At 42.6% G+C, this 72,089-nt stretch overlaps 3 protein-coding genes and 1 long non-coding RNA gene across 4 annotated transcripts; 1 reads left to right on the plus strand and 3 right to left on the minus strand.

Annotated features, from left to right (window-relative positions):
- Positions 1-996: 996 nt before the first annotated feature.
- Positions 997-4,877, minus strand: LOC123149791 (beta-glucuronosyltransferase GlcAT14A). The gene is made up of 5 exons (XM_044569530.1): positions 4,721-4,877; positions 2,337-2,790; positions 2,189-2,264; positions 2,007-2,101; positions 997-1,726 (listed from the first exon to the last, which is right to left on the minus strand). The coding sequence occupies exons 1-5, from the start codon at positions 4,871-4,873 to the stop codon at positions 1,197-1,199; spliced, it is 1,308 nt and encodes a 435-aa protein (XP_044425465.1). The 5' UTR covers positions 4,874-4,877; the 3' UTR covers positions 997-1,196.
- A 9,096-nt stretch (positions 4,878-13,973) lies between these two features.
- Positions 13,974-18,614, plus strand: LOC123149792 (disease resistance protein Pik-2). Its single transcript, XM_044569531.1, has 5 exons — positions 13,974-14,440; positions 14,631-15,538; positions 16,026-17,922; positions 18,061-18,120; positions 18,216-18,614. Exons 2-3 carry the CDS (start codon positions 14,709-14,711, stop codon positions 17,752-17,754), a joined length of 2,559 nt encoding a protein of 852 aa, XP_044425466.1. The 5' UTR covers positions 13,974-14,440; positions 14,631-14,708; the 3' UTR covers positions 17,755-17,922; positions 18,061-18,120; positions 18,216-18,614.
- Positions 18,615-20,183: 1,569 nt separating this feature from the next.
- LOC123149793 (probable flavin-containing monooxygenase 1) lies at positions 20,184-24,084 on the minus strand. The gene is made up of 5 exons (XM_044569532.1): positions 23,546-24,084; positions 21,610-21,847; positions 21,231-21,406; positions 20,762-21,114; positions 20,184-20,683 (listed from the first exon to the last, which is right to left on the minus strand). The coding sequence occupies exons 1-5, from the start codon at positions 23,990-23,992 to the stop codon at positions 20,332-20,334; spliced, it is 1,566 nt and encodes a 521-aa protein (XP_044425467.1). The 5' UTR covers positions 23,993-24,084; the 3' UTR covers positions 20,184-20,331.
- Positions 24,085-29,256: 5,172 nt separating this feature from the next.
- On the minus strand, positions 29,257-39,436 carry LOC123149794 (uncharacterized). The gene is made up of 3 exons (XR_006474839.1): positions 38,629-39,436; positions 31,306-36,294; positions 29,257-31,195 (listed from the first exon to the last, which is right to left on the minus strand). It is a non-coding gene; the product is annotated as an uncharacterized lncRNA (long non-coding RNA).
- Positions 39,437-72,089: the final 32,653 nt, after the last annotated feature.

Below are 72,089 nucleotides of genomic sequence, written 5' to 3' on the forward strand. Positions count from 1 at the left end.
ATTTCTGTATGCGCTGAGAGTCCAAGAGATCGTACTTCTTGTGCTAATCCGAACTAGGGAGAGCTTCTCTACCGTGCTTGGGTGATACTACTACGGCACTGCCTTGGACTAGATCCACAGTTTTGCACTAAGACGCCAAAACTTGCTACTACAAACACACGACTGTCCATTATTGTATTATTTTTTTTGAAACAAGGCAAAAGATTTGTCATTTTCATTAATTAAGAAGAGGAGTAGACATGGTTCCGCCAAGTGCGTGATTACAAATTACTCACACGGCATTATATTACTCAAATACTTCGCACCCGCACGAGCCCAAACAGAGGCTTCATCCTTAATCTTGGCGATGACGACGGTAGTAGGGGCGGTGGTGTTGCAGAAGATCCTCGCGTCACCCCTCTTGTGACAAACCTCGTCCCACCAAACTCTCACCAAGGGCACAAGTCTCCAATCTGTCGGGTCGATGTCGTGAAAACCATGCGAAGTCTTAATCTCCATCCACACTCTCACTGTGAATCGGCACTGGAAGAGGAGGTGGGCAGCCGTCTCTTGAACCTACTTGCAAAGAGGGCAAAGGTTGCAATTCGGCCATCCCCGACGTTGCAACCTATCGGTGGTCCACACCCTATTCTGGATTATCAACCAAGCAAAAAAATTGCACTGGGGGGGGGGGAGCTTTCCAAACTGTTGAGATCATGGTCGAGGCCATGAGACCCTCAAACTGAGCATTGTACACAGAAGACGCGGAGTATACACCATCTTTGGTAAACTTCCAAATAATTGTATCGTCGACTCCAGGGGTGAGTATGACATTAGAGAGCTTCTCCCAAAGGGTGGCGAATTGCTCAACATGCTCAAAGGTGAGGCCCTGAGAGGTAATAATATGATCTCTAGGAAGTGTTCCTTATTTCTTCGGGAAATTAATGCTCAAGGGCCAGTTATGTTACACAGCACCGAGGAACAAATAGGCAAAGAGAAAAGAAATACGTATATGTGTATCTCGAATGTCAACTGCTTGGCGCCGGAATGAGAAGACACGTCTCACTCATTCCCAAAGTTCTAGTGTGTGCATGAATACATAGAGCTAGCGTGCTTAATTATTAACTGCTGATGCTGAGCCTGAAAGAAAAACGGAGCACCGCCGGCAGTACTAGCAGCTGGCAGCAGCCCATCGTGCCCGTGCCCACAGATGAAGCTCAGGCGTTGTCATCGACTAACTTGCACTGATTTGGCCGGAAGTTGTCCTCAGACAAGAGCGACGTGACGAGCCGCTGCAGCCGGGCTGCTCCAGGGCCAGGACGCAGTGGCGTCGCGTCCCTCACGATCCAGAAGGAGCCATCGCCGCCGGTATCACCGATGCTCCAGCTGCCGGGGGCAAGCATGCCGGGCTGCCGCGACAGGAGCCCTACGTCGATCCTGTCAAGCACTGGGTCGTCCTGGCCAAACTTGCATGCGAAGGGGGCATCACTGTCGAGCATCCTGTCCCAGTGGCTGGAGTTGATGAGTTCCGGTTGATGCGCAGGGAAGTCGCCCCAGAAGATGTAGCGCATGTCGTGGTTCACGGTGGTGTTCCGGAACTCCTCGGCGTTGCAGGCCATGGTGTGGAAGTAGGCCTCTGGAGAGGAGACGAGGTTGGCGTAGGAGACGAGGAGGGTGCGCGGGAGGTTGTTCCACCCCCGGATCAAGTACTTGACGAATGGCCGTGACAACACCGTCCAAGCAGAACCTGGTTATCATACAAATTGAAGTTCAGTCTCGCTGTATGGTTGTAAAGTACTATCCAAAAGTCTGAACAGTCCACTCATCCAAAAAACCAAACTGATGAAGAGAGGCGGGAAATATATTTCAACGGGTGACCATGGATGCACCGTGTGTAGTTAACAACACGTGGTACGACTTCCACTTCTAGAAGACTTATATGCGGCAATGAAAATTACCCTGGGAAAAAAGACCTAGTCTATCTTCATACACCAAAAACATGGCATTTGGAATACCAAGGTTCATACCTTTGAAGAGTGTGAAGGCGGTGGGCAGCTCCTGCTTCTCGGTATCGTTCTTCCACAGCCCCGGGTCGACGATCCCCGCCATCGCCCTCGAGGACCTGTTAAGAAAAACCATGTGTGCGGTACCGAACTCAGTCGCAAGTGTCGACGTCATTCTCTGCAGATTTTATTACGAAGGAACGTACGCTTTCCGGCCCGTGTCGCTCGTGTGGTCGATGAAGTTGAGGTCACGCGGCAGCCGCGAGAACACGTCCATCAGATCTGCAGAGGTTGATAATGTCACCACGAAATCATGAATGGAAGCAGCTATATAAGCGTATATGTGGTACCGACCGTCCTGCGTGACGAGCGGGTAGTCAGAGGCGGAGAGGTTGATGAACCAGTCCCAGTCGGCGCCGGGGCCGGGCAGGAAGTTGGCGGCGGCGTGCAGCGTGGTGGTTACCATGGTGATGCTCCCTTGGTGGTTGGCCTTCTGCAGCACGCGCACGTTGCCCACGGCGGCAAGAACCGGGTGCTCGGCCACGAAGGCCGCCAGCTCGGCGTGCTCCGAGTCGGACGCCTCCGCGTCCAGGTGGAGGATGTAGTGGTTCCGTGGGTGGTAGAGCGCGAGGAGGCAGCGGCGCAGCCTGCCGGCTTCGCCAGCCGAACCGGAGACGAGGTAGGCGAAGCGTGGGGTCCCGGCCTGCGGCGAGGTAGACGAGGTGGCAGAGGAGGGGTACCGTTGATGGAATATTGTGGTGGAGGGGAATGCGATCAGGTAGGCCGCGAGGAGGAACACGGAGAAGATGTTGGCGCCATCTCTCCTTGCAGCACCGCTTCTTCTTCCTCCTGAGCTGCCTCTCACAACCCAATCTCCATATCTCTTTGTCTCTCTCAAGAACACACACTACACGGTCATGGTGAAACTCCACACACACACACACGCATACACCAAAGAGAAGACAGCCGCTGCTTTGCCAAGAGGGTCTGCTCCTTGGTGAACACTAGTGCTACATCTTGCCACTTGTGCCCTCACGGCCTCTTCTTTTGATTACTCAAAGCAACACATTTATACAGCAGGGGCTGGCACTCTTGCCGTGCAAAACTCACGCCAATACCTAGACCCACTACTCCACTAAACTCTCCATGCACTAACCATGTACTAACTGACCTTATCTTAATCCTGGAATCTCTCCAGGAGCCATGACTTGGCCTCAAATGCACACTACATGCAGCTAACAAACTCACATGCATGCAAACTGACTCAACCTGTTCACTCGGATCACGCATGTGTAGACGTTGGCTCCAGGGCTCTTTCACACAGGTTGTCACGCTGCACTTCCCTCGTACCATGTCGCTTCACACGAAGTTGCTGCATCGCACAGCCCCATGGCATCACACCTTGCACACCGGCCGCGTCGCACGACCAGTTCGGCATCTCGCCTTTCTACGACTCAAAGTGAACCTTCACCTGCCTATCACTCCCTAGGCCATCTAAGTCACATGCATGACAAAAAACAAACTAAGTATGCAGATACAAATCAAGATTAGAGCTAACATTTTCCTCCTTAATCTTGATTCTTCAATCTTCACGCGGCTTCACCCGCTGCCACTTGGCGACGCCATCGCGGCGCTGCAGCCGGCCACTCGCCGCCACCGACGCCGTCGCAGCGCCGGTCACCATGAACCATCTTGTCATCGATGACGTCCTCGCGACGCCAATCACCATGCCGTCTTGCCGTGGACGACGCCCTCGCGGCGCCAAGTACCACGACCTCCTGCCACATGCAGCAACCATCTCTTGACGTGGATGGCGGCGCCGATCGCCACGCCGTCAACATCTTGCGGCATCGCACCGCAACCGGCCACCAGCGGCATCACGCCACCGACAGCCTCCACCTTGCGCCGCCGTCCTCCACCTCACATGGAGTAGGCCGCACTGCCGTCGTCGCCTCGGATCGACAAGGCTCTGATGCCAATTGTTGGCGCCATCTCTCCTTGCAGCACCGCTTCTTCTTCCTCCTGAGCTGCCTCTCACAACCCAATCTCCATATCTCTTTGTCTCTCTCAAGAACACACACTACACGGTCATGGTGAAACTCCACACACACACACACGCATACACCAAAGAGAAGACAGCCGCTGCTTTGCCAAGAGGGTCTGCTCCTTGGTGAACACTAGTGCTACATCTTGCCACTTGTGCCCTCACGGCCTCTTCTTTTGATTACTCAAAGCAACACATTTATACAGCAGGGGCTGGCACTCTTGCCGTGCAAAACTCACGCCAATACCTAGACCCACTACTCCACTAAACTCTCCATGCACTAACCATGTACTAACTGACCTTATCTTAATCCTGGAATCTCTCCAGGAGCCATGACTTGGCCTCAAATGCACACTACATGCAGCTAACAAACTCACATGCATGCAAACTGACTCAACCTGTTCACTCGGATCACGCATGTGTAGACGTTGGCTCCAGGGCTCTTTCACACAGGTTGTCACGCTGCACTTCCCTCGTACCATGTCGCTTCACACGAAGTTGCTGCATCGCACAGCCCCATGGCATCACACCTTGCACACCGGCCGCGTCGCACGACCAGTTCGGCATCTCGCCTTTCTACGACTCAAAGTGAACCTTCACCTGCCTATCACTCCCTAGGCCATCTAAGTCACATGCATGACAAAAAACAAACTAAGTATGCAGATACAAATCAAGATTAGAGCTAACAGAAGATGCCCCCGGCGGCCACGGAGCGCACCCACCGCAGGTCGATGCCACCGCAGGAGCGTCCGAACAAGGAGGAGGGACTGCCGATATCCAAGGTGACAGAGTAGGGATGCGAGTCGGCTGGCTGGTGTTGGGTGGGTGGCATACTCGGAGTATCCATGGTGGCGAAGCGCGGTTGTGAATTGGATAAACTTGTGAGGCTTCCAGCATATAAATTGCAAGCGGATGGAGCAGGAAGGTGACGGCGCGGGCGAAGCAGCAGCGAGATGCCGCGAATAACGTCTTGCCTTGCCTTGGTTGACTGGGTGGAGGCAGCATGTGGAAGAGAGAGAGAGTGAGGGAGGGGAAAAGTGCTTGCAGCTACCGGGCTCCAGGGTTTTTTTTTGCGAGAAAAACTTCCAGTCTATTCTTGATATTTGAAATTTTTGAAAAACACACTTTGGTTGCTAAAAATAAATAAATCAAATACGTGAATGCATAGACACATTTCTAAGACCCGGTAAAAATCTAAAAAAGAAATACTTTGTATTTTGAGAAATACAAAAAAGAGAAATTTCTCATAAAAATGGCACCCCTTTTCTCTTATACATTGTCAGAAATTTGTTTTTTTTATAGCCCAAAACAAAGCGAGATTTGTACCAAAACTTGCCACGGGTATTCGGAATGTGTATATGTATCCCCAGAAAAAAAAATCATATTTTTTGAAACTTCCAAACACGAATTTCAAAGTGTTTAAATATAGGGAGCAGTGGAGCTCGGGTGCTGCAATCCCTCACTCAGATCTAACGTTCTAAAGAATCTTTCTGAATGGGATCTCCATTGTTCAACTGAGAATTTGAGGTTCTATTTGATAGGTCTTTTTTATGGGAAACGTTACCTTTCAACCGGCGGATGGGTCGTGCGTATCCAGCACCTCCGTGGCCGTCCGATTCAATTTTAATCATACAACACATAGCACTACACAAGACTGTCCAATAAGTTTTGCAACATTGGGCATGTTGCACACACAAATTTATAACACATGCTATGTTACAAACATACAAAGCACCAACAAGTTGCCAGCGTGTACATAACTTGATCATTTTTCATAAAAAAATTCTGCAACATCATCCTTGTTGCAAAAATCTTTCCGTAACATCATCTATATTGCACAAAGGTGAAAAACGAAAAAAATTCTGTAACACAAACTCTGTTGCAAATATTTGTATGCAACATGACCTTTGTTGCACAAATAATGCTTAAATAACGTGTCACGCCGAAGAAACGTTTCCGGTTGTTTTGCAACAAAGCCGTTGTTGTAGAGTGGCCATCGCAACAATCAGCTTGTTGCAGTTCGTGAGGCGCATGTTTGGAGAGATCCCATGGCTATTTTTGCGTCAATCCGATGGTCGCAGAGGTGGCCGATGTTTTTCTTTTATCCGCCGGCAGACATGTAGCATTGCCCCTTTTTTATTGTGATGTCCCTTATCCATCGAGTCGATTTTTTGTTCTCGGGGTCCATTGAGAAAAAATGCTCTTGGGCTCCCCTGAAGCCAAAATTTTCAAAAACTAAACAATCACTTTTTAAGTTTCAAAGAAACCTAAAAAATACACAAGTAAGATATAGAAGTATACTAGATGTGTATATAATTTCATCACGAAATATGTTTTGATGTGAGCTGTAAAAAATCATGTATTTTGTAGTGAATAATATATGTGCTAGAAATACGTGATTTTTTCATTTCTGTGTAGCTCGCATAAAATAATATTTCACAATGAAACTTTGCAGAAAAGTACTATGTGTCCATATCAAAACTTAAATTTAATATTTTTACCACATATTTTTCAAAAATTAAATTTTATTTTTTTAATTCAAATTAAGTGATTCATAAAGCTTGAGCTCCATTAGCATTTATTTTTTGTTATTTTCTATATGTCTATCAATTACTCCTGTCATTCCTTTATGTAAGGTGTATTATTTTCGGCGCCATTATCAAGGCTCATAATTATAGACAATTTAAGGCAAAATTATCCTTGGCTAAATCGTTGATATGTTCTTTTATATCCCTTATCCATTGTGAGTGGATTTTCTTGCTCTCGGGCTCCATGGAGTCCTATTTTTTTAAAACTAAAAAAATATTTTTATTTTAAAAAACTACAAATAAATACATGACTACACATAGATGTATATTTTATATTCATCAGAAAATAAGTTTTGATGTGAGTTGTACAAAAAACATAGTTAATAATGCATGAGTATGTCATTTTGGAGACCATGGCCTTAATTTTGAAAAATTCAAAATCCAAGCTTTTCACTTTCAAATAAAAATCTGAAAACAGTTACACATGTATACAAGGATAGAATGTGTATGGGTGGATGAAATATCTTGAAATGCAAGCTGCACAAAAAAACCAAAACTTGGATTTTGACGATAAATAGTACATGTACTAAAAAGCCACAGATTTTTCTTTTTTGAGTAGCTCTCGTTTTAATGTATTTTTGTTGTATGATAATACGTGTCTGATTCATATCATATAGTACAAAGTACAAGTCACGTAAAGACCGAGATGTCAAAACTGAAAAGATAGCAGAACATCTCTGAGCTTGACACCAACGCCCGTCACTCTCGTTTTAATGTATTTCATCTTGGAAATTTACATACATGTACGTTATATCTCTAGGTATATGTGTACGTTTTCCAAAAACAACTGAATAGTTTGAATCTCTAGGTACATTCTTTATGAAGCTCGGCCACCATTTGGCATTTTCAATAATACATGTGCTGGAAATACATGATTTTGCCATTTCTCTATAGCTCGCACAAAAATGTATTTTGCAATGAAACTCTGTAGACAAATAGTATACATCCATATGTATAATGTTTATTTCTTTTAGATATTTTTGAAACGCAGAAAATCAAATTAAGGGCTCCTTGGAGATTGAGCTCTATTAGCAATTTCCATTCTCTATATAGCCGTCTACCTATTATAATAATAGATAGATTATATAATAGGTACATGACAGTTGCGACTAATGCCGGCAATTAGAGCATCTCCAATTCTGACCCGCAAATTCCCTCTTGCATCCGTCCCCGGACCAGGGGACCAGTCCGCAAACACGGATGCGGGAGCTGGCCATCCAACGATGTCCGCATACATATGAACTACTATCTGAACTAAGCGGGCGAAATTCATGCAAACTGGCGAATTTTCATATAAACCAGACGAAATTCATTACATTTTGGACAATTTTTAACTAAACCCTACTCTAAATGATCGTTGGCGCCCGTTATTTTTTGCATCATGTTTTCCTCAACATGACCTCGGTCCTGTATTTTTTGTATATGTTGCTTCTTTTTTATTGCATCAATGTTGTGTTTGCCATATAATTAATCTTATTGCTAAATACGCTTTAAAGAAATGCGAACAACACACTGAAATTTTGCGGACTGCAATTTCTTATCTTAGTAACTCTAATTAGCGAACTGCAAACTACCAGATATATTGCATTGCTATAGCCTATAGGAGTAAGATATATTGCATTGCTATAGGAGTAACTCCTCATAAGTATAATTTGGACATGCATGTTAGGTGGAAGTCTACATATATGGTGCTTAACTATCTTATCCGAGACAAAGATGCATTCTCCAGATTTAATAATGCAAATTATGGAAGAAAGCTAATCACCCGTGATAATTGCTTATTGCTAAAGTATTGATTAAGTTTTTGGAGGTGTTTTATGATGCAACAATTTCTTTGTCTAGGTTTTATTATCGCACCTCTCCTCTGAAAGCATACGAAGGCGGTAAATTATTACTTCAAGTTGTTGCTCGCATGAAACTTAAATATTTGTAATACTGCGAAAACAATTCCTATGTTGTATGCATTTGCATTTATGTTGGATCCTAGGCTAAACTTGATCTATTTGGTAATGCACTCAATGTACGAGCTAGGTCCCAACATTTAGATTATTCTGCTTATTTCATTAATATTTGTGATAAGCTTTCTGAAGTTTATAGTAAGTACGAGCAAAAATATGCCGGAGTTCGGATGCAATGGCATGCACCAAGCAACTGCAGGAAAATAAAGGAGTGTGGAGCAAGTTATTTTGTTCTTCCTCCTCTGTCCCGAGCTCTTCCATAGCAGCACACTACTAGGGAAAAGGCTAGCAGCAGCGCGGGTTTTTAGGCTAGCAGCAGCGCGGACAGCCGCACTACCAATAAGGCGCTACAGCTAACTGTTACTAGTAGCGTGGGCTAAACCCGCGCTACTACTAAATGATTAGTAGCGCAGGTGCACACGCGCTACTACTAAGCTAACACCCACTCTACTACTAACCTAACTACTAACCTAACTACTAGTAGCGCTCACTTTTAACCCACGCTACTACTAACAATTTAGGAATTAAAAAAAATAAAAGTTAGATGTGGTATTCATGAATGGTAATACGTCCATTGCAAAGCTAACCAACGTCACAAAACCATCTCAGGATTCCATTTAACATTAGACACACAACCATCATCGAAGTACCTCCCCTAGTGGTCCACCACTAACCTAAACAAATCACTTCTCTAGATGTATCTACCAAGGCTTGGAGTTCAGACGCCAATGTACCCGAATCCTCCTCCCCCCGGACGATGGCGTCGAGGACCTCCACCTCGAAGACCTCCGGTGTCAAAATCACCTGGACGTTCATCTGTTCGACGTGGCCACCGTGCTTCACAACAAAGTCCGTCTCCAAGTGGTTGAAGAGCACAACGCCCACCGGGCCACGCTAGTCAGCGTCGATCACCCCTGCGCCCACGTCGGGAAAGTGAAAACTTGTTAGTACGCAAATTGCATCAGTTAAACTAAATAGTATATTACAATTCACAAGACCCATTAAGTTAAGATTCCTTATCATCTAGCAATTTAAAGGGGCTCATGCCGAATATATATGCTTAATTCCTCACTTCTTATTCAAACTAAATATATAGATTTGGCAAATGCATAGAAAAACATAAAGTCCAAAAGAAACACAGAAATGCATATGTGAACTAAATTACTTTGTGTGTTAGCAGATTTCTTGTTAGGTTATTCACTATATATAGTACCACATCAGGCAGGGTGATGTGTTTACTTCGCGCCGCAATGTTTGGCACCAAGTTCAGTCTTGGAAGACAAATACAATACATTGTTGGGCGGGACAAGGCAAAGAAAAATACAGAAATTTGTAGTTACTAAATCATTAGCATTAATTAGTGCATTCTGTCGCGGGGGTCATGTGTCAACTGATTTCAAGTATGTTCTTGCAAGCTACAAAGATGTTAAGAATTACTTGCAATCTGGTTTTTGCAAGCCACAAAGTTGTTCAGAATTACTACTTATCTAGTAGTACAAATGTTGAAAACAGATTATGAACTAGTCCAGACTCTACATACACGTATGTGATGAGCATTGAAGCATTCACTCTCCCAGGCTGTTTAGGATCATCAACCCAGTGGATGTCGTCCGGTAATAGAGGAAGTGCATCCTATATAAGGCACCCAACAAAAAGCTAAGTGACGGCTACTGTTTTCTCAGGCAGGGTGTACAAATTTAACAAAAATGAAAATGCACTAGCACTATAGAGTCCGGTATATCCAGTTGCTAGGGCAAGTACTAAGGTCTAAGACGATATGCTACTAAATGATTGATTTTGTTGTTGCTCATGGACATAGACATGAGCAAGCACATGGCAGGGCCATGAACCTATGCAAAGCATCAATTGTTTTCAGCTCCATGGCAACATGTCCAGTGGAAATCAAGATACTACCCACTTGCACAACTGAATCTACCATGCGCATGCGGGAGGCTACAGCTTCCTCAAAAAACAAGTAAAGAAGAGCATCATGGTTTCCTCACCCAAATACATTGACCCACTCGCCATCTGCCTTCCCTTCGCTGGCCAGAGCCATCAGCTCCGTCCTGGCAGCCTCCGTCACCGGGGTCATAGAGAATAGAATGGTCCATGGCTCTGCATGAACATCGAACATATCTCTCATAGAATTACATATGAAGAAAGCATCACTCCTGACAATTTCATCAAGAAAAGGGAAGTTAGCTAACTTATAGGGGAAACAAAACATCAAGATTCTAACTGAACAAAAGGAAATCTAGTCCAACTGCGCATTTTTTTAGAACATGAGGATGACCCCTATCCAACGGCGCATAGGCCTAGTGGAATTTTATTCAAGGACCAGACAAGAGCATCTTTCATTTTACTACAATAAGTAATTTAAATAGCACAAAGCAAACAACTATAAAATGACAAGTGAACTATGATCCAATATTGTGCAGAATATTAAAATGAAGGTGGATTTTTTCATATTCGAGTTTTCCTTAATAGTAACTTAAAAAATAAATGAATATATGCATAAGGTGGATTTTCACATGCAACCTGTGGTAGTTTCAGTTTGTGCCGGCTTCAATTGTCACTCCAAACCTCTATTTCTCTTGTGGGCAACTCAAAATTGTTTACAATCCGTTATCTGCAAAAAATAAAATGGACTGAACTGAGTTAAAATAAACACATTACATGAATAGGCCAGACATAAACCTCTATATGCTATGCCGAATTAAGATAAAATAAACACATTGCATGAACTGAGTTAAAATGGACTGAACTGAGTTAAATCGGCCATTTTCATTTTTAAGTGATCTATATGCTATGGCAAGCAACAGCTCATTACATGAATAGGCCGACAAGCCATGCCGTGCAATGATCTATTCATCGCAGAGCGTAGAACCATTCACATGGCAGCCATTCAACAACAGATATATAGAGATTGATCCATCATCCAACACATTGATCCGCTACGAAATTACCACACGACAGTATGATGATATTCACATGAACACAACAACAGGCCTGTCATACACACACATACTACTTAATGATTCATTCAATAATAGTTCATGAACTAGTAATAATTCCCAATAATAGTCAGCAGCTAGAGGAAGGACACCACAAATAGGTGGAATCCCAGCGAACCTAATGATTCATTCAACTCAACTCTGCTTTGAACAAAGTTGGCCTCATTTAAATAAGAAGAATTGGAGAAGCGGACTTTCAGATCTACAGCACATACATTGGGCCAAAATTAAGGTCAAATTTAACTACAGGACGGCATGTATAATAATAATAGTAGTAATTCACCACTGAGATAGATGAGAAGATGAATTGATATGGGATTGTGAGACTCGACAGTGACGGCTACAGTATCAAATTTGTCCTTCCTTTGCAAGAGAGGGAGAGAAATTAGATTGGGGATCGGAAGAAGGTGGGTACGGCCGGTGGATCTGTTCATTGTTGTGGAGGAAGGAGGGCTTGTAGGCTCTTGGGGTAGTCCTCTCCTGCCTCACCTCACCTCGTCTGCTGCCTCACGCAACAAGTCAGCAACGCTGTTGTGTGTGTGCGTCTGCGTCTGTGCAAACCAAAGCTGGCTGCGCATGAGGGAGGGAAGGGAAGGAAAAAAGGAAAGGGAAAGGGAAGTAGATCGAGAGAGTACCTTGGCGGCCATGGCGTCGTCGACCGAACGGAGCGGAAGCAGACGGACAGATGGAGGTCCTGTCCAGGCGCGCGAGCTCGCGATTGGGGAGATGCGGCCAGCGCCATGGATGTGGAGCTCCAGGTCCTAGCCGTCGGCCATGGATGTGGATCTCCGGGTCCAAGCCCTGACCTATTCTCTTCTCGTCGTCTTCTAGTGAGGGGAGGGGCGAGGGTGGCGGTGGCGGCGGCCGTGTGGAGGCCTGGCCGGCCGGCTGCAGCGCTCGGGGCTACACACACTCGTGGATTGGGAGGGGATTTGGATCGAGGTTTGGGTGGAACTTTTTTTTTGATAAACGTGGGCGGGTGGACGGTGGAGTGGTTGGTGGGGTGGGAGCGGATGCAGGTGGTAGCATGGGGTTTATAACCCGCGCTACTACTATCGACTTAGTAGTAGCGTGGGTTTATAACCCGCGCTACTACTACTGGTCCCGGGAGGCACAGTGGAAATCACTTAGTAGTAGCGAGGGGTAAAAACCCACGCTACTACTATCGGGTTATTAGTAGTGCGGTTTTCTCAAGCTCGCTACTGCTTAGCAGTAGCGTTTGTTTTTAAACCGCACTGCTGCTAAGATTCTGTGTATAAGTTTTTCCCTAGTAGTGGCAGCAATGCCAGTGCTTTCGGGGGCGGGGAGTTAGCAAAGTATCTCAACAACGACCAAGTCAGCTTCAATAAAGTTGACGAGGATGACTTCGACATACCGCAGTGGTGGCATGACCACAATATTACGTATCGGATGATCTTTATATAAGCACATGATGTCCCGTTAGTACCAGCCTCAACGACATCATCAAAGTTTGCTTTCAGCCTAGCTGAAAGAATACTTCAGGGATAGAGCAACTAGTCTCACAACGGATATGGTGAGAAATCTAATTGCCATGAAAGATGGGGGACTAGCCAGAAGGAGCCCAACACACCGCAGATAAAAAGAAATGGAAGCCATGTTTGAAAATCTTGCCGTCGAAGAAGAAGATAGTCGTAGTAGTATTTGTATATTTTTTTTCCTTTTTCTTTTGTAATTTACTTATCCTTTCATAATTTTCTTTTCCTTTTGTAATCTACAGCATGGCATTGTACCATTTTTCGTCCCCGATCGAGGATAGAAGGGTTTAATGAGGCAGCCACTAATAAGGCTCAAGATTTATCCCATTTAACAGTCTGCTTATTGTTATTTTTTCCTGCATTTTTCTGACTTTTTCACATTTTCCCTGAATTTTTCGAGGTATTTTACACGATAAACTGGCCAAACAGGACAAACGGGCTAAACGTGCCTGTGGGCCAACCCGTTTAATAGCAGTGGCCGTGCCATGGACCTGAAGGCTGGCATGGCACGGCCCACCTAGCCAGGCATGTCTAGCCCTGGGCCGTGCCGGTGCCGGCCCTGGCCAGGTTTGTATGGATGACAAACACTAAAAAATATCAGTTCCTCGGAAAAACAGAGTGTTGGATAACTGAGCCACGCTGAGGCTGCCGCTTCCCGGATCCGGGGGAGGCGTCGAGGTGCAGTCTGCGGAGCAGGGCCGCGGCTGGAAGCCCAACCTGAACCTGGGACGCACGCGGGGGGAGACCGGGAGGCGGATGCGGGGCTCCCGGATTTCGTGGCTTGACTTGGTGGCTTGTCGGGGGTCCGCCCCGCGCGTCGTCGGGCGCGGCTTCTGCTGTCATCACCGACCGGCAGGTCGCCGTCGCCCGAGTCGTCGGCGTGTAGGTGGGGGCGGCTTCCTCTGTCGCAAATATCTCCAACGACGAGTGGCCCTGGATTTCTGTGGTTCCATTTGGTGGCCGCTCGAGCCCGCGCTGTCAATGGCACCCGTCGCCGTCGCGCTTGGCTCTTGTTGGCACTCTCCCTCCGGCGATTGGCCGCCTGGGGTTTCCCGGTTGCTTCGCGCCTTGTCTTGTCGCCCGTGCCGTCAGTGCCACGCGGTTATCGCCGTCGGCAGGACTGCTCGCGCGTACATATCCACTGGTTGTGGCCTCTTTTGCAGTTCGTGACGTATTTCCTGCTTGGCTCCACAGTTCCCTTCCCCTCCAGTGGATACCATTAGCGTCTTCTCTGTTCCACAGGCATCCTATCTTTGCTGTGCTGTGGTCTGGTGACCAGTGAGCAGTTGCGCAATTGTTCAGACTTCAGACTTGAGAGTTCAGACCAAGCAAATTGGCTTCAGACTTCAGCTCGTGAGGTATTTACCTGCTTGGCTCCACCGTTACCTTCCCCTCCCTTCCTACTGAAAGTCCGGCAAATTTTCGGCTCCCCGAGCCTGCCAATTGCCACAGGGTCGGTGCAGTGGGTGCCATTAGCATCTTCTCTGTTACACACGTATCCAATCCCCGCATCAACCATGGTTTAATTTTGGCTCCTTGATTTTACAGGTGCTCTTTGCTGCGCTGTGGTGACCCGTCAGCAGTCGAGCAATTGTTTCAGACTGAGCAATTAGAAATCGAGGCCCGATGGAGGTGGTGACCGGAGCTATGACCACCCTCCTGCCCACGCTCGCAGGCCTGCTCAAGGAGGAGTATGACCTGCACAAGAACACCAGGGGTGAGATCAGGTTCCTCAAAGCCGAGCTGGAGAGCATGGAGACAGCCCTGCTCAAGATTTCTGAGGCACCTTTGGATCAGCCACCTGACGTCCAGGTCAAGCTTTGGGCGAGGGAAGTCAGGGAGCTATCCTATGAAATCGAGGACAGTGTCGATAAATTCATGGTGCGTCTTGATAGACGTGCACAAAAAAATCCGCATAGCTTCATGGGCTTCATCAATAAGAGCATAGATCTGATGACGAAGGCTAAAATCCGCCACAAGATGGGCACTGAGATCAAAGACATCAGGAGCCGTATCAAGGAGGTCAGCGAGCGACGCGATAGGTACAAGGTTGACAGTGTACCTTCCAAGCCTGCCAGACCAACTATTGACAGCCTTCGCCTATCAGCCCTATACAAAGAGGCAACAGAACTCATTGGCATCGAAGAGAAGACAAATGACCTAGTTAAGAGGCTGACAGAGGGGGAGGGGGCGTCCAAGCAACAGGTCAAGACAATCTCCATTGTTCGTTTTGGAGGCTTAGGCAAAACAACCCTTGCTAATGCTGTGTTTCATAAGTTTAAACCGGAATTCGATTGTGTGGCCTTTGTTTCCGTGTCTCTTAATCCTAACATGGAGAATATTTTCAAAAACATGCTCCATCAACTTGACAGGCACAGATACTTTAACATCAACGAATCAACATGGGGTGAAGCAGAGCTTGTCAGCGAGCTAAGAGATTTTCTTCTAAACAAGAGGTACGCGTCTAAGCATCAACCGCAAAATAGAAGCTATGAAACGTTATTATGACTTTAGCATGTTATTGATACAGCTTGCTCAATCTGGATCCAGTTTTGATTTTTGGTATGTCCCGTGTTCGTAGTTGTGGACCACTTTGTGTGCAAGAGGTCTTTGGTTCTGAAATAATTAAATATTTGAATAATATTAATATGGGAGTACTGGACTTCAAGGCAATCCGACCCATGGGCGGCCGTGCCCATGGGCACCCGACCCGAATGGGTAGGGTATGGGTCGCCATCTTCATCTATGGGTAAGCCCGATGGGTAACCCGATTAGTCGTGGGTAGGGTATGGGCATAAGGTCTTGCCCATGGGTCACCCGATTAATATTAGTAATTAGAATGTATTTTATTTTAGATGACACATGAACATTTTAAGCTTACATTAGAAATAGAAGTTTACATTGAGCTTAACTAATACATGGTCATTTGATATCGTCTTATAGGTACTTCATTGTGATTGATGACATATGGAACAATTTTGTATGGAAAGAAATCAAACATGCTTTGATTGAGAACGAATGCGGAAGTAGAATAATTACAACAACTCGCGCTTTTGATGTTGCCAAACAAGTTGGTGGTGTTTATGATCTAAAGCCTCTTTCTCTTGCGCACTCAAGAAACTTATTCTTCCAAAGAATATTTGATGCTGAAGAAAAATTTCCTTCTAATGAATTAGCCGAAGTATCTGATAACATTATTAAGAGATGTGGTGGAGTACCATTAGCTATTATTACGACAGCTAGTATGTTAGCCAGTAAAAACAGAAATGATTGGTCCAAGGTCTACCAAGCTATGGGTTCTGGGCTACAAGATAGTACTGATGTGAAGGACATGAGAAGGATATTATCAGTCAGTTACTATGACCTACCTCCACAACTAAGAACATGTTTATTGTATATAAGTTTGTATCCAGAAGATTATAAGATCATTGCTAGAGATTTGATATGGCAATGGATTGGTGAAGGCTTTGTTCAGGAAGAACATGGAAAGAGCTTGTATGAAGTAGGAGAAAATTATTTCTGTGAGCTCATTAACAAAGGCTTGATCCAACCAGCAGATGTCACTGATGATAAAGCGAGTGCTTGTCGTGTACACAATATGGTGCTTGACCTTATCACTTCCATATCAAGGGAAGAGAATTTTCTAACATGTATAGGTGGTCAACAATCTGGATCTGCACCAAGTAAGATCCGTCGTCTATCAGTCCAAAGCATAAATGAAGACGATGCCAAGCAGATGGCAACTATGAACTTGTCCAATTTGAGGTCAATCATTGTGTTTGGACGATATATCAATTTGTTACCAGTCCTTTCAAGGTTTTCAGTGTTGCGTGCATTGGACATAAGTTATTCTTGGAATGTGGGCAATCATCATGTAAAGATTATTTGCAATATGTTTCACTTGAGGTATTTATGGCTACACAATACATGTATCTCTGAGATCCCGGATGAGATTGTGAATCTTCAGTTCTTGCAAGTACTGGACATAAGTGGGACGACAGTACAAGTGTTACCAGCATCATTTGTTCAGCTAACACAACTAGTGTACCTTCATCTTGGTATGTCCACGGCCCTGCCAGCAGGATTGGGGAATTTAAAATCGCTGCAAGAATTGCTAGGTATCAATATTGCGTCTCCATCCATGCTGCATGATCTGAGCAAGCTGACTGAATTGAGGAATCTTCGTGTCAGGTTTTATGGATGGAACGATGACTATAAGGAACTTTTCCAGCGGTGTCTCTCCAGCCTGTTCAATCTCAAATGCATTAAAATAGATGGTGTCCATCGAAATATTGATTTCGGAGGTGACAACTTGTCGCCTGAGCAGCTTCACTGCATTCATCTGACCTCTAGCGAGATTTGTGATGTGCCAAGATGGATATCATCGCTCTCCAACCTCTCTACCCTTAAAATCCAGGATCTAAAAACACTTAGTCAGGAGCATCTTCAAGTGCTTGGCATCATGCCATCACTCCGTGATCTCAATATATGGGTGCCGGAAATCGCACAAGGCCGACACGAAAGGTTTGTGATTGGCAGCAGTTATCCATTCCGGTGTCTAGCAAAGCTCAAGATCGGCAGCCAAATCATGGGGCTGAAGTTCGCACAAGGGGCCATGCAGGAGCTACAAACCTTTGAGATTATTTTATCAGTGCAGCGGACATGGGATTGATTTGGTAATTTGGACTTTGGCCTGGAGAACCTTTCTTCGCTTAAACAGGTCTATGTTGGGAGGTGGTACGCTGTGTCATGGTCCAAGCCAGAGCCGGAAGAGTCAGAGGATGCAATTTGGCAAGCCGTACACATGAATCCCAACAAGCCGACGCTCGAGTTCGTCATGGTAACTACTAACTACACCGATTCACCCTTCCAATTAACACATATTTAGTTCTTCGCCTCGGGATTAGTTGCTTCTATAATTTTGTCTTTCTTTACCATGCATACATATTTGATTTCTTACCGCGTTCTCTTTTGACAGTTCAAGTTGTGATGATGAGTCGGAAAATCATTTTGGAAAATCATCCTCGTTAATCTGCAGGTGTGTATCATTACACTATATTAACTGCTAGTATTATCTTGGCCAGCAGATGATGATTAATAACCCCTCTAATATTTTGCCATCTTCATCTACAGCGATGTCTCCTGGTGATTCTTCAGGAGCTACAGTTATTACATCAAATAAATAATCTGTTGTGCAGAGGATTCCTGCAAACTTCTTATGCGATCTGTATCATTATATTGACAGTTTCATGTCATGTATCTATTATGTCCCTGGATCATATTTTCCGTGACGGTGTCCATGACAGGATGAATGAACTGAGACCACATCTTGTTTCTCTTCCTGAGGTTTGTTCTGAATATACAGGGGAGTATTCACTTGCAATCACGGGTCTTAAATCTGCAAACAAGATGGTGAACTGCTCGGATCTAGGCTAAAATGCAGAAGCTAGTTTCTTCCAGAAGTGGCGCATTTAATTTCTTCCAGAAGTTTGTTCTGAATATACAGATGAATATTTACTTTGCAAGTGTGGATGCCTACTTTTTCTTTTATCTGGTGCATGCTTATTAGTACTATTGTTTACTGACATCTGAAACATGTAAGAGCAACTTGTTAAAAAAAATTAGCTCAGGGCAAGGGCAAGTGATTACTGGGTTGCTTTAGTTTGGGCTTCTTCCTTTTACAACACTGTTCATCCGGGCTGAGCAAGTTTAGGGTTTAGGGTTTTTCAAAGCCAATAGGAATTTTCAAAGCCAATCCTATGAAATTCCTGCAAAATTCTTTTGTTTCAAACAGGGTATAAGATGGTACTACATGTATGGGGACTTATGCCTGAGAATATGATTCTGCAACAGAAAGCATGTGATGGAACGCAAGCAGAGATGATGCATCTGCCCAGATTTGAAGGTTGATATGTAGCAATTCTATGGAAAATTGTTGCAGTTTCTATGGTTGACCGGTCTGGTCGGAGCGACGCTCACATTGGATTTGCTCTTGAACAGGATTCTTTGCCCCACACCCTATCCCTTGTCCCATCTCTCATTTTCGCTCACCCGTGCTCGCCACGGGTTCAGATTTTTAGTCAGGGGAGTTCGCTGCCTCTAACTGCTCATGAGCGCCACGGAGCTTAGCTTGAAGACATTGGAGGAAGGGTCGGGCCTCTTGGTACATAACCAAAGAAGGTGACATATTGGACACGATTTGTTCCCCGACCAATATCACCGCCTCACTCGGAATTTCCCCTAGTTCAAGGTCGTTTGGTGTGACTGCCTCATTGTTTGCATGCTCGCAACCCTCCCCAAAGTTTAGCACCTTGCTTTTTACATGGTCTGGCCCTTCTTGTCAATTTTACCTTTATGACCATGCAAATCAAACACAAAAAGGGTTGTTTGATCCATAGCCCGGTTCGTAAAAGGGATTGCCATCTGATCTGACATCCGGAGGAACATCTAGGCATTCAAAACTGATGGTCGGGACGAGAGGCATGCCCGCCTGCCATTTGGTGCTCACACCTACAATGACTTTCTTTGTGAGGCACGCCGCCTCAGTACCATCATTGTGTAGCCCCGCCATAGTAAGGTGTGGAAGCTGGAATAGAAACATTTTGCTGGTGACGAAGATGCTAGGCATTAGCTGGAGAGAGGTGGACTAAGTTATGGACGAAATCCGTGATGGATGACAAGTATCAAGGATTAATTTACTGTTGATCTCGGGATCGTGCGATGAGTCAGGGAGGCGAGTAGAGATGAGGCAAGGAATCCGGGATCACTTCAGAAACAACAAAGTCATAGAGGTTTCCCAAGTTTGGACCTTAACATGGATAGTAGGCCTACTTGTGCTACAAGTGTAATTGATATGTATGATTAAAGATTACATGAACTAGATTGCATATATAAAGCTAGATTTTCAGATAATGGCAATTGAAATGTCTTAAGGCTCCGGTAGGGGTCTATAAGCCTTTTTATAGAGGCATATTCGTTCGTAGCAAATTATCAGTCTTCGATATCATACAATATGTCATCCCCAAACAAAATAGGAAAATACATTCTAATTATGATAGGATCCCAGAGTTAGCATATCTGTCCATCTATATTATACAACCATGGGGAAAACTACAAGTGGTTTTATTGAACATGTTATGACATACTATATGGCAACAGGAAGTATAGTATAGACAAAAATCATACACAGAGTTGAGCAAGCAGTTACTAGTAATTAAGCCCCATTGAAAAAATGGCTAAAGATCTACTCTTACTTAGGGTGAAGATCATTATAATCATCGGGACCGTAGGACTCAAATAATTCGGCAAAAAATCCATTCTTCCTTCTTGGGTTGCATCCCATGTCTTCACATAATCTATCATTGTACCAAGTAGGAAGAAGTCCAATGCACGGTGTACGGGATTCTTCACGAGAGTAACGCTTCATGACCTTTTCACATTCAAGGACATCCCTCTGCATTGCTTTAACAGTTGGTAATCTAAATCCACCATCCATGAAATATGCTAGCCACTTAGACCGCAGTTCCGATGTGTAGACATTCGCATAGTTGTCAGAATATCCGATGACCGCAAGTTGTGGAATCTTAGGATGTATGCACTCCCTGTGAAACAATAATCAAACAAATTATTCAATAAAGACTTAAAGTATGTAAAAAAAATATGTCTAGCAAAGTGATGACCTATAAAGTGGTGTTGTCGTGGATGTTGAGCCAACGACAATAGTATGAAAGTACTTTGATATGAACATGTCCTTGATGTTTTCATCACCATTGAATCCTGTTCCGAATATAACTATGTCACTCTTTACCAACGTAGATTCACCTTCAACAAGCACGCCTTCTTTGCAAAAGCCAAAGGTCTTTGACTTTTTAATAACTATGATGCCTTCCTCTAAATTCTTGTAATGATCCTTGGGTGTAGTGGAAAGCATACATCCCACCATCCCCTCAAAAAAGCTATGGTCAGGCACCATCTCATGCTTCTTCATTGGAATGGAGTAGTAGCTCTCAGCAAACTTTGAAATCATCAACCTCTTCTCACACACAAAGGAACAACACACATGTCTAAAATTAGTCTAAAACAAAACCATTTACACTTCAAATAATATTAAGATTATGAATTATATAAAATGGAAACATGTTGTAGTACCAATGGAGTCAAGACGGTAGCTAATATGCTAAGAAGGAAACCTTCACCGGGCTTGTGAATAAGGAGTTCAGCAAAACGAGTTAGATAAAAATTTGATATGTTAATACCCCAAGCATAGAAGTTCGGTATGATCCATTGCTTGGTTCGGACTACCATTGTGCATGGTTTCTCCGTACCTAAATAACAATTAAAATAGAACGTTATAAAAATATAATCACAATGTTTCGTTTTTACCTAGGCAACTATAAAGATGAAGATTATATAAGCATGATAGGCAATGCATACATTGGAATGCTTTAGAAAAATGGACATAAGAATGTTTAAATTTCATTAACCAAGAGAAACAAGGTATGTTTAATTGAGGATTGAATATTTTTACCATTTATATTTGCACATTCATTAGCAATGTCAAGGGCTGAATTTCCATAGCCAACAACAGTCACACACTTGTCCTTGATCATCTCCTTAGCTTTCTCGCTACCCATTTTGGAGTAGTCCATGGAGTGGATCACTTTCCCATCAAATGCTTCTGGGCCTCTACCGGGAGGGAATTTGGGTATGCTGGGATAATTGCTAAACCTTCCCGTACAAAGAATCACAAAGTCTACCATGTGTACCTGGAGAAAGGGAATACATGTTTATGAACAATCACATGAGAAAAGTTAATTGGTGTAACACCCTGGCCTAATATGAGTTATAACTAGCCCACCTGCACGGTGGACCCATATATATGTAGCATTCCCCTTACACTTTCATCTTTGCATCATGTAAAAGGGTTAGCTCAATGGTGCTATATTAGGAATACAAGGCTGGACCAAAGAAAGGGTCGTCGTTTACTTGGCAAACTATTGTGGCTGGAATTCAGACTTTCAAGAGAGGTTGTGTATGGCGGGTTGGAACGGGCTCGCAAATAAATATTTGGGATGATCCTTGGATTCCTTCTAGTGCATCAAGAAAGGTTATAACACCTAGAGCAGGAACAATGTTATAACACACCTAGTGGAGGAAATTATAGACCCTCACACAGGACAGTGGGATCTAGAACTTATTAGCTATGTCTTTAAACCGGTTGATGTCAAATTCCTCTCCGGAAGGAGGCCATGGAAGATCTTGTGGTGTGGCAGTATACAAGGTCAGGAACCTTCTCGGTTTGATCGGCGTACCACGCAGAGTTTAACCATCGGTTTGGGAGCCAAATAGCCAGGTCGGACAGGGTAGCGTTCAGTTAAACTCCATATGGAAACAACTTTGACAAGGAAAATAAAACACTTTGGGTGGAAGGTGCTCGGGGGGGGGGGGGGGGGGTACTACCGTGCATAGGAGTCTTAGCCGGAAGACACATTCCAGTCGTTCTGCAATGTCCAGTTTGCAACACCGGGATTGATGACATTCAACACGTTATTTTCTGTTGCCCTCGGGCACGCAAGGTTTGGGTAGAGCTTGGGCTAAAATCTTCTATAGATGAGGCAGTAGCATAAGAAATGCTAGATTAACATTTATCTTTTGTTGACCTCAGGCACACAATATCGGGATTGATAACATTTTCTCTATACACATTTAATATTTTACAAATGGTAGATTAACATTTTTTCAACAATTTTATGTATAGTGTATTTTGTAATCTATATATTGGGAAGTATAAACAAAAAAACAAAAAAAAAAGTGAAAAAGAAACAGAAAAAACAAGGTTGTGGCCTCCTGCGAGCTGAGCCGGCCCAGTCCCTCGCTCCTGCCCTGCGTCTTCCGTCAAGGGAGACATAGGCACGCCCGTAGGTCCTTCTTAAAAAAAGAAAAAAAGAGGCGTGTCCGCAGGTAGTGACAGTAACAAGATGGTAGTCCAACCCCCCCCCCCCCCCCACCCCCACCACCACCACAAAAAAAAACGGTGTGGTTGGTGTGAGGAATGAAAAACGGTGCGGTAGGTGTGTGGAGTGTAACAATAGGTCGCCATCCTTCAAAAAGAAAGTATAGGTCGCCATCCAAACCAATATATATAGTCGCCATCTTGACTCTCGAGAGATTAGGACTACAGCCATTTACATGATGGTTAGGTGATGGTTGCGTGGATGCTTATCTAGAAAGAATTGAGAATTCCATACATGACATTTCTTCCCTCAACGCTCGACTCCCATTGCTATGTGATTATGAGAGCAAGCTCGAATCAAGAAGGCTCTCGGCAAGATAGGATTTGCGGTCAGAAGATATTGGAGACCATGATCACAGAGAAACCAAACAAGTTCATATCTAGTACCTGCATACCACCATCCTAATCCTATATGGAAAAACGCTTGTGCACTAGCATATCATATCGTTACCTCTGTGTGCCCCTCGGCGTCGGCCACCGTGAGGCGCCACTCCCCGTCGCCGGAACCGAACGCCTCGCCGCAGCCGGCCCACTGCTCCCACGCCACCACCTCCTCCTCTGCGACGCCGACGTAGTCCATGCTGGTCACGCGGTGGCCGAGCCTGACGCAGTCGAGCACGCCGAAGCGGCGCGCGTAGGCGTGGAGGTAGTCGGCGACCTGCCGCTGGTTGGGGAACATCTCCGTCACCGAGTCCGGCCAGGGGAAGTCGGAGTACCGGTACATGTGCCGCGGCGCCTGGAGCCTGGTCCCCTCCATGGCGTTCGGCCACACGCCGCCGACGGCGTCGCCCGCCTCGAAGACTACCGGCCGGCAGCCGCGCTCCAGCAGGTGCTTGCACGCCGCCAGCCCACTCACGCCGGCGCCAACTATGGCCACGCTCTTCTTATCCAGGCCCATCGGTCGATCTGTGTGTGTGTGTGTGTGTGCGCCGTCGACGACGGGCGGTGTGAAAGGTAGTGCTACGCTACGGGACTCTCTGAACTCTGACCACTAAGCGGGGTGGACCGTGTTTATAACTTTGTAGTGGGGAGCGAGAAGCCACTGTTCCATAAAGAAACTCTACTGGATATCTCACAGCTAGCAGCACCGAATAATGAAGAGAAGTGGTTAGCAATCCGACAATTCCGTCAACTGGTCCATGTCCAATCCTTATCTTTACAGATCCTAGCGTGCCAGAAAAAAATTACGAGAAGGCCTTAGATCTATTGGTCAACCAGTATTACACACTACAAAATAAAGAAAATACGCTGAGGTCCATCGTGGGCATTCGTCTTCTTCCTCACGAACAGGCTGATGAGACGCCATCACAAGTTTCTTTCCAGTTTCCATCGTCGGAGCGAGCATTGTTGACCGTGGACGGGAACTCATAAGTTGAAAGTGATGTATGATTACCACAGCCAGCGTGGTTAGCAATCTGACAGCTCTTTCAACAAAAATACATTTGTTTTTGTTTGCCACTGTCCATCCTTCGGTGGGGACTATATATATATATATATATATATATATATATATATATATATATATATATATATATATATATATATATGTATATATGGCGTCATATCTAGTGCATCCGGGATAGGTCGTGCATCCGTGTATCCTCGAGTTCTCAGCCAGCCGATCCACATCTAACGCATGGAATCAAAAGCGACATAATTTTGCAGAAACACGCCCGCCGCTGCTCCTAGTTCAGTCTACTAACTTGCTAATAACCCCCTCCCCTAATCACACATCCTAAATCCCTATTCTCTGTTTCTTCTCCCTCTCAATCTGGATCGTCTCCTCCAATCACTCGATTACATCGGCTCAGGTGAATCCTTCCACGGCAGCCGCACTTGGTCCGTCCGCCTCGAACGGCTCCAAGGCCCTGCTGATCGCTTCCATGTTGTTCGCGCTTCACCTGCGTCCGCGTCCGTTCGCCTCAAATCGCTCGACGGCCCTGGTGATCCTTACGACGGCCGCGGTGAGATCCGCCATGTCTGGACTACCTCCGCGCTCGCCCGCCTTCTTGTGGGTTCCCGACGCCAAGTTCGCCAACGGCCGCAACCTGCGCACCATCCAATACACTGCGACCGCATGCAGCGTTGCTCCTCTGCCTGATGATGTTTTCCACCTGCAACAAGAGACTCGATCGAGTGGCCGGCAAACAAGGACCAAGTTCCTAGATTTTTCTTGTTCATGTTGAATGTATCTAGTACTTGGCTATGTGCAGATTGTAGATTCCGAGCTCATCCATCAAATTATTCTTTGTTAAATGTGCGTGTAGCTCCAGACATCATAATGTGAATTGTACATTATAGTTGAGTATTGTTTTTCAGAGACAAGTGAATTTAGCTTGGCCCCGGTGATTTGAGGTATTCTGCAATACATGATGTAATACAGCTGATGCTTGGTGCTTGGGAATTCCTGGTGATTCTGCATTCCGTCTCTTTGACATATTCAGATATTCATAAATAAGATGTTGCTACTGCAAGCTTACAAACAAAGCACTGTTTAATTTCTGTTCGTGAATAATATTGTTGAGGCTGATGTGGGTTTGCAAGCTGAGCTGTTCCCTGGATACTACTGGCAAAATATTACACCCGAAGTAAACAAAGCACAGTGGTCATACTGTTATCGAAGTAAATAAAGGAATGATGGCTCACAGGCTGACAAAGATTCTTGTAAAATGTATTCTCCTATATGGTAGATGTATCTTTGTACAAAAAAAACAGAGCATGCTTAATGTTTATGTGAACATAATGTGACATGGTGGCCCTGCTGCTTCATATACTATATTCGATATGCACCAATTCAGAGAAAATAAGAGGAAGATAGTTCAAGAAACTCAAATTTCCATCCATCACAAGAATTCAATACATTAGTAACAGTAATATAAATTCATGTTTTTCAACAGACTGAGGGCCATCAGCCCATCACGGAACACCACTTGGCTTCATCTGCTGCACAATCTCCGCCCCTTTGCCTTCTTTTTTGCTAGGACAATTGCGACTATCATGAAAAACTATTTGTTTGCAAGTCTTGCACAAGCGTGCAACCTTTACCTTGGCTTCCTTCTTCTTCTTTTTCTGTTCCTCCTCACTTATTTCCTTTCCTCTCTTTATTCGTTTGCATCTCCCCACCGTGCGAATATCAGTTGGTGGGTGTATGTCAATTTCAGTAGGAATATTGCAATCAACTCTTCTTCTCGTTGGCATTCTAATGCCGTGTCAAACCTAAGCCAGAACTCAACCAAAGCAAGCTTACGATGAATAAAACGGTTAAAAAATGAATTTGCACTTTCAGACCTTGAAGTGGTTCGGAGAATACCCGCCAATGGTATGTCCATAAAGTAAGCTGGTATCCATGACTCGCGAATGCTAAACCTTTTAACCAGCCACTCATTTTCCTCCAAGCCATACTCCGTAATGACGGAATTCCATTGTGATTCAAACTCTGCTGGAGTTTCCGAACCCCATACACACGAATTCATCTTGTCCCAAAATTCAGACTCTTCTCTAATTATTGGTCCAATCTTCTCCGGAAGTTTTTCCATTATGTGCCACATACATAAGCTATGCACTGTGGTCGGAAAAACTGTTTCAATCGCATTCTTCATGCTAACAGCTTCATCAGTTATAATGAGTCTAGGTGCTACCCCTGCCATTGCTGTTAGGAAGGTCTCAAATAACCAAACATATGACTCAGTCTGCTCATTGCACAAGAATGCCGCACCAAAAAACACACTCTGTAAGTGATGATTGACCCCTGTAAATGGTGCAAAGATCATGTCGTATTGATTAGTGGTGTAAGTAGAATCGAAGGATACCACACAATCACCCCCAAAGTGACTGTAGTTTTTCCTACTCATGGCATCTGCCCAGAAAACATACATTAAGTTCCCCTCTTTGTCAACAACAAAATCATAGAAGAAAGCTGGATTGACTTCTTGCTTTCTAGCTAGTTGAGCGACAAACATTTGAGCATCGGCGTTCCTAATTTTAAGCCTGAGGTCACGGTAGTAGTTTTGCAGGTCCCTCTTGCTGCATCCAACATACGGAAACCCACCTTCGCTGACTTGAAGGAGCCTGTACGCCTGGCATGTACCTATGCTTGCTTTGTGACATGTGTACAACATATTTTTTGCCCTCTCATTAACTTTACGATTTGATCTGATCAAGTGACGTTTATCAGGTGATACAAGGCCATGGCTATGGTGCTCAACCCATGATTGTATCCTGTAGGTGTTGTTGCCACACAACTTGACAAAGATATGTGCATCACAACCGCATCGAGTGGTTGTATTCTTACGGCTTTTCTTTGATTGGTTTGATGGGTCTTTAATCTCCTTGTTCTTCTCAGTCCTAAATCCTTCCCTGCTGCACATGAAACGCTTTGTCCGAACCACTTCTTCGTTCAACTTTTTCTGCTGTCCGACACGAACTCCAAAACCCACATGATGTGCATACGACTTGTAGAACTCCTCCACAGCCTCAAGCCCTCAAATGTCATCCCTACTTTAGGCTTCAATTTTTCGTCGCAACTCGGCGTAAAAGACGAGCACTGAAACATAAATAATGAATCACAATAATCATCATTATGCATAAATCTCTGAACTGGTAAGAAGCATGGTGAATCATAGTTTATCACACTCACGAATAGGGGAATGCTTTCTTTCTTTCTTGGCGTAGCAAATTCTCGCTCATTCATTTGAGTTTGCAAGCTTTTACCGGATTCTGTAGCTGCACATGCATCAACACGGTTATTCTCTAGAAAAGTACGCATGTACACCATAGACAAATAATCATCAGGGTCATACACAACATGGTTAGATTTTACGGATGTTACCTGAACCTCCATCCACCATACTGAAGTTCGGTTCATATTCTGCAGCACTAGTATTTTCAACAGACGTAGCAAGGCAAGTGAGATGGGCCACACCATGGCTAGATGCAGAGGCACACCGATGGTCAACACTTAAATTATGGATCACCGCTGATGCATGTTCAACATCCTTAACAGTAGAAGCCGTCGTGACGATCTGTTGCAGCTTATCACGCGATGAGAATTTTTCCACGGAGCTGATGGGGAGTTCGGAGATGCATCCCGTCGTGGCCGTCGCTGAGATCGCCAGGGCAGATGAAATCCGCCGTGGCGATTGTGCCTGCGGATTCATGCTGCCGCGGCCGATGCCCTCGTTGGGATGGAGGTTGCGGCCGTGATTAGGGATTGGGAGGGAGACGAACAGGGAATAAGGAATTTAGAAGTGTGATTAGCGGAGGGGGTTATTAGCAAATTAGCTGACTGGACTTAGAGCGGCGGCGGGCGTGTTTTTGCAAAATCGTGTTGCTTTTGCTCCCATACGTGAGATGTGAATCGGCCGGCTGATGAGTCAACGGATACACGGATGCACGACCTATCCCGGATGCACTAGATATGACGCCTACAAACAAAGAACTGTTTAATTTCTGTTCGTGAATAATATTGTTGAGGCTGATGTGGGTTTGCAAGCTGAGTTGTTCCCTGGATACTACTGGCAAAATATTACACCCGAAGTAAACAAAGCACAGTGGTCATACTGTTATCGAAGTAAATAAAGGAATGATGGCTCACAGGCTGATCAACGTAAAGCAAAGGGGATCAACGTAATATTACCTCATGCATGCCTGTAATTTACATCGTGCATGTCAGCAGCCTACATGGCGCATCAAAGTAGCAGTGTAGAAATAAAACGATGCTGCCGTAAACTTACAGAATAAGGAATGGAGGATTTGGTGACCTACAATGACGTGTTCATGTATTAATACCCCACTTGACTAGGGTGGAATACATTTATCGTATGAATTATTTTTTCGGTAAAAGTACCACTGGTAGTGTGTTCTTGTAATTTGTGTGTGTTTCCAGAATACTGTGCTAGGCTTGACAATAACTGTGATATTAAATGTATCTGAAAATACTCATGTTTACTTCTTGGTTTTAGATTTCTTCTCTGCGATTTACTCCAATGTATTGCACAACAGTTGTCTACTAGTTTATCTTGACGTGTGTTCACCTCATTAGCTCTAGATCACACACAAAAAGATTCCTGGGCATTGTTGCCAGACATAAGAATTACTAGAATGGTTCATTATTACAGCATGTCAGAACTACTTGAAAAGCACTTGGATTTCCCGACAAAACAAACTAGGTATGTTTACAATGAACAAAGGCGATGTGAATTTATCACACATATATCATAAAAACAAGAAAATTTAGTATGCTGCTAGACAAAGTAGCATCTAAAAAAAATCAATATTTATAGAGAAAAATATCTTTCTGTAGTAGAACAATCCCCTCTGAATCTTGAGATGGGCACTGGTCATCTTTTGGCCAAACTGAGACATTTTCATTTCAAATAAGATGTTGCAAAATCCCCATCTAGATGAACCTACAATTTCTGCAAAGATGTATTTCCATTTAGCCTTTGCACCATCCTCATCTGAATGACCCGGCAGTTTCTGTAATGATTACCAAAAAAGTTCCAGTGCTTGGAAAATTGTCACATGTAGTCATATCATTGCAGCTACTCGTTAGATGCAAAATATAACCAAGGAAAACTGTAAGCTGAAAAGACGGGCATCAGTTTCAAAGGTACTCTCCATAATCCATCAGCCACATATTACAAGGAACTACATAAATATGACAAGGAACTAAAGGAGCACTTGTCCATGGCAGTGGTAAAAAAGCCCCAAGGAAGAAGAAATTAATCGTGTTTGAATAGCAAAACCAAGAGAAATTTTATTTGTTGCAAAAAAGTAAATATTAAATGATGAGAAATTTTAATTTTTGTTAACATTTGCAGTGCATTTTTCTAACAAGTGGATTCTGTCATGATGGAATGGGGGCCATGACGATGATGTACCCCCTAGAAACATGCAAAGACAAAAGGCATTCTTAAAGATGATTGGCGATCTGCACAATGATATTATCAACAACTCCTTTGCTGGTTAGCTGCTCCTACCTAAGAATGCTGAAAGTAAAAAGAGTTCTGAGATCCAGCAATGATTTTACACCATCTAATTGGACCTAGCATCAGTCATGCACAAACCTTTCTTTGGCGTTATAATACTGGAAGATGCCAAGATGGTATTAGCATGTTCAGTATTCAGACCAGCGTTTGTAAATTTACCCCTGACTGTAAAAGCTTGTTATTACAGAGATAAACATGTGTACACATTTTTTGGACATTCAAGTCTATGCATGTCAGCACTTGAACAAGGATTGAATCACTGGAAGAAAACCTTGATATACATAAACTGTAGATTTCTGGGAAGTTGGCGCTGTCAAAATTGTACTGTAATATTTTCTTTCATCAAGTAATGGTGCAAGATAGCAGACAAGATAAATAAATCAAGAGAGATATGTGCAGGATTTCAACTATATACGAAATATTAAGCCGTTGTTTATACAGCTATGATAATCTATCCTAACCTGTATAGAAATTCTATGGAGTAGAATGCAGTAAGAAAATGTATATCTGTCTTTGAGTTCCTTCCTGATTGCAATACAGACAAGAAAAATGAAGCTGCCGCTAATTTTCATTACTAATTGATGAACCAATATATGTGCACTGAAAACAAGTCAAATTGGGCGTCTGTTCAAAGACCAAAAAATAAAATTCAACATCTACTCGGCGCCGCTGTGATACCCTCTGAACATATTTAACATAACAAATTAGTTATGCTAATAGCAATTTGGTTCTTCACGGGTTGGCTCGTATTCAATTAGCTTGTTCAACAACTTCTTCACAGGTTGTTGAAGAGATTAGGAATAAACTCACCAGCGCGTAGTGGAGCAAGCAGCACGAGTTGCTCGCGGTCGAAGCAACACCGCGAACACCCTAAACTATCCCCGCGGCCAGCAGACTGCCACAAGCCACTTTGCCCAACACCGAGGCCACACCCCGCACACCTCGCCAACATTGCCACCGAGCACCACGTCGTCACGCCCCACGATGGTCAGTCCCCGCTCACCAACCCGTCCATCCTTTCTGCCGACCACCATGCCATCGTGCCCACCAGCCGCTCACTTAGATGCCGGCCACCACGCCCAAGCCATTCGCCGTCGGAAACTGCATGCCCCCTGGTTTTTTAGGGAATCGGCCACCACAATTAGAATAGGAAATAATGAGGCGGAGAAAGGGGGCTATAGCTACCACGGACAGAAAGCATTTTTTGTAAATGTAAACTTACGTCGGCACCTAAGAGATTCTACCTCATGCGTGGAGTTATGCATGGTGGAACGTCGGAGGCACAACCCGTTGGTTGGATTACACCTAAGAGAAGTCTGACTTGGTCGTTAGTCCTCATCAAGATGAAGTACATGCACCACTAATCGATGCCAAGATTAAGGGGGCTATATAAAAAATGGGTAAATGACCATCATCTGCACAATCACCAAGATGAAGTACATGCACCCCTAATTGATGCCCCCGAATCATGATTTGAGTTGAACATATCGAGACCAAGAATCATGGCATGATAGCAAGCAAGGGAAAATAAACATCCAGTCATCCATCATGAAGAATTCCAGGGGTAACTCAAACCAACACTATAACAATTTTTAAAATCACAACCTAAAGAAGAGAAGGTTATTGTTTTGTATGACATGGAAAGCAGATCAATCGATGATTAAATTCACCTAACAGTAGTATACATATGATCTGACAGAAATGCATCATGAAGCCAATAAAAATGAAGAAACTGAATTCACAAATGCATATTTAGACCAAGATATTTCTATCAACCCTATGCGAAACATTAGATGGGGTTTGAAAAAATGGAATAATCTAGGTTTGCAACCATCAAATCAACAATTCTTGTTTGATGATTCTCCAATTATGTTATAAATTAAGCGATTAATAATACTCAAACAAGAAATGCTATTATGGTACAGTAGCTGATTCCTGAATGAGAATAAACTTATACACAGAAATTAAGCGCTGAGTATGGGATTTCGAAAATACTTTGAGAATTAGAATGACAGAACTGCTATTGTGGTACAGTAGCTGATTCCTGAATGAGAATAAACTTATACACAGAGAAAATCTAAATCATAAATCTAGCTAGCAAGGAAAGATCTAAGATGGTCAGATAAGATGTAAATTGACTCCTGTCTTTATCACTTTACTAATGCAGTAATGGAGCTTCCTGCACAATACTTGTCCTGCATAATATGCCAATTGATCTAAGCATTAGTAGCAAAATGACTAATAAGAACACACACGCATGCATGACGAGTTGACAACACCTACAGAGGGAGAGAGAGGAAGAGAGAAATCGAGAAAACCTGGGAATGGGTTGGTGCCATGTAGGAGACGGAGCCATGGATCCTGGGCATCTTAACGGAGCTTGCTGGAGGGTTGATAGTAGGTGGGGGGTCGCTTCTCGCGAGCCTCACTCCAATCGGAGCCATCCTGCTACCGTGCATGTAAAAAGGAAGGAGGGGGCAGAGTCCGGCGCAGCGCGACGAAGAGAGGCCAGGGCAGGAGCTTGTGGTCGGGGAATCGAAATGGAGGTCGAGCCATCGCCAGGGCGACGAAGGGAGCGAGGGATGGAGGTCGGTCGTGGGCTCATGGCGCGGCCGTCGGCCGAAGAGGTTGCCAAACGCCGCGAAACGCTGCTCGCCTCGACGCTGCTGCTCGCCACCGGCGTCGCACGCATCTGACTCCACCCGCGGCTGCCGTCGGCTCGCCGCCGAAACCACCCGCCGCTCGCCTCCGAGCCGCACGTCTGCTCCCAGCAGTTCCAAAAACTGCGGAGAGTGGGTTAGCTAAACAGTTGCTAGGAAAGATAAATTACTTTGGCTGCCCCCGCAACAAAAAAACTTACCTCGACTGGCGGCAGGTTGCGTGCGAGTGCGAGTGGCTGGGTTGTTCGACCGGGGTGAAGAATAAGTAATTCTTCACCCTGGGTCATTAATAGAGTATATATATATACTAGATAGTAGTGTTCCAAAATAATTTGCGAAAAGGACTTAAATCTATTGATCCAACCAGGAAATATAGACACCCCGGAAAATAAATGAAATACATCGAGATCCCTAGGATCCGATCGTCCTCTTCCTCTTGAACAGACTTGTGGTGCACTGCGACAACTGCCTCTCCATCATCGGAGCTAGCCACTCATTGTTAATCATGGGAAGAAAGTCATCAAGGCCACACTCTAGCCAGACCAGTAACTTGAGAAGAAACCGTCGAAGTTGTTGCCACCGAAAGATCCATATATCCAAGATCCAACCTTCAAAACAACTCACATGCCTCACAACGGCGCCAGAGGTTGCACCAGTGTGTTGGAGAGGAGGCTGGAGGACCAAAGTCCAAAGGGAAGCCCTCGCCACCAGGTCGATAAACCCTACAAACCCTAAACTTACTATCTAGAGAAGCCGAAGGGAATCTACGCAATTTGAAAAGCAAAAGGATGTTTGAAACTTTGAACATGCGCAATCGTGAGTTAACAAGTGGTTTGAACTATGTAAGAAAAGTAGAATTTATTTCAAAATGCTATAACCCTACTAAAAGCTGTCGTTACCACCAACAAAGCACTACATCTTAATAACCCTACTAAAAGCCCCAAAGCAGAGGAAACTATAGCTCCATTCGGTATATTGGTGTCTCCCTAGAATCCCAAACGGACGGCGGCAGCGGGGGAGAGGTAGTGGCACGGTGCTCCCAGAAAATCTTCTCTCTAGGGTTTGGAGTGAGGAGAGGTTATTTTCCATACTGTTCCATAACAATTTTTTTCTAGTGTAAATATTCCTTTATACTAGATGATATCCCGCATGTTGCTGCGGGGGTATTATTAAAAATGCATAATAAGTGCTAAAATTAATGTAAAGATATTTGCATGACTAAGTTCCTAAAACACCTGCATGGGTTCATGAGATGGCATGTTTTGCCTACATAAATTAATCTAACAAATAATTTACGACTACATGCATAGCAAATGGAAAAGGCTTGCATTGAATTATTGTCACCAAGGAAAAATGTTTGTATGAGGCTTATAATGAAATCATACAAACAACAGTATGTCCTCTTGCTTAAGGAAATTATTTGTTTTGTACTTAATACTTGGATGATGCAGAGAGAATCTCAATCAAAGAGTGAATTATGAAGTATAGATGTAGAAAGGGTCTCGGTCAATAGATTTATGGAAGTATTGCATCTATACCATCGACACATTGCACACAATCTAGGATGAGCACAAAATATTTCATTCTCCTTTTCACATGACTATGATACTTGTTGCACATTTTATCTTATGGAGACTTACCCAAGATGAACATATGAACTTCGGCTATCTTTTACTATAAGAAAGCACCTCCAGCAAGTTGTATTTGCACTTTTATTTTCATTTATTATTTATTCAGAAAATACAAAAATATTGCCAACCAAATTATTATTTTTAATATTTTATACAACTAAGCACTCTTTGGTCGAGATTAGTAATACAAGTGCATTTGCTCCCTAGATTTGGAGCCTCCTCGGGGGTTGTAGGGGGCCCACCTGTAAGGATGTGTGTCCGTTGGTCAAGGGTTCCTGTCTTTTTATTACTTATCCTTTTTTTGGTTTCCTTGCTTTTCTACTTTATTTTTTAAACATTTTTACTCATGGACATTCATTAAAATTGTGAATGTTTTAAAAAATTGAGAACATTCTTTAGAGCACTGAATATTTTTTAAGTTCATGATTTTTTTAATTCATGAATATTAGTTCACAAGCATTTTTTAAAATATATTAACTTTATTTTGATTTATAAATATTTTTTGAAATGCATGAACAATTTAAAAAATGGATGTTTTAGTTTGCAAAATTTAAAAAAAATCCAAGAGCTTCTTTTGATTTAACAAACGTTTTCAAATAAAAAGAGATCGTCACCTTCTTACAAGATAGCAGTGGAGAGAGCGAAAGAAATATTATGCTAGTGAGGGGAGTGGGAATCTAGTTGAGGGAGCGAGAGCTCTGTGGGTTGGCCTTCAACGGTTTTAGCATGGAATAGGAGGGGCTCACACACCAACCACCAGCTGACAATGAGGCTGAAATGTGTAGGGGCACCACAACCACACACTGAACAACTCAACTCTCCTCTCAGAACAAATACTAAGAAGACTAAGCCCGTAAGGGTTCCTTTTTTCTGGTTTTTTTGGAATTTTTTTTTACCGACACGTGTGCAGCCCTTGTCTATCTCTACGTCTGCAGCCCATCGTAAGGGAGAGCTCCTTTCTTTTTTAAAATATTTATTTGACTGGCCCGTTTGCATGGTCAAATTGACGTGCCCGTTTCAGATTTTTTGGGTTTGCTATGTTCCACGTGTCCCTGCATGGGCATGCATGTCGCTGGGCCAGTTCACATGACCCTTCTAGATTTCGTGCGTTGGTTCTGCTCCATGCCGCATGACCATGCATGTTGCCACGTTTGTCTCACGTGTAGTTGACTAGCAGTTTACCCATGGACACGTTGCCTTCTGGACCTTTCTGGTGGGCTTCGTTTTTGTTTTTTCTTTTCTTTTGGCTCCCTATAAGTACTTGTTTGCCTGGTGTTCGTTCACGGCCCTCCTTTTGTGCGTTCTTCCTGTTCGTTTGGTCGTTTGGTCTGGGCTACGTCTAACCCTATCCGCCGCCGCCAGGCCCATCCTCATGGCTAGCTCCACCACGTCGCCGACCGACGCTCCTCTTCAGTGCCGGATCCGGCCGTTCCAGGCGCATCCCCGCCGGATCCCGACGGCATACCCCCGCGACACAGTCCCCACCAGGGGCGGAGCCAGGATTAAAATTGAGAGGGGGCAAAGATGTATATAAGCTTATAGCCAGAACATTTACAAAGATTGACCACACACAACCATATTGTATATAGTGAATAAGAAGCAACACCGAAAAATAATATGTTTTATTAAGATAATTCCACCACAAAAAACAAAGTCTATTTCATAGCAAAAGTCAAGGTAAACTAATCACTTTAGACAAAATGACCTGAGATATATTGATATTTGTGTTCCTAAATTGCAAAAGAAATCACCTATCTTCCTGGATAATTTTTCTAGCCCAAAAGTTATACAAAAACGAAGCTAAAATTAAGACATAATGCAACATAAAAAACATTGACAAATAAGAAAATGTTTTACCACATTACCTTTTTCTTTCCTCCGACAACGATCTTTCATGTTTTAACTATCACATCACTATCCCTGAAAGAACTATCACTCATTAAGATTTCTTGTCTATCAAGCAAATAAGGCTATGGCTCACAAAATGTTCGCCCACTTTGTTCTTAACAAAGAAATAGGAAAGGAACAAGAATTTAGAAATTATAACAGAAAATAAGAAAGAGGAACTGATGAAGAACCCTAATACTTACCTCATTGGTGTTGCATCAATAGCACGGAGATCCCCGCAGAGGCAGCGATCTTTAAAGTTGAAAGGACTAAAAGAATTTGGGCTGCTTCCAGCCGGTCTACACATGCCCATCAGTCCAGGAGTCTCTCTCGCTGGGAGAAGCCAGAAGCCCAGAACGTGCCAAACGCTTATCAAATCGCCAGGTGAGTTCGAAGCTGGCTTTGAGAATCTGAATTTGTGGACTTGGCAGGTTGGGAAAGGTTCAAGTCGATTGGGTTCTGTGCTTGGTGAGTTCTGCTCTTTCTAGACTTTTTTTCAGCCAGGGATGATTTTGGCGATCTTTTTGTTGTATTCATGATGTTGTGCGTTTTTAGATCCGAGGGCCGGTGAGGCGGGTCGGCGGTGGCAGGAACGCCAAGAAATTCGTCGTGGGAAACATCCAGTAGATTCATCGTCTGGTGAGTGTTTGGCTTGCTTGATTTTTTTTTTTACAAAATATTGTTGTCTGTTTGGTTTCTTTTTTCACTCTCTTTTGATTTCATATTTAGCACTTTTTAGATGATCTGTTGACTCATGCAGTTGGAAGGAATGTTCGGCCAGCACTATGCGGATTAATTGATCCTTGTCATGTTGCTGTTAAGAGTTGCATCTGATGTGGATGTTTTGTATCGTTCGTATTTTACTACTGGTTGGTTCTTTATAGGAAGGCAAGAATTTGGTATAGAGATCATAATATATCTTTGTAGACCGTAAAAACATCAATTGTTCTGGAAGGTGACATAGTTGTTTACAGGCATACGAATACAAGCTATTTTGGCCTTGAGTAGTCTGAATTTCTGCAGATGGCATCAAGGTTTGGAGCAACAATAATACCATTTGGATTGGTTGGAGAAGACGATATATGTGGTGTAAGTGGAACCTCAAAAAGTATGTTAGCTTACTATGTTATCCCCTTGATTATCTAATGTCTAGAAACAATGTTTTTCACCTCAAATGTTGTTAGACTACAGTGATCTTCCGGGGCTCCAATTTTATGAAATCAATGACAACAAGCTAAATGAAGAGGGCCTAAAGCTAAACTGACAACAATCTAGATGTGCTTTAGCAAAACTGATAAAGATATGCATCCTGCAGTGCTGACGCCAAAAATGTCAGGAAGATTTTACTTCATCTTTGGGGAGCCTACTTAAACAAAAGGTAGCCAGCTGCGCTAGCAAATAGTAATCTGAAAAGATATCTACATGTTCTCATGGCAAGTCAACATACGCTGCCCTGTTATCCTTTTTAGATAATCGAAAAATGAGTCAGAATGCATACGTATTTCGGAGAGCCCATGTCTGATTAGGTTTGCTTCTTTTGTTTCGATTGGTTTACTTGTTTGCATAGGTAGGAAGGAGTTAAGAGACAAAGAGAAGGCCCAGCACCTCTATTTGCATGTCAAATCTGAAGTGGAGAGCTGCATCAAGTATCTGAAGAGGAGAGCGGAGGATCCCTACAGGAGTACACTGTCCAGTTTCTATATCAGGCAGCTCATCGTTCTGATGCAGAAATATCCACATTTGAACCCTTAGTCTGAGATGATCAAGTTTGTCATTAGTTAGGATTCAAACCAATTGTTTATATTTTTCATGTTAATCTTTTATATACATAGTTTTTTTAAATACCTCAAATTAATTGCAGTTCATTCAGATTAGAAGGGTCTATAAATATTTAAAACGAAGTTCAGAATTGTAAATTTCTATGTGAAGTACATTAGTGGATTTACTAAGCTAGGCAGGGGCTCTCATTCCACTAAATGTTATTTTGTTAATTTCTACCAGTATATTGTACTAAAGGTCAATCAAAGAAACTAAGCACACATTTTCTATCCACTTTCAGTATGTGAGGATTGATTTTTTAAGGCATGTTATATTCAGACTTAACTTAAATATATTTTTTCGTTGGCATTCATTGAAGATCTTATTTTCTTTCCCTTTGGGTAAGCCAATGACGGCTGCTACGACTCGAAGAAATTTTGACAAATAAAAATTTATATATTACCCAAGAAAACACGAACACGCATGAAACCAGCCACCAATTGAAAGCAGATCAACTTGCTCAGGCACACACTACTGCCCACTGAGTCAAAACTTGCAAAAACATAGCCTGCACTGAATAGGAATTGAGCAAAGGCAAAAGCTACTCACCGATGCACCGCGTCTATAGCTCCATGAGGAAGATGTTTCAGCCGGAAGGTCGCCGTCCATCGGGCACGGGACGTCTGCGTGACAGAGGCCTCCCACGTGATCCTCTTGGTCAATACTGTGGCGCGAGAAGAGCAAGACACCGGGTGCACGGGAGCAGACCGTGTTCATCTCCCCGTCCACCTCCAGCTTCAAAATCCCCTGCTCCCCCGCAAGCACCGCCACGTCGACTACCGCGCCTGGGCGCCAGATCCGGCAGAGGTCGCGCTGGTGCGCTCCGCAAATCCCATAACCTCCGCATCCCCCATCGAGCCGGCGGGCCAGCGCAGGCTCTGTTGCTGCAGCGACGGCCTTGACCGGCCGCCTCCTTCCGCACGAGCCAGGATCTCGTCGAGATCGTAGGCGACGCCTGCGGTCTTGGCTTGGGTCTCTGGGATAGTTCAGTCTCTTGCGGCCGAGAGCACGAATAAGGAGGAGGGCGTCGGCTGCCGGCGGGACTCCGGCAAGTCGGGTCTCAGGAGAGCGTCTGCACCGGCAAGCACGAGCACGCGCGAGGGAGGAGAGTGGGTGATGCGGTCAGCCACTAGAGAAATGATTTGGGGAGGATGTGTTGGATCCCTCTCGTCCACACTCTCTCTCACTTTCCTTGCGACGTGTTCAGCCTCATGCGACGTGGCAACGTACCATGCACCAAGATTCGCACGCGTCCATCCAACGGCAACAGCAACAGCAACGTTCTCTTGGAACTGGCAAAAATCAGGTACGTTACCAGGGACCGCTGCCGTCACCGTCGACGGAATCACGGCTGTGCTGGAAGGTTCTGCCTTGTTCCTTGCAGTGTATGCCTTGTTATCTTATTTATGATCTTTTATGTGAAGAAGCAGCAACAGCCTCATTTGTTCTCTTGTGTAATAGTCATGAGAGTTCACACTTTGATTTTGTTGGACCATGGAAGTACAAAATTTGATGAAGCAATGCAATTGGTAGACTGCTTCAGCAAAGCATATATATTTGTAGTGTTTCTCAGTAACGCAAATAGTGTGATCCTTTTGTATTCAATAAAATTAGTGTTGTATTTGGCCGGCATAAGAAAGATAGTGCAATGTCGATAAATAGTGTTGTATTTGCTTGGTATTAATTTATAGGTGTTGTCGAAAGTAGGCCGAGTAGGGTACAAATGCACGGATTAGCCGATGTCTCGCTCCAATAACAGGAGAAAGGACGGAAAATAGGAGGGAGATAGTGAGATGGGCATTGCACAGTTGTCTGCAAGTGTCTGTCACACCGTATTGGTCGGATTAGGCCCAAGTCGCCTAGCTAATCAATTGTTTTTGGGCAGCATGAAGCAAATGATACATCCAAAAGGATCAAAATTAATTAACCATGTTAAAGGATACATCTTTGTATTCATTATTTTAGTGAATGCGTGCTATTGAAACTTTTCAAACAATTTTTCTGATTTTTCTATTGAATGTGAAATGTAGCCCAACTAATATTTGAGAGGTAAATTAATATTTGGTCATGCAAATTGATATGTACTGCTATTTTTTCTCACTATGTGTTCATGCCTTCCAGTCCAAAAAGACAGCTTGATAACAATTGTTCTTGTTTAGATCTAAATTCGTAATTCCTTTACAAAATAGGATGAAAGTTAAATTGAAAAGATTGCATGAACAAAGGCATGTCCATTTTCTATGTTTCTTCATGCTTTCAAATTCAAAGAGACTATTTTTTTTCTATGTCTCTTCGTGCCTTCAAATTCAAAGAGACCCACATGAACTAGGGCACATCAACTTTCTTCACCGCTGCAAAGATTTACTCGTGCATATGAACACGCAACAGATTCTCAAAAACTCATGAAAAATAAGTCTCGAACCAAGCACCAATGTGCAGCGTGCCGCCGCACACTACCTGCTAGTATCATGTCTATAGCACCACAACATGATATACGAATGAAAACAATACCTAACATAACTAAAATCCAACCAATGAGGATAAAACCCAAATGAAACAATTGACCACAATAACATGCTATAAAAAATACTTAATCCCACTTGCGAAGAAAGGCATGGCGAAGCGTGCGTTAGCCTCTACTCTTTTTTGTGAGAAAACTTCCGATCTATTCATCAACTGTGAAGGTAGTACAAAGAACATCAGAAGTGAAATTTACTTCCGGCTCCGTAGACCACTTACGGACGACTACAAGCACTTGAGGGAGCCGAAGGCGCGCCACCATCATCGCCCCTCCCTCGTCGGAGCCAGGCAAACATTGTTGTAGTAGACAGTTGGAAAGTTGTTGTGCTATGACTCCATAGGACCAGCGCACTAGAACATCAACCGTCGCCAATGAAGAGAAGCGTCTATCGGAAGGATCCAACCTCCAAACACACATACGTAGACGAACGAAGACCGGACCCAGTGAAGGAAATATGCCCTAGAGGCAATAATAAAGTTATTATTTATTTCCTTATATCATGATAAATGTTTATTATTCATGCTAGAATTGTATTAACTGAAAACATAATACATGTGTGAATACATAGACAAACAGAGTGTCATTAGTATGCCTCTACTTGACTAGCTCGTTGATCAAAGATGGTTATGTTTCCTAACCGTAGACATGAGTTGTCATTTGATTAACGAGATCACATCATTAGGAGAATGATGTGATTGACATGACCCATTCCGTTAGCTTAGCACCCGATCGTTTAGTATGTTGCTATTGCTTTCTTCATGACTTATACATGTTCCTATGACTGTAAGATTATGCAACTCCCGTTTACCGGAGGAACACTTTGTGTGCTACCAAACATCACAACGTAACTGGGTGATTATAAAGGTGCTCTACAGGTGTCTCCAAAGGTACTTGTTGGGTTGGCATATTTCGAGATTAGGATTTGTCAATCCGATTGTCGGAGAGGTATCTCTGGGCCCTCTCGGTAATGCACATCACTTAAGCCTTGCAAGCATTGCAACTAAATGAGTTAGTTGCGGAATAATATATTACGGAACGAGTAAAGAGACTTGCCGGTAACGAGATTGAACTAGGTATTGAGATACAGACGATCAAATCTCGGGCAAATAACATACCGATGATAAAGGGAACAACGTATGTTGTTATGCGGTCTGACCGATAAAGATCTTCGTAGAATATGTGGGAGCCAATATGAGCATCCAGGTTCCGCTATTGGTTATTGACCGAAGACATGTCTCAGTCATGTCTACATCAATATATTGGACGACTATATTCGGACATCGGAAAGGTTCCGAATGACTCGGGTATTTTCGGGAGTACCGGGAGTTACGGGAATTCGTATTGGGCCTTAATGGGCCATACGGGAAAGGAGAGAAAGGCCTCAAAGGGTGGCCGCACCCCTCCCCATGGGCTGGTCCGAATTGGACTAGGGAGGGGGGGGCGCCCCCTTCCTTCCTTCTCCTTTTCCCTTCCCTTTCCTTTCCTCCTACTCCTAATATTTGGAAGGGCTCCTAGTTCTACTAGGAAAGGGGGAATCCTACTCCCGTTGGGAGTAGGACTCCCCTAGGGCGCGCCATAGAGAGGGCCGGCCCTCCCTCTCCTCCACACCTTTATATACGGGGGCAGGGGGCACCCCAAAGACACAACAATTGATCTCTTGATCTCTTAGCCGTGTGCGGTGCCCCCTTCCACCATAATTCACCTCGATCATATCGTAGTGGTGCTTAGGCGAAGCCCTGGGACGGTAGAACATCATCATCGTCACCACGCCATCGTGCTGACGGAACTCTCCCGTGAAGCTCTACTGGATTGGAGTTCGCGGGACGACATCGAGCTGAATGTGTGCTAAACTCGGAGGTGCTGTGCGTTCGGTACTTGGATCGGTCGGATCGTGAAGACGTACGACTACATCAACCGCGTTGTACTAACGCTTCCTCTTTTGGTCTACGAGGGTACGTAGACAACATTCTCCCCTCTCGTTGCTATGCATCACCATGATCTTGGGTGTGCGTAGGAATTTTTTTGAAATTACTACGTTCCCCAACAGTGGCATCCGAGCCTGGTTTTATGCGTTGATGTAATATGCACGAGTAGAACACAAGTGAGTTGTGGGTGATATAAGTCATACTGCTTACCAGCATGTCACACTTTGGTTCGGCGGTATTGTTGGATGAAGCGGCCCGGACCGACATTACGCGTACACTTACGCGAGATTGGTTTTACCGCCGTGCTATGCACACAGGTGACTAGCGGGTGTCAGTTTTCTCCAACTTTAGTTGAACCGAGTGTGGCTACGCCCGGTCCTTGAGAAGGTTAAAACAGCACCAACTTGACAAACTATCGTTGTGGTTTTGATGCGTAGGTAAGAACGGTTCTTGCTAAGCCCGTAGCAGCCACGCAAAACTTGCAACAACAATGTAGAGGACGTCTAACTTGTATTTGCAGGGCATGTTGTGATGTGATATGGTCAAGACGTGATGAGATATAAGTTGTTGTATAAGATGATCACGTTTTGTTGAAGTTATCGGCAACTGGCAGAAGCCTTATGGTTGTCTCTTTATTGCATAAGATGCAAGCGCCAAATAATTGCTTTACTTTATCGCTATGCGATAGCAATAGTTACAAGAGCAATAGTTGGCGAGAAGACCATGTGACGACACATTGATATAGATCAAGATGATGGAGATCATGGTGTCATGCCGGTGACGATGGAAATCATGACGATGTTCTAGAGATGGAGATCAAAGGCACAAGATGATGATGGCCATATCATGTCACATAGTTTGATTGCATGTGATGTTTATCTTTTATGCATCTTATCTTGCTTTGATTGACGGTAGCATTATAAGATGATCTCTCACTAAATTTCAAGATAAAAGTGTTCTCCCTAAGTATGCACCATTGCCAAAGTTCATCGTGCCCAGACACCACGTGATGATCGGGTGTGATAAGCTCTACGTCCATCTACAACGGGTGCAAGCCAGTTTTTGCATACGCAGAATACTCAGGTTAAACTTGACGAGCTTAGCATATACAAATATGGCCTCGGAACACTGAGACCGAAAGGTCGAGCGTGAATCATATAGTAGATATGATCAACATAGTGATGTTCATCATTGAAAACTACTCCATTTCACGTGATGATCGGTTATGGTTTAGTTGATTTGGATCATGTGATCACTTAGAAGATTAGAGGGATGTCTTTCTAAGTGGGAGTTCTTAAGTAATATGATTAATTAAACTTAAATTTATCATGAACTTAGTCCTGGTAGTATTAGCATATCTATGTTGTAGATCAATAGCTCGTGTTTAGCTCCCCTGTTTTATTTTTGATATGTTCCTAGAGAAAACTAAGTTGAAAGATGTTAGTAGCAATGATGCGGATTGGATCCGTGATCTGAGGTTTATCCTCATTGCCGCACAGAAGAATTATGTCCTTGATGCACCGCTAGGTGATAGACCTATTGCAGGAGCAGATGCAGACGTCATGAACGTTTGGCTAGCTCAATATGATGATTACTTGATAGTTTAGTGCACCATGCTTAACAGCTTAGAATCGGGACTTCAAAGACGTTTTGAACGTCATGGATCATATGGATGTTCCAGGAGTTGAAGTTAATATTTCAAGCAAATACCCGAGTTGAGAGATATGAAGTCTCCAACAAGTTCTATAGCTAAAATATGGAGGAGAATAGTTGAAGCAGTGAGCATGTGTTCAGATTGTCTGGGTACTACAATCGCTTGAATCAAGTGGGAGTTAATCTTCCAGATAAAATAGTGATTGACAGAATTCTCTAGTCACCATCACCAAGTTAGTAGAACTTCATGATGAACTATAGTATGCAAGGGATGACGAAAAAGATTCCAGAGCTTTTCATGATGATGAAATTGATGAAGGTAGAAATCAAGAAAGAGCATCAAGTGTTGATGATTAACAAGACCACTAGTTTCAAAAAAGGGCAAAGGGAAAGAAAGGGAACTTCAAGAAGAACAGCAAGCAAGTTGCTGCTCAAGTGAAGAAGCCCAAGTCTGGACCTAAGCCTAAGACTAAGTGCTTCTACTACAAAGGGACTAGTCATTAAAAGCGGAACTGCCCCAAGTATTTAGCGGATAAGAAGGATGGCAAAGTGAACAATGCTATATTTGATATACATGTAATTGATGTGTACTTTACTAGTGTTTATAGCAACCCTCGGTATTTGATACTGGTTCAGTTTCTAAGAGTAGTAACTCGAAACAGGAGTTGCAGAATGAACAGAGACTAGTTAAGGGTGAAGTGACAATGTGTGATGGAAGTGGTTCCAAGATTGATATGATCATCATCGCACACTCCCTATACTTTCAGGGTTAGTGTTAAACCTAAATAAATGTTATTTGGTGTTTGTGTTGAGCATGAATATGATTTGATCATGTTTATTGCAAAACGGTTATTCATTTAAGTTAGAGAATAATTGTTGTTCTGTTTACATGAATAAAACCTTCTATGGCCATACACCCAATGAAAATGATTCGTTGTATCTCAATCGTAGTGATACACATATTCATAATATTGAAGCCAAAAGATGCAAAGTTAATAATGATAGTGCAACTTATTTGTGGCACTGCCGTTTAGGTCATATTGGTGTAAAGCGCATGAAGAAACTCCATGCTAATGGGCTTTTGGAATCACTTGATTATGAATCATTTTGATGCTTGCAAACCATGCCTCATGGGCAAGATGACTAAGACTCCGTTCTCCGAAACAATGGAGCGAGCAACTGACATATTGGAAATAATACATACCGATGTATGCAGTCCGATGAGTGTTGAGGCTCGCGGCGGGTATCATTATTTTCTGACCTTCACAGATGATTTGAGCAAATATGGGTATATCTACTTGATGAAACATAAGTCTGAAACATTTGAAAAGTTCAAAGAACTTCAGAGTGAAGTGGAAAATCATCGTGACAAGAAAATAAAGTTTCTACGATCTGATCGCAGAGACAAATATTTGAGTTACGAGTTTGGTCTTCAATTAAAACAATGTTGAATAGTTTCACAAAATCATGCCACCTGGAACACAACAGCATAATGGTGTGTCCGAACGTCATAACCGTACTATTATTGGATATAGTGCAATCTATGATGTTTCTTACCGATTAATCACTATAGTTTTGGGATTATGCATTAGAGACAGCTGCATTCATGTTAAAAAGGGCACCATCTAAATCCGTTGAGGCGACACCGTATGAACTGTGGTTTGGCAAGAAACCAAAGTTTCCGTTTCTTAAAGTTTGAGGTTGCAATGCTTATGTGGAAAAGTTTCAACCTGATAAGCTCAAACCCAAATCGGAAAAGTGCGTCTTCATAGGATACCCAAAAGAAAATGTTGGGTACACCTTCTATCACAGATCCAAAGGCAAGTTATTCGTTGCTGAGAATGGATCCTTTCTAGAGAAGGAGTTTCCCTCGAAAGAAGTGAGTGGGAGGGAAGTAGAACTTGATGAGGTAACTGTACTTGCTCCCTTATTGGAAAGTAGTTCGTCACAGAAATCTGTTTATGTGACTCCTACACCAATTAGTGAGGAAGCTAATGATGATGATCATGTAACTTTAGATCAAGTTACTACCGAACCTCGTAGGTAAACCAGAGTGAGATCCGCACGAGTGGTACGGTAATCATGTTCTGGAGGTCATGTTACTTGATGTCTACTGCACAACCTTCTTCTTGTAGACGTTGTTGGGCCTCCAAGTGCAGAGGTTTGTAGGACAGTAGCAAATTTCCCTCAAGTGGATGACCTAAGGTTTATCAATCCGTAGGAGGTGTAGGATGAAGATGGTCTCTCTCAAGCAACCCTGCAACCAAATAACAAAGAGTCTCTTGTGTCCCCAACACACCCAATACAATGGTAAATTGTATAGGTGCACTAGTTCGGCGAAGAGATGGTGATACAAGTGGTATATGGATAGAAGATAATAGTTTTTGTAATCTGAAAATATAAAAACAGCAAGGTAACGAATGATAATAGTGAGCGTAAATGGTATTGCAATGATAGGAAACAAGGCCTAGGGTTCATACTTTCGCTAGTGTAAGTTCCCTCAACAATGATAACATAATTGGATCACATAACTATCCCTCAACATGCAACAAAGAGTCACTCCAAAGTCACTAATAGCGGAGAACGAACGAAGAGATTATGGTAGGGTATGAAACCACCTCAAAGTTATTCTTTCCAATCAATTCGTTGGGCTATTCCTATAAGTGTCACAAACAACCCTAGAGTTCGTACTAGAATAACACCTTAAGACACAAATCAACCAAAATCCTAATGTCACCTAGATACTCCAATGTCACCTCAAGTATCCGTGGGTATGATTATACGATATGCGTCACACAATCTCAGATTCATCTATTCAACCAACACAAAGGACCTCAAAGAGTGCCCCAAAGTTCTACCAGAGAATCACGACGAAAACGTGTGCCAACCCCTATGCATAGGTTCATGGGCGGAACCCGCAAGTTGATCACCAAAACATACATCAAGTGAATCATGTGATATCCCATTGTCACCACAGATATCCACGGCAAGACATACATCAAGTGTTCTCAAATATTTAAAGACTCAATCTGATAAGATTACTTCAAAGGGGAAACTCAATTCATTACAAGAGAGTAGAGGGGGAGGAGAAACATAGGATCCAACTATAATAGCAAAGCTCGCGATACATCAAGAGCATGCCAAATCAAGAACACGAGAGAGAGAGAGAAAGAGAGAGATCAAACACATTGCTACTGGTACATACCCTCAGCCCCGAGGGAGAACTACTCCCTCCTCGTCATGGAGAGCACCGGGATGATGAAGATGGCCACCGGAGAAGGATTGCCCCCTCCGGCAGGGTGCCGGAACGGGTCTAGATTGGTTTTTGGTGGCTACAGAGGCTTGTGGCGGTGGAACTCCCGATCTAATCTCCGTTCTGGAAGTTTTTGGGTACGACGATATATATGGGTGTAGGAAGTATGTTGGAGGAGCCACGGGGGCCCATGAGGCAGGGGGCGCGCCCTAGGGGGTGGGCATGCCCCCCACCATCGTGGGCAGCCCGTGTCTCCCCTAACGTGCACTCCAAGTTCCTTGGGTTGCTTTCCTTCCAAAAATAACCTCTCCAGTTGATTTCGTTCCGTTTCGACTTCGTTTGATATTCCTTTTCTTCGAAACACTGAGGCATAAAACAGCAAATCTGGGTTGGGCCTCCGGTTAATAGGTTAGTCCCAAAAATAATATAAAAGTGGAAAATAAAGCCCAATATTGCCCAAAACAGTAGATAATATTGCATGGAGCAATCAAAAATTATAGATACATTGGAGACGTATCAAGCATCCCCAAGCTTAATTCCTGCTCGTCCTCGAGTAGGTAATTGATAAAAAGATAATTTTTGATGTGGAATGCTAGTTGGCATAATTTCAATGTAATTCTTATTACTTGTGATATGAATATTCAGATCCATAAGATTCAAGACAAAAGTTCATATTGACATAAAAATGATAATACTTCAAGCATACTAACTAAGCAATCATGTCTTCTGAAAATAACATGACCAATAAAGTTATCCCTACAAAATCATATAGTCTGGCTATGCTCTATCTTCACCACACAAAATATTTAAATCATGCACAACACCGATGACAAGCCAAGCAATTGTTTCATACTTTTGATGTTCTCAAACTTTTTCAATCTTCACGCAATATATGAGCGTGAGCCATGGATATAGCACTATAGGTGGAATATAATGGTGGTTGTGGAGAAGACAAAAAGGGAGAAGATAGTCTCACAGCAACTAGGCATATCAACAGGCTATGGAGATGCCCATCAATAGATATCAATGTGAGTGAGTAGGGATTGCCATGCAACAGATGCACTAGAGCTATAAATTTATGAAAGCTCAAACGAAACTAAGTGGGTGTGCATCCAACTTGCTTGCTCACGAAGACCTAGGGCATTTTGAGGAAGCCCATCATTGGAATATACAAGACAAGTGCTATAATGAAAGATGCCCAGTAGTATATGAAAGTGACAACATAGGAGACTCTCTATCATGAAGATCATGGTGCTACTTTGAAGCACAAGTGTGGTAAAAGGATAGTAGCATTGCCCCTTCTCTCTTTTTCTCTCTTTTTTATTTTTTATTTGGGCCTTCTCTTTTTTATGGCCTCTTTTCTTTCTTTTTTATTTGGGCTTCTTTGGCCCCTTTTATTTATTTATTTTCGTCCGGAGTCTCATCCCGACTTGTGGGGGAATCATAGTCTCCATCATCCTTTCCTCACTGGGACAATGCTCTAATAATGATGATCATCACACTTTTATTTTCTTACAACTCAAGAATTACAACTCGATACTTAGAACAAGATATGACTCTATATGAATGCCTCCGGCGGTGTACCAAGATGTGCAATGATGCATGAGTGACATGTATGAAAGAATTATGAACGGTGGCTTTGCCACAAATACGATGTCAACTACATGATCATGCAAAGCAGTATGACAATGATGGAGCGTGTCACAATAAACGGAACGGTGGAAAGTTGCATGGCAATATATCTCGGAATGGCTATGGAAATGCCATAATAGGTAGGTATGGTGGCTGTTTTGAGGAAGGTATATGGTGGGTGTATGATGCCAGCGAAAGGTGCGCGATATTAGAGAGGCTAGCAAAGGTGGAAGGGTGAGAGTGCGTATAATCCATGGACTCAACATTAGTCATAAAGAACTCATATACTTATTGCAAAAATCTACAAGTTATCAAAGCAAAGTATTACGCGCATGCTCCTAGGGGGATAGATTGGTAGGAAAAGACCATCGCTCGTCCCCGACCGCCACTCATAAGGAAGACAATCAATAAATAAATCATGCTCCGACTTCATCACATAACGGTTCACCATACGTGCATGCTACGGGAATCACAAACTTCAACACAAGTATTTCTCAAATTCATAACCACTCAACTAGCATGACTCTAACATCACCATCTCCATATCTCAAAACAATTATCAAGTATCAAACTTCTCATAGTATTCAATACTCTATATGAAAGTTTTTACTGTTCTTGGATGCCTAGCATATTAGGATTATTTAAGCAAATTACCATGCTATTTAAAGCTCTCAAAATAATCTAAGTGAAGCATGAGAGTTCATCTATTTCTTATAAAATAAAACTACCACCATGCTCTAAAAGGTATAAGTGAAGCACTAGAGCAACAAACTACTCCGAAAGATATAAGTGAAGATCAATGAGTAGTTGAATAATTATGCAACTATGTGAAGACTCTCTAACATTTAATAATTTCAGATCTTGGTACTTTATTCAAACAGAAAGAAAAAAAAAATGACATCTAAGAATAGCAAACATCATGTGAAGAAGCAAAAACTTAGGATCAACCGATACTAACCGATAGTTGTTGAAGAAGAAAGGTGGGATGCCAACCGGGGGATCCCCAAGCTTAAATGCTCGAGACTTCTTGAAATATTATCTTGGGATGCCTTGGGCATCCCCAAGCTTGAGCTTTTGTGTCTCCTTAATTCCTCTCATATCACGGTCTCCCTAAATCTCAAAAGCTTCATCCACACAAAACTCAACAAGGACTCATGAGATAAGTTAGTATAAACCATTGCCAAAACCTTATCATACTCTACTGTAGAAAATCACTAAAATTATTATTCAACATTGCATACTAAATGCCTCTGCATATTTAATAGTCCTATCCTCAAATAGAATCATTAAAGAAGCAAACATATGCAAACAATGCAAACAATGCAAACATAACAGCAATCTGCCTAAACAGGATAGTCTGTAACGAATGCTGCAACATCCATACTTCCCTAGCTCAAAAAATTATGAAAGAAAATTCCCACTGTAGTAAATTTATGAGAGCTTAATATTCAAAAGGTTTCAACATTTTATCACATTCTTACTTTTCTAGGGAATTATTGCAACAGCGGTAAACTTTCTGTTTTCAAACAGCAACATGTGGACTTCTAAAATAGGCATAGTAAAGGCTATCAATGCCACTTTTATTGAAATAAAAGATGAAAAAATTGTTCTAAATAACAGCAAGAAAATCCTAACAAAATAAATTAATGCTCCAAGCAAAACACATATCATGTGGTGAATAAAAATATAGCTCCAAGTAAAGTTACCGATGAACGAAGACGAAAGAGGGGATGCCTTCCGGGGCATCCCCAAGCTTAGGCTCTTGGTTGTCCTTGAATATTACCTTGGGGTGCCTTGGGAATCCCAAAGCTTAGGGTCTTTCCACTCCTTATTCCATAGTCCATCGAATCCTTACCCAAAACTTGAAAACTTCACAACACAAAACTTAACAGAAAACTCGTAAGCTCCGTTACTATAAGAAAACAAAAGACCACTTCAAGGTACTGTAATGAACTCATTCTTTATTTATATTGGTGTTAAACCTACTGTATTCAAACTTCTCTATGGTTTATAAACTATTTTACTAGCCATACATTCATCAAAATAAGTAAACAACACATGAAAAACAGAATCTGTCAAAAACAGAACAGTCTGTAGTAATCTGGATCAAACGTATACTTCTGGAACTCATAAAATTCTCAAATAAATTGCTGGACCTGAGAAATTTATCTATTAATCATCTTCAAAAATAATTAACTAAATATCACTATCCAAATAAAATTGGCAGCAATTCTCGTGAGCGCTAAAGTTTCTTTTTTTTACAGCATGATCAACAAGACTTTCCCCAAGTCTTCCCAAAGGTTCTACTTGGCACAAACACTAATTAAAAGCATAAAACCACATCTAAACATTGGCTAGATGAGTTATTTATTACTAAACAGGAGCAAAAGGCAAGGAACAAAAATAAAATTGGGTTGCCTCCCAACAAGCGCTATCGTTTAACGCCCCTAGCTAGGCACGATGATTTCAATGATGCTCACATAAAAGATAAGAATTGTAACATAAAGGGAGCATCTTGAAGAATATTACTAGCACATTTAAGTCTAACCCACTTCCTATGCATAGGGATTTTGTGAGCAAACAACTTATTGGAACAAGAATCAACTTGCATAGGAAGGTAAAACAAGCATAACTTCGAAACTTTAAGCACATAGAGAGGAAACTTGATATTATTGCAATTCCTACAAGCCTATATTTCTCCCTCATAATAATTTTCAGTAGCATCATGAATGAATTCAACAATATAACCATCACCTAAAGCATTATTTTCATGATCTACAAGCATAGAAAATTTACTACTCTCCACATAAGCAAAATTCTTCTCATGAATAATAGTGGGAGCAAACTCAACAAAATAACTATCATGTGATTGAAAGTTAAGATCAAGATGACAAGTTTCATGGTTATCATTATTCTTTAAAGCATACGTGTCATCACAATAATCATCATAGATAGGAGGCATGCTTTCATCATAATAAATTTGCTCATCAAAACTTGGGGGACAAAAAATATCATCTTCATCAAACATAGCTTCCCCAAGCTTGTGGCTTTGCATATCATTGGCATCATGGATATTCAAAGAATTCGTACTAACAACATTGCAATCATGCTCATCATTCAAATATTTAGTGCCAAACATTTTATAGATCTCTTCTTCTATCACTTGAGCACAATTATCCTTTCCATCATACTCACGAAAGATATTAAAAAGATGAAGCGCATGAGACAAACTCAATTCCATTTTTTTATAGTTTTCTTTTATAAACTAAACTAGTGATAAAACAAGAAACTAAAAGACTCGATTGCAAGATCTAAAGATATACCTTCAATCACTCACCTCCCCGGCAACGGCGCCAGAAAAGAGCTTGATGTCTACTATACAACCTTCTTCTTGTAGACATTGTTGGGCCTCCAAGTGCAGAGGTTTGTAGGACAGAAGCAAATTTCCCTCAAGTGGATGACCTAAGGTTTATCAATCCGTAGGAGGTGTAGGATGAAGATGGTCTCTCTCAAGCAACCCTGCAACCAAATAACAAAGAGTCTCTTGTGTCCCCAACACACCCAATACAATGGTAAATTGTATAGGTGCACTAGTTCGGCGAAGAGATGGTGATACAAGTGGTATATGGATAGAATATAATAGTTTTTGTAATCTGAAAATATAAAAACAGCAAGGTAACGAATGATAATAGTGAGCGTAAACGGTATTGCAATGATAGGAAACAAGGCCTAGGGTTCATACTTTCGCTAGTGTAAGTTACCTCAACAATGATAACATAATTGAATCACATAATTATCCCTCAACATGCAACAAAGAGTCACTCCAAAGTCACTAATAGCGGAGAACGAACGAAGAGATTATGGTAGGGAATGAAACCACCTCAAAGTTATTCTTTCCAATCAATCCGTTGGGCTATTCCTATAAGTGTCACAAACAACCCTAGAGTTCGTACTAGAATAACACCTTAAGACACAAATCAACCAAAACCCTAATGTCACCTAGATACTCCAATGTCACCTCAAGTATCTGTGGGTATGATTATACGATATGCGTCACACAATCTCAGATTCATCTATTCAACCAACACAAAGGACCTCAAAGAGTGCCCCAAAGTTCTACCGGAGAATCACGACGAAAACGTGTGCCAACCCCTATGCATAGGTTCATGGGCGGAACCCGCAAGTTGATCACCAAAACATACATCAAGTGAATCATGTGATATCCCATTGTCACCACAGATATCCACGGCAAGACATACATCAAGTGTTCTCAAATCTTTAAAGACTCAATCTGATAAGATTACTTCAAAGGGGAAACTCAATTCATTACAAGAGAGTAGAGGGGGAGGAGAAACATAGGATCCAACTATAATAGCAAAGCTCACGATACATCAAGACCGTGCCAAATCAAGAACAAGAGAGAGAGAGAGAGAGATCAAACACATTGCTACTGGTACATACCCTCAGCCCCGAGGGAGAACTACTCCCTCCTCGTCATGGAGAGCACCGGGATTATGAAGATGGGCACCGGAGAAGGATTGCCCCCTCCGGCAGGGTGCCGGAATGGGTCTAGATTGGTTTTTGGTGGCTACAGAGGCTTGCGGCGGCGGAACTCCCGATCTAATCTCCGTTCTGGAAGTTTTCAGGTACAACTATATATATGGGTGCAGGAAGTACGTCAGAGGAGCCACGGGGGCCCCACGAGGCAGGGGGCGCGCCCTAGGGGGGTGGGCGCGCCCCCCCACCCTCGTGGGAAGCCTGTGTCTCCCCTGACATGCACTCCAAGTTCCCTGGGTTGCTTTCCTTCCAAAAATAACCTCTCCAGTTGATTTCGTTCCGATTCGACTTCGTTTGATATTCCTTTTCTTCGAAACACTGAAATAAGCATAAAACATCAAATCTGGGCTGGGCCTCCGGTTAATAAGTTAGTCCCAAAAATAATATAAAAGTGGAAAATAAAGCCCAATATTGCCCAAAACAGTAGATAATATATCATGGAGCAATCAAAAATTATAGATATGTTGGAGACGTATCAGTACTTGACCATGACGAACCTACGAACTATGAGGAAGCGATGATGAGCCCAGATTCCACGAAATGGCTTGATGCCATGAAATCTGAGATGAGATCCATGTATAAGAAAAAAGTATGGACTTTGATTGACTTGCCCAAAGATCGGCGAGCCATTGAGATTAAATGGATCTTCAAGAGGAAGACAGACATTGATAGTAGTGTTACTATCTACAAAGCTAGAATTGTCGCAAAAGGTTTTTGACAAGTTCAAGGTGTTGACTACGATGAGAGTTTCTCACTCGTATCTATGCTTAAGTCTGTCTGAATCATGTTAGCAATTGCCACATTTTATGAAATCTGGCAAATGGATAAACAAAACTGCATTCCTTAATGGATTTATTAAAGAAGAGTTGTATATGATGCAACCAGAAGGTTTTGTCAATCCTAAAGGTGCTAACAAAATATGCAAGCTCCAGCGATCCATCTATGGACTGGTGCAAGCATCTCGGAGTTGGAATATACGCTTTGATAAGTTGATCAAAGCATATAGTTTTATACAGACTTGCGGTGAAGCCTGTATTTAAAAGAAAGTGAGTGGGAGCACTACATCATTTCTGATAAGTATATGTGAATGACATATTGTTGATCGGAGATAATGTAGAATTATTCTGCAAAGCATAAAGGAGTGTTTGAAAGGAGTTTTTCAAGGAAAGACCTTGGTGAAGCTTCTTACATATTGAGCATCAAGATCTATAGAGATAGATCAAGACGCTTGATAAGTTTTTCAATGAGTACATACCTTGACAAGATTTTGAAGTAGTTCAAAATGGAACAGTCAAAGAAAGAGTTCTTGCCTGTGTTACAAGGTGTGAAACTGAGTAAGACTCAAAGCCCGACCACTGCAGAAGATAGAAAGAGAATGAAAGTCATTCCCTATGACTTGGCCATAGGTTCTATAAAATATGCCATGCTGTGTACCAGATCTATTGTATACCCTACACTGTTTTGGCAAGGGAGTACAATAGTGATCTAGGAGTAGATCACTTGACATTGGTCAAAATTATCCTTAGTGGAATAAGGATATGTTTCTCGATTATGGAGGTGACAAAAGGTTCGTCGTAAAGGGTTACGTCGATGAAAGTTTTGACACTGATCCAGATGACTCAAAATCTCAATCTGGATACATATTGAAAGTGGGAGCAATTAGCTAGAGTAGCTCCGTGCAGAGCATTGTTGACATAGAAATTTGCAAAATACATATGGATCTGAATGTGGCAGACCCGTTGACTAAACTTCCCTCACAAGCAAAACATGATCACACCTTAGTACTCCTTGGGTATTAATCACATAGCGATGTGAACTAGATTATTGACTCTAGTAAACCCTTTGGTGTTGGTCACATGACGATGTGAACTATGGGTGTTAATCACATGGTAATGGGAACTATTGATGTTAAATCACATGGCGATGTGAACTAGATTATTGACTCTAGTGCAAGTGGGAGACTGAAGGAAATATGCCCTAGAGGCAATAATAATGTTATTATTTATTTCCTTATATCATGATAAATGTTTATTATTCTTGCTAGAATTGTATTAACCGGAAACATAACACATGTGTGAATACATAGACAAACAGAGTGTCACTAGTATGCCTCTACTTGACTAGATCGTTAATCAAAGATGGTTATGTTTCCTAACCATGGACAAAGAGTTGTTATTTGATTAACGGGATCACATCATTAGTTGAATGATCTGATTGACATGACCCATTCCATTAGCTTAGCACCCGATCGTTTAGTATGTTGCTATTACTTTCTTCATGACTTATACATGTTCCTATGACTATGAGATTATGCAACTCCCATTTGCCAGAGGAACACTTTGTGTGCTACCAAACGTCACAACATAACTGGGTGATTATAAAGGTGCTCTACAGGTGTCTCCAAAGGTACTTGTTGGGTTGGCGTATTTCGATATTAGGATTTGTCACTCTGATTGTCAGAGAGGTATCTCTGGGCCCTCTCGGTAATGCACATCACTTAAGCCTTGCAAGCATTGCAACTAAATGAGTTAGTTGCGGAATGATGTATTACGAAACGAGTAAAGAGACTTGCCGGTAACGAGATTGAACTAGGTATTGAGATACCGACAATCGAATCTCGGGCAAGTAACATCCGATGACAAAGGGAACAACGTATGTTGTTATGCGGTCTGACCGATAAAGATCTTCGTAGAATATGTGGGAGCCAATATGAGCATCCAGGTTCCGCTATTGGTTATTGACCGGAGACATGTCTCGGTCATGACTACATAGTTCTCGAACCCGTAGGGTCCGCACGCTTAACGTTTCGATGCTGGTTATATTATGAGTTTATGAGTTTTGATGTACCGAAGGTTGTTCGGAGTCCCGGATATGATCATGGACATGACGAGGAGTCTCGAAATGGTCGAGACATAAAGATCGATATATTGGATGACTATATTCGGACATCGGAAAGGTTCCGAGTGATTCGGGTATTTTCGGGAGTACCGGGGCGTAACGGGAATTCGTATTGGGCCTTAATGGGCCATACGGGAAAGGAGAGAAAGGCCTCAAAGGGTGGCCGCACCCCTTCCCATGGGCTGGTCCGAATTGGACTAGGGAGGGTGGGCGCCCCCTTCCCTCCTTCTCCTTTTCCGTTCCCTTTCCTTCCCTCCTACTCCTAATACTTGGAAGGACTCCTAGTTCTACTAGGAAAGGGGGAATCCTACTCCCGGTGGGAGTAGGACTCCCCTAGGGCGCGCCATAGAGAGGGCCGGCCCTCCCCCTCCTCCACTCCTTTATATACGGGGGCAGAGGGCACCCCAAAGACACAACAATTGATCTCTTGATCTCTTAGCCGTGTGCGGTGCCCCCTTCCACCATAATCCACCTCGATCATATCGTAGCGGTGCTTAGGCGAAGCCCTGCGACAGTAGAACATCATCATCGTCACCACGTCGTCGTGCTGACGGAACTCTCCCGTGAAGCTCTACTGGATTGGAGTTCGCGGGACGACATCGAGCTGAACGTGTGCTGAACTCGGAGGTGCCGTGCGTTCGGTACTTGGATCGGTCAGATCGTGAAGACGTACGACTACATCAACCGCGTTGTACTAACGCTTCCGCTTTCGTTCTACGAGGATAAGTAGACAACACTCTCCCCTCTCGTTGCTATGCATCACCATGATCTTGCGTGTGCATAGGAAATTTTTTGAAATTACTACGTTCCCCAACACCCAGGCGGATCCACCCAAGACAAACGTCGACTGGATCCCACGAAATCCACTGGAGACACACCTCCACACGCTCTCCGACGGCACTTGAAGCATCACCGGGACGGGCGCTAGGCGGGGAGAACCTTATTCCATCTTCAAGGTGCCGCCATTGTCTCGTCTTATTGAGCATGGCACAAACCCTTAGAAAACTTAAAAATGCACCTAAAAATGAAGCCCTCCCGCCGGCAAGGGCCGGGATCCACCGCGCCTCCATTGTTCAAGGACCATAGGAGACGAGGCGGACCGGCAGCGTCGTCGGTGAGAGGTAGGGAAACCCTAGATAGAGTTCGTAGGAGGCAGTAGCGAAGGGGTTGAGATAATCCTTCCATCACATTATTTGAACATGGGGCTGAAGTGGAGCGTACTGGAGCATCATTTTCCCTACTAAACCCAAATAAACTACCAGGTATGTGGAGTGGACAAGTTTCAAACACACCCGTATTATTCTATAGTATTTGCTCTTCAGAAAGATGATTAGTTACCCCCTCCAATATTGTGCCATTTTTATGTATGGTGTTATCCTTCCGCAAAGCCACGGCCGGCTGTTCTTCTTGAGCTATAGTTATTATCGCATCAAATAAACAATCAGTTATAGAGATGGCCCGTATGATTTTTATGACAGTGCGCTGACATGGCACTTTTAGGGGAAGGTTTATGGGACGATAACCCACTTTTTATAAGGGAAGGGGGACTAGTTGGAGATGCTGAGCTAAAATGCATGTAGTAACCCTAAAAATATGCATGTGGTAGTTTGTTTCTTGTAGAAATGGCATGTTTGATATTTTCCCTGCAGAACCTGGTGCATGTTTTTCGAAAGAAAAAAACTGGTGCATGTTTACTGTCACTGAAATCTTTGTAGGGTTAATATCATTTATTTTATTTTTATAAATTGTTTGGATTGCTTACCACATGTGTCACGTGGTAGGGCTAACATCACTTAAAGAAAGCCAAATGCTTTATTACAAATCGACGTGGGCATGATACAGTTGCAGTTTTTAGGGCTTTTTTAGATGGCAGTCTTTAGGGTTTCTGCTACTGACATCTGAAAAATGCAATGGCGAAATGTAAGCTTTTTTCTAGCTCAGGGCAGCCTATAAATTATTACTGTGTCCGCTTTGATTTGGGCTTGTTCCTATTGGGTTTAGCCTTTTTCTTTGGGAACACTCTGTTGGGCTTGGCTGAGCTGGGAAGCTTCTATGGGCTGTACGCCCAGGCTATCGGCGCGTGTATCACATTTGCCCACCGAGATATCTCTCTTCAAAAAAACCTCAAAAGATGTCTCTCTTCACAAGGGTCAGATGCGTCCGTAGGCAAAGAAGATGCAGCCGACCATGGCCCCCGCTTGCCGACGAACATTTCTCCCGTCAACTTGCACCCACGGAGACAGCCAGCCAGCCCATTGTATTCCTACAGTGGTATAGTATAATATTTCTAATGTATGGAAACTTATTTTCTGAGAATATGATTCTTAAACGGAAAGCATATGAAAGCTCTGACCACGGGGAAAAGTGAGTCTCGTCTAGTCGAGGCGTTCCTACCCTAGCCGCCGCCACCACCAGGCGTCTAGGGTGAGGTGATCTATTTCCTTCGATCTGCACCGGCCGGGGCGTTGGCCCCCCTCCCTTCGGCCGCTGCTTCGGCAGTAGGAGGGAGGGGGGACCCCATTCCTCCACTCTGTAGTTAGGGTTTGGATTTGTAGATCGTGTTGTGTCGTTGATGTGGTGGGAGCAGCGTCTGGACGAATAAATCTGCCTCAACTCCACTTCCACACCGGCGGTGTTTTTCATGGCGGAGTCTCGGAGTTGATGGCATTGTGTCTCTGTCAATCCCTCAGATCGGTAGAGTTAGGGTTCATGGATGGTGTTGGCGAGGCAGCGGCGGCGACTCCATCAGGTGTGTCTCTCCTTCTGCTCTGTCCCCGTTGATGCAGCTTGTCTCCGACGTCATGGTGGACCAGGGAGGTTTTGTCGTTTAGGAGTACGCGCAGGCGGTTTTCTACGCAAGTGATAGCTGGAAGATGGAGTATCTTGTATTGGGTCTATGGTCGAAGGCTCACAGTTCTGGTTTCGTCCTCCGACATCGTCGTTGAAGGAAATATGCACTAGAGGCAATAATAAAATTGTTATTTATATTTCCTTATATCGTGATAAATGTTTATTATTCATGCTAGAATTATATTAACCGGAAACTTAGTACATGTGTGAATACATAGACAAACAGAGTGTCCTAGTATGCCTCTACTTGACTAGCCCGTTAATCAAAGATAGTTAAGTTTTCTAGCCATGGACATGTGTTGTCATTTGATGAACGGAATCACATCATTAGAGAATGATGTGATGGACAAGACCTATCCGTTAGCTTAGCACTATGATCGTTTAGTTTATTTGCTATTGCTTTCTTTAGGACTTACACATGTTCCTATGACTATGAGATTATGCAACTCCCGGATACCAGAGGAACACTTAGTGTGCTATCAAACGTCACAACGTAACTGGGTGATTATAAAGATGCTCTACAGGTGTCTCCGATGGTGTTTGTTGAGTTGGCATAGATCGAGATTGGGATTTGTCACTCCGATTGTCAGAGAGGTATCTCTGGGCCCTCTCGGTAATGCACATCACTATAAGCCTTGCAAGCAATGTGACTAATGAGTTAGTTGCGGGATGATGCATTATGGAACGAGTAAAGAGACTTGCCGGTAACGAGATTGAACTAGGTATGATGATACCGACGATCGAATCACGGGCAAGTAACATACTGATGACAAAGGGAACAGCGTATGTTGTTATGCGGTTTGACCGATAAAGATCTTTGTAGAATATGTAGGAGCCAATATGAGCATCCAAGTTCCGCTATTGGTTATTGACCAGAGATGTGTCTCGCTCATGTCTACATAGTTCTCGAACCCGTAGGTCCGCAAGCTTAACGTTCGATGACGATTTGTATTATGAATTATGTGATTTGATGTACCGAAGGTTGTTCGGAGTCCCGGATGAGATCACGGACATGAAGAGGAGTCTCGAAATGGTTGAGACATAAAGATCGATATATTGGAAGGCTATATTCAGACATCAGAATGGTTCCGAGTGATTCGGGTATTTTTCGGAGTACCGGAGAGTTGCGGGAATTCACCGGGGGAAGTAGTGGGCCATCATGGGCCTTGTGTGAGAGAGAGGGGAGAGGGCCCTAGGGATGGCCACGCGCCCCCTTGAGGAGTCCGAATTGGACTGGGAGGGGGCGGCGCCCCCCTTCCTTTCCTTCTCCCTCTCTCCCTTCCCCCTCTCTTCCCTTGTTGGAAACCTACTATGAATAGGATTCCTATTCCTAGTAGGAATCCTACTTGGGGCGCGCCCTATGAGGGCCGGCCGGCCTCCCCCCCTTGCTCCTTTATATACGGGGGCAGGGGGCATCCTAGGACACACAAGTTGACAGTTGTCTTAGTCGTGTGCGGTGCCCCCCTCCACAGATTTCCACCTCGGTCATATCGTTGTAGAGTTTAGGCGAAGCCCTGCATCGGTAAATTCATCATCACCATCACCACACCGTTGTACTGACGAAACTCTCCCTCGGCCTCAGCTAGATCAAGAGTACGAGGGACGTCACCGAGCTGAACGTGTGCAGATAGCAGAGGTGTCGTGCGTTCGGTACTTGGATCGGTTGGATCGCGAAGACGTTCGACTACATCAACCGCGTTACAAAACACTTTCACTTTCGGTCTACGAGGGTACGTGGACACTCTCTCCCCTCTCATTGATATGCTTCTCCTAGATAGATCTTGCGTGATCGTAGGCAAAAAAATTGAAATACTACGTTCCCCAACAGTGGCACCCGAGCCAGGTCTATGCGTAGATGTTATATGCACGAGTAGAACACAAAGGAGTTGTGGGCGTGGGTATATACATATTGCTTGCCGTCACAAGTTGATTCTTGATTCAGCGGTATTGTTGGATGAAGTAGCTCAGACCGACATTATGCGTACGCTTACGCGAGACTGGTTCTACCGACGTGCTTCGCACACATGTGGCTGGTGGGTGTCAGTTTCCCCAACTTTAGTTGAATCGGATTCAATGAACAGGGTTCTTTCTGAAGATCAAACAGCAATCACTATACCGCGTTGTGGTTTTTGATGCGTAGGTAAGAACGGTTCTTGCTCAGCCCATAGCAGCCATGTAAAATTTGGAACAAGAAAGTAGAAGACGTCTAACTTGTTTTTGCAGGGCATGTTGTGATGTGATATAGTCAAGACATGATGCTAAATTTTATTGTATGAAATGATCATGTTTTGTAACACAGTTATCGGCAACTGGCAGGAGCCATATGGTTGTCGCTTTATTGTATGAAATGCAATCGCCATGTAATTGCTTTACTTTATCACTAAGCAGTAGCGATAGTCATCGAGGCAATAGTTGGCGAGACAGAAACGATGCTTCGATGGGGATCAAGCTGTCAAGCCGGTGACGATGGTGATCATGACAGTGCTTTGGAGATGGAGATCAAATGCACAAGATGATGATGGCCATATCATATCATTTATATTGATTGCATGTGATGTTTATCCTTTATGCATCTTATTTTGCTTAGTTAGGCGGTAGCATTATAAGATGATCTCTCACTAAATTTCAAGGTATAAGTGTTCTCCCTAAGTATGCACTATTGGTACAGTTCGTCGTTCCGAGACACCACGTGATGATCGGGTGTGATAAGATCTATGTTCACATACAACGGGTGCAAGACAGTTTTGCACATGCAGAATACTCGGGTTAAACTTGACGAGCCTAGCATATGCAGATATGGCCTCGGAACACTGAGACCGAAAGGTCGAGCGTGAATCATATAGTAGATATGATCAACATAGTGATGTTCACCATTGAAAACTACTCCATCTCACGTGATGATCGGACATGGTTTAGTTGATATGGATCACGTGATCACTTAGATGATTAGAGGGATGTATATCTAAGTGGGAGTTCTTAAGTAATATGATTAATTGAACTTCAATTTATCATGAACTTAGTCCTGATAGTATTTGCATATCTATGTTGTAGATCAATTGCTCGCGTATAGCTTCTCCGTTCTATTTATGGTATGTTCCTAGAGAATACTATGTTGAAAGATGTTAGTAGCAATGATGCGACTAGCTCTGTGATCTGAGGATATATTATCCTTATTGCTACACAGAAGAATTATGTCCTTGATGCACCGCTAGGTGACGGACCTTTTGCAGGATCAGATGCAGATGTTATAAACGTTTGACAAGCTCGGTATGATGACTACTTGATAGTTTAGTGCGCCATTCTTTACGGCTTAGAACCGGGACTTCAAAAATGTTTTGAACGCCACGGAGCATATGAGATGTTCCAAGAGCTGAAATTGGTATTTCAGACTCATGCTCGTGTTAAGAGGTATGAGACCTCTGACAAGTACTTTGCCTACAAGATGGAGGAGAATAGCTCAGCTAGTGAGCATGTGCTCGGAATGTCTGAGTACTACAATCACTTGAATCAATGTGGAAGTTAATTTTCCAGATAAGATAGTGATTGACAGAGTTCTCTAGTCACTATCACCAAGTTGCTAGAACTTCGTGATGAACTATAATATGGAAGGGATAACGGAAATGATTCCCAAGCTCTTCGCGATGCTGAAATTGGCGAAGGTAGAAATCAAGAAAAAGCATCAAGTGTTGATGGTTGACAAGACCACTAGTTTCAAGTAAAAGGGCAAGGGAAAGAAAGGGAACTTCAAGAAGAATGGCAAGCAAGTTGCCACTCCCATGATGAAGCCCAAAGCTAGACCCAAGCCTGAAACTGAGTGCTTCTACTGCAAAGGAAATGGTCACTGGAAGTGGAACTGCCCTAGATACTTGGCGGATAAGAAGGATGGAAAAGTGAACAAAGGTATATTTGATATACATGTTATTGATGTGTACTTTACTAGTGATTATAGCAACCCCTCGGTATTTGATACTGGTTCAGTTGCTAAGAGTAGTAACTCAAAACGGGAGTTGCAAAAATAAACCGAGACTAGTTAAGGGCGAGGTGATGATGTGAGTTGGAAGTGATTTCAAGGTTGATAAGATCACCATCGCACACTCCCTTTATCTTCGGGATTAGTGTTAAACCAAAAATAAATGTTATTTGGTGTTTGCGTTGAGCATAAATATGATTGGATCATATTTATTGCAATACGGTTATTCATTTAAGTCAAAGAATAATTGTTGTTCTATTTACATGAATAAAACCTTCTATGGTCATACACTCAATATAAATGGTTTATTGAATTTCGATCGTAGTGATACACATATTCATAATATTGAAGCCAAAATATGAAAAGTTAATAATGATAGTGCAACTTATATGTGGCACTGCGGTTTAGGTCATATTGGTGTAAAGCGCATGAAGAAACTCCATGCCATGGACTTTTAGAATCACTTGATGCTTGCGAACCATGCCTCATGGGCAAGATGACTAAGACTCCGTTCTTCGGAACAATGGAGCGAGCAACAGACTTGTTGGAAATAATACATACTGATGTGTGCGGTCCAATGAGTGTTGAGGCTCGCAGTGGGTATCTTTATTTTCTGACCTTCACAGATGATTTAACCATATATGGGTATATCCACTTAATGAAACATAAGTCTGAAACATTTGAAAAGTTCAAAGAATTTCAGAGTGAAGTTGAGAATCATCGTAACAAGAAAATAAAGTTTCTATGATCTGATCACAGAGGTGAATATTTGAGTTACGAGTTTGGTCTTCATTTGAAACAATGTGGAATAGTTTCGCAACTCACGCCACCTAGAACACCACAGCGTAATGGTGTGTCTGAATGTCGTAACCGTACTTTATTAGATATGGTGCGATCTATGATGTCTCTTACTGATTTACCACTATCATTTTAGGGGTTATGCATTAGAGACAGCTGCATTCACGTTAAATAGGGCACCGTCTAAAATCCGCTGAGACGACACCATATGAACTATGGTTTAGCAAGAAACCTAAGATGTCGTTTCTTAAAGTTTGGGTTGTGATGCTTATGTGAAAAAGTATGAAACTGATAAACTCGAACCCAAATCGGAGAAGTGCGTCTTCACAGGATACCCAAAAAGAAACTGTTGGGTACACCTTCTATCACAGATCCGAAGGCAAGATATTTGTTGCTAAGAATGGATCCTTTCTAGAGAAGGAGTTTATCTCGAAAGAAGTGAGTGGGAGGAAAGTAGAACTTGATGAGGTAATTGTACCTTCTCCCGAATTGGAAAGTAGTTCATCGTAGAAATCAGTTCCAGTGATGCCTACACCAATTAGTGAGGAAGTTAATGATGATGATCATGAAACTTCAGATCAAGTTACTACCGAACCTCGTAGGTCAACCGGAGTACGTTCCGCACCAGAGTGGTACGGTAATCCTGTTTTGGAAGTCATGTTACTATACCATGACAAACATATGAACTATGAGGAAGCGATGATGAGCCCAGATTCCACAAAATGGCTTAAGGCCATGAACTCTGAGATGGGATCCATGTATGAGAACAAAGTATGGACTTTGATTGACTTGCCCGTTGATCGATGAGCCATTCAGAATAAATGGATCTTCGAGAGGAAGACGGACGCTGATAGTACTGCTACTATCTACAAAGCTTGAATTGTCGTAAAAAGGTTTTCGACAAGTTCAAGGTGTTGACTACGATGAGAATTTGTCACTCATATCGATGCTTAAAAGTCCATCCGAATCATGTTAGCAGTTGCCGCATTTTATGAAAATCTGGCAAATGGATATCAAAACTACATTCCATAATGCATTTATTAAAGAAGAGTTTTATATGATGCAACCAGAAGGTTTTGTCAATCCTAAAGGTGTTAACAAAGTGTGCAAGCTCCAGCGATCCATCTATGGACTGGTGCAAACATCTCGGAGTTAGAATATACGCTTTGATAAGTTGATCAAAGCATATAGTTTTATACAGACTTGTGGTGAAGCCTGTATTTACAAGAAAGTGAGTGGAAGCACTACAACATTTCTGATAAGTATATGTGAATGACATATTTTTGATCGGAAATAATGTAGAATTTTCTGGAAAAGCATAAAGGAGTGTTTGAAAGGAGTTCTTCAAAGAAAGACCTCGGTGAAGCTACTTACATATTGAGCACCAAGATCTATAGAGATAGATCAAGACGCTTGATATATTTTTAATAAGTGCATACCTTGACAAGATTTTGAAGTAGTTCAAAATAGAACAGTCAAAGAAGGAGTTCTTGCCTGTGTTGCAAGGTGTGAAGTTGAGTAAAGACTCAAAACCCGACCATGGTAGAAAATAGAAAAAGAATGAAAAGTCATTCCCTATGCCTTAGTCATAGGTTCTATAAAGTATGCAATCCTGTGTACCAGACCTATTGCCTACCTCACCATTAGTTTGGCAAGAGGGTACAATAGTGATCCAGGAGTGGATCACTGGACAGCGGTCAAAAATATCCTTAGTGGAATAAGGAAATTTTTCTTGGTTATGGAGGTGACAAAGAGTTCGTCGTAAAGAGTTACATCGATGCAAGCTTTGACACCGATCTGGATGACTCTAAGTCTCGATCTAGATACAAATTGAACGTGGGAGCAATTAGCTAGAGTAGCTCCGTCCAAAGCATTGTAGACATAGAAAATTTGCAAAATACATACGGCTCTGAATGTGGCAGACCCGTTGACTAAATTTCTCTTACAAGCAAAACATGATCACTCTTTGAGTGTTAATCACATAGCGATGTGAACTAGATTATTGACTCTAGTAAACCCTTTAGGTGTTAGTCACATGGAGATGTGAACTAATCACATAAAGATGTGAACTGTTGGTGTTATCACATGACGATGCGTACTGGTTCAGGAGTTAAATTGTTCCAATACTGGTTGTTCTAACACTAAACCCTAGTGAAGGAAATATGCCCTAGAGGCAATGATAAAGTTGTTATTTATATTTCCTTATATCATGATAAATGTTTATTATTCATGCTAGAATTGTATTAACCGGAAACTTAGTACATGTGTGAATACATAGACAAACAGAGTGTCCCTCGTATGCCTCTACTTGACTAGCTCGTTAATCAAAGATGGTTAAGTTTCCTAGCCATGGACATTTGTTGTCATTTCATGAATGGGATCACATCATTAGAGAATGATGTGATGGACAAGACCCATCTGTTAGCTTAGCACTATGATCGTTTAGTTTATTTGCTATTGCTTTCTTCATGACTTATACATTGACTATGAGATTATGCAACTCCCGAATACCGTAGGAACACTTAGTGTGCTATCAAACGTCACAACGTAATTGGGTGATTATAAAGATGATCTACAGGTGTCTCTGATGGTGTTTGTTGAGTTGGCATAGATCGAGATTGGGATTTGTCACTCCGATTGTCGGAGAGGTATCTCTGGGCCCTCTCGGTAATGCACATCACTATAAGCCTTGCAAGCAATGTGACTAATGAGTTAGTTGCGGGATGATGCATTACGGAACGAGTAAAGGGACTTGCCGGTAACGAGATTGAACTAGGTATGATGATACTGACGATCGAACCTCAGGCAAGTAACATACCGATGACAAAGGGAACAACGTATGTTGTTATGCGGTTTGATCGATAAAGATCTTCGTAGAATATGTAGGAGCCAATATGAGCATCCAGGTTCCACTATTGGTTATTGACCAGAAATGTGTATCGGTCATGTCTACATAGTTCTCGAACCCGTAGGGTCCGCACGCTTAACGTTCGATGACGATTTGTATTATGAGTTATGTGATTTGATGTACCGAAGGTTGTTTGGAGTCCCGGATGAGATCACGGACATGACGAGGAGTCTCAAAATGGTTGATACGTCTCCAACATATCTACAATTTTTGATTGCTCCATGCAATTATATTACCTATTTTGGATGTCAATGGGCTTTATTTTACACTTTTATATCATTTTTTGGACTAACCTACTAACTAGAGGCCCAGCCCAAATTGCTGTTTTTTGCCTATTTTAGGGGTTCGAAGAAAAGGAGTATCAAACGGAGTCCAAACGGAATGAAACCTTCGGGAACGTGATTTTCTCAACAAACGTGATCCAGGAGACTTGGAGTGGGCGTCAAGAAACAACGGAGGAAGCCACGAGGCAGGGGGCACGCCTACCCCCTGGGCGCGCCCTCCACCCTCATGGGCCCCCGTTTCTCCACCGACGTACTTATTCCTCCTATATATATCCACATATCCCCCAAACATCCAGGATCACCACGAAAACCTAATTCCACTGCCGCAACCTTATGTACCCGAGAGATCCCATCTTGGGGCCTTTTCCGGAGCTCCGCCAGAGGGGGCATTGATCACGGAGGGCCTCTACATCAACTCCATGGCCTCTCCGGTGATGTATGAGTAGTTTACTTCATACCTACGGGTCCATAGTTATTAGCTAGATGGCTTCTTCTCTCTCTTTGGATCTCAATACAAAGTTCTCCTCGATCTTCTTGGAGATCTATTCGATGTAATCTTCTTTTGCGGTGTGTTTGTCGAGATCCGATGAATTGTGAGTTTATGATCTAGTTTATCTATGAACCATATTTGATTCTCCTCTGAATTATTTTATGTATGATTGGTTTATCTTTGCAGGTCTCTTCGAATTATAGGTTTGGTTTGGCCTACTAGATTGATCTTTCTTGCAATGGGAGAAGTGCTTAGCTTTGGGTTCAATCTTGCGGTGCTCGATCCCAGTGACAGAAAGGGAAACAACACGTATTGTATTGTTGCCATCGAGGATAAAAAGATGGGGTTTATATCATATTGCATGAGTTTATCCCTCTACATCATGTCATCTTACTTAAAGCATTACTTTGTTCTTATGAACTTAATACTCTAGATGCATGCTGGATAGCGGTCGATGTGTGGAGTAATAGTAGTAGATGCAGAATCGTTTCGGTCTACTTGTCACGGACATGATGCCTATATACATGATCATACCTAGATATTCTCATAACTATGCTCAATTCTATCAATAGCTCGACAGTAATTCGTTTACCCACCGTAATACTTATGCTCTTGAGAGAAGCCACTAGTGAAACCTATGGCCCCCGGGTCTATCTTCCATCATATTAATCTTCCAACACTTAGTTATTTCCTTTGCCGTTTATTTTGCTTTGCTTCTTTATTTCTCTTTATCATAAAAATACCAAAAATATTATCTTATCATATCTTTCAGATCTCACTCTCATAAGTGACCGTGAAGGGCTTGACAACCCCTTTATCACGTTGGTTGCGAGGTTCTTATTTGTTTGTGTAGGTGCGTGGGACTTGAGCGTGATCTCCTACTGGATTGATACCTTGGTTCTCAAAAACTGAGGGAAATACTTACGCTACTTTGCTGCATCACCCTTTCCTCTTCAAGGGAAAACCAACGCAGTGCTCAAGAGGTAGCAAGAAGGATTTCTGGCACCGTTGCCGGGGAGATTCGCGCCAAGTCAAGTCAAGATTTGACTCCCAACAACAAGTCATTTCTGGCGCCATTACCAAGTCAAGACATACCAAGTACCCATCACAAACTCTTATCCGTCGCATTACATTATTTGCCATTTGCCTCTCATTTTCCTCTCCCCCACTTCACCCTTGCTGTTTTATTCGCCCTCTCTCTCTGTTCCCTTCTCTTTCCCTATTTGCCTCTTTTGCCTGTTTCTTGTTTGCTTGTGTGTTGGATTGCTTGCTTGTCACGATGGCTCAAGATAATACTAAATTGTGTGACTTTGCCCATACCAACAACAATGATTTTCTTAGCACTCCAATTGCTCCTCTTATCGATGCTGAATCTTGTGAAATTAATGTTACTTTGTTGAATCTTGTCATGAAAGATCAATTCGCCGGCCTTCCTAGTGAAGATGCCACTACCCATCTAAACAACTTTGTTGATTTGTGTGATATGCAAAAGAAGAAAGATGTGGATAATGATATTGTTAAATTAAAGCTATTTCCATTTTCGCTTACAGATCGTGCTAAAGCTTGGTTTTCGTCTTTTCCTAAAAATAATATTGATTCATGGAATAAGTGCAAAGATGCTTTTATCTCTAATTATTTTCCTCCCGCTAAGATCATCTCTCTTAGAAATGATATTATGAATTTTAAGCAACTTGATCATGAACATGTTGCACAATCTTGGGAGAGGATGAAATTAATGATATGTAATTGCCCTACACATGGTTTGAATCTTTGGATGAATATACAAAACTTTTATGCCGAATTGAATTTTGCTTCTAGAAATCTTTTAGATTCAGCCGCGGGGGGCACTTTTATGGAAATCACTTTAGGAGAAGCTACTAAACTCCTAGATAATATTATGGTTAATTATTCTCAATGGCACACCGAAAGATCTACTAATAAAAAAAGTGCATGCAATTGAATAGATTAATGTTTTGAGTGGAAACATGGATGAACTTATGAAATTGTTTGCTAATAAGTTTGCTCCTAGTGATCCTAATGATATGCCTTTGTCTACCTTGATTGATAATAATAATGAATCTATGGATGTGAATTTTGTTGGTAGGAACAATTTTGGTAATAACGCGTATAGAGGTAATTTTAATTCTAGGTCGTTTCCTAGTAATTCCTCTAATAATTTTGGTAATTCCTACAACAATTCCTATGGAAATTATAATAAGATGCCCTCTGATTTTGAATCTAGTATTAAAGAATTTATTACTTCACAAAAGAGTTTCAATGCTTTGATTGAAGAAAAATTGCTTAAGATTGATGAGTTGGCTAGGAACTTTGATAGAATTTCTCTTGATGTTGATTCTTTGAAACTTAGATCTATTCCACCTAAGCATGATATCAATGAGTGTCTCAAAGCCATGAGAATTTCCATTGATGAGTGCAAAGAAAGAACCGCTAGGATGCGTGCTATGAAAGATTGCTTTGTGAAAGCCTGGACTTCTAGTTTTCATGATAATAAAGATGGAGATCTAAAAGTTATTGATGTTTCTACTATTAAATCTTTGTTTTGCAATATGAATCTTGATAATGATGGGACTGAAGATGAGCCACCTTTACCTACAAGGTGTTCCAAAAATTCGGAGTTTTTAGATCTTGATGCAAAAATTGTTAAAAGTGGGATTGAAGAGGTCAAAACTTTAAATATCAATGAACCCACTATTTTGGACTTCAAGGAATTTAATTATGATAATTTCTCTTTGATAGATTGTATTTCCTTGTTGCAATTTGTGCTAAATTCTCCTCATGCTTATAGTCAAAATAAAGCTTTTACTAAACATATCATTGATGCTTTGATGCAATCTTATGAAGAAAAACTTGAGTTGGAAGTTTCTATCCCTAGAAAACTTTATGATGAGTGGGAACCTACAATAAAAATTAAAATTAAAGATCATGAGTGCTATGCTTTGTGTGATTTGGGTGCTAGTGTTTCCACGATTCCAAAAACTTTGTGTGATTTGCTAGGTTTCCATGATTTTGATGATTGTTCTTTAAACTTGCACCTTGCGGATTCCACTATTAAGAAACCTATGGGAAGAATTAATGATGTTCTTATTGTTGCAAATAGGAACTATGTGCCCGTAGATTTCATTGTTCTTGATATAGATTGCAATCCTTCATGTCCTATTATTCTTGGTAGACCTTTCCTTAGAACGATTGGTGCAATTATTGATATGAAGGAAGGGAATATTAGATTCCAATTTCCGCTAAGGAAAGGCATGGAACACTTCCCTAGAAATAAAATTAAATTACCATATGAATCTATTATGAGAGCCACTTATGGATTGCCTACCAAAGATGGCAATACCTAGATCTATCTTCGCTTTTATGCCTAGCTAGGGGCGTTAAAGGCAGCCCAATTTTATTTTTATTCCTTGATTTTTGCTCATGTTTACTAATAAATAATTTATCTAGCCTATGTTTTGGTTGTGTTTTTTGTGTTTAATTTGTGTTTGTGCCAAGTAGAACCGTTGGGAAGACTTGGGGAAAGTCTTTTTGATCTTGCTGTAAAAAAACTGAAACTTTAGCGCTCATGAGAATCGCTGCCATTTTTACTTGGAAAGTGCTATTTAGTTAATTCTTTTTGAATATGATTAATAGATAAATTCCTCACGTCTAGTAATTTATTTTAGAATTTTTGGGGTTCCAGAAGTTGCGTTAGCTACAGATTACTACAGACTGTTCTGTTTTTGACAGATTCTGTTTTTCTTGTGTTGTTTGCTTATTTTGATGAATCTATGGCTAGTAAAAGAGTTTATAAACCATAGAGAAGTTGGAATACAGTAGCTTTAACACCAATATAAATTAATAATGAGTTAATTACGGTACCTTGAAGTGGTGTTTTGTTTTCTTTCGCTAACGGAGCTCACAAGATTTTCTATTTTGAGTTTGGTATTGTGAAGTTTTCAAGTTTTGGGTAAAGATTTGATGGATTATGGAACAAAGAGTGGCAAGAGCCTAAGCTTGGGGATGCCCATGGCACCCCAAGGTAAAATTCAAGGACACCAAAAAGCCTAAGCTTGGGATGCCCCGGAAGGCATCCCCTCTTTCGTCTTCGTCTATCGGTAACTTTACTTGGAGCTATATTTTTATTCACCACATGATATGTGTTTTGCGTGGAGCGTCTTGTATGATTTGATTCTTTGATTTTTAGTTTACCACAATCCTCCTTTCTGTACACACCTTTTGAGAGAGACTCACATGATTTGAAATTTATTAGA

Source organism: Triticum aestivum, chromosome 7A (genome assembly GCF_018294505.1).
Source record: "Triticum aestivum cultivar Chinese Spring chromosome 7A, IWGSC CS RefSeq v2.1, whole genome shotgun sequence".
NCBI classification, from domain to species: Eukaryota; Viridiplantae; Streptophyta; class Magnoliopsida; order Poales; family Poaceae; genus Triticum; species Triticum aestivum.

Coding starts and splice junctions, on each gene's coding strand:
- LOC123149791 (XM_044569530.1), bottom strand. CDS start 4,873: ATGGATACTCCGAGTATGCCACCCACCCAACACCAGCCAGCCGACTCG. Junction 2,265..2,336: donor CCCGCTCGTCACGCAGGACG/GTCGGTACCACA, acceptor CAACCTCTGCAG/ATCTGATGGACGTGTTCTCG. Junction 1,727..2,006: donor CGCCTTCACACTCTTCAAAG/GTATGAACCTTG, acceptor TATGATAACCAG/GTTCTGCTTGGACGGTGTTG.
- LOC123149792 (XM_044569531.1), top strand. CDS start 14,709: ATGGAGGTGGTGACCGGAGCTATGACCACCCTCCTGCCCACGCTCGCA. Junction 15,539..16,025: donor GATTTTCTTCTAAACAAGAG/GTACGCGTCTAA, acceptor ATCGTCTTATAG/GTACTTCATTGTGATTGATG.
- LOC123149793 (XM_044569532.1), bottom strand. CDS start 23,992: ATGGGCCTGGATAAGAAGAGCGTGGCCATAGTTGGCGCCGGCGTGAGT. Junction 21,407..21,609: donor TGAATGTGCAAATATAAATG/GTAAAAATATTC, acceptor ATTGTTATTTAG/GTACGGAGAAACCATGCACA. Junction 21,115..21,230: donor CTACCGTCTTGACTCCATTG/GTACTACAACAT, acceptor GTGTGTGAGAAG/AGGTTGATGATTTCAAAGTT.